Genomic DNA, 72089 nt, shown 5'->3' with positions numbered 1-72089 from the left:
CTTAATAACTCAAAACTGAAACTGGTCGGACTTGGTGGGCAGGAAAGCGACCTCTGGAAGGTGCAGCAAATATAGACCCCTGTGCTGGAAGGTCTACTAGAAGTGAAGGATTGTCCGTCCCTGTCATTGCAATGGCAGTAACTGCAGCTGCTTTCTTTGGACATCTCGACCTGGAAGCGGTGTGCCCATGCACTTTGCACAAGTCGTAGGAAATCACGCTGAAGTCGCACTTGGGTCCATCTTCTGCAGTACTTTTGTCATGTGAATCATAACTACTACGAAGAGTAGTGGGGACAGTGAGTCACCCTGGAAGATTCCTCTCCTGATGTTAACCTCTCCTAGTCTTATCCCAGAGCTTATAAATATTGTATTCCAGTTGCCCATTGTATTTTTGAGGACGCTGATTCATTTATTTATTTATTTTTATTTATTTATTAATTAATTTATCGTTATTTAATTATTTATATATATTTATTTATTTTAGTTGTTTATTTTTATTTATTAATTTATTTGTTATCTTTAGTTTATTTATTTATTTTCATTTATTTATTCGTGTATTATTTTCATCTATTTATTTATTTATTATTTACATATTTATTTATTTATTATTTTTTAAATTTTTAATTTTTATTTTTTATTTTTTATTTTTATTTTTGTTTTTTATTTTTTTTTAATTTTTATATCTATTTGCTATATATATATATTATATATTATATAATATTATATATATATTATTATATATATATATATAATTTATATTATATATAAATTATTTTTATTTATACTATTTTTCTTATTTATTTTTATTTATTTATTCATTTTTGAATTTCAATTTTATTTTTATTTATTTATATATTTTATACTTATTTTTTATTTATTTATTTTTTATTTATGTTATCTTTTTATTTATTTTTTTTTATTTATTTATTCGTTTTTATCTGTTTATTTATTTATTTATATTTTTTCATTTATTTATAACTCGAGCCTCCGTACTGGTTGGACGTGTCCCAATGCTGCTCCCTTTGTTCCAGTACTTTTTTGCCTGGTATGGATGGGCGCCATGTTGATGTTACTCTGGAGAGTATCCGAGAGGAACAGCTTAGTATTGACCGCCTTGTTGAGACTCTTTTAGAGTCTTCTCTTGTGGCACCTGGTGGAGGTTCATCATTACCTACCAGAAGTGATTCAATTACGTCTTCGGCACGATCTCCAACCCCGGCGATCAGGGGTAGAGGTTGACCACCCAAGATTCGTGTCTCCTGCTTCCCCAGCACACACCCCCCTCCCCACCCGGTGTCTCCCCTTAATAATCAGTCCTTAGAAAATATTATAAACTGCCTCAGGAAGTTGAACGAGCAAAAAATAAAAAGCTGCTTAGTTTTGTGGAGTCTATTGCAAAGAAGGATAGTGTTAATGAGGAGGTAAATCATGGTGGTGTTGTTCCTGGTAGTGGAGATCATCACGTGACCCCATCGCAAAACGTCCAACTCAATATTGTCTCAGAACGCCTAGAAAAAATTGAACAGAATCTCAATTCGAATATCTTGATCTGCTGAAACATTAACAAATTTCCAGAGTCTGAAAGGTGAAGTCTGTAAGACAATCGGTAGCGATAATGTGACCAATGTTGATATTGCAAGTGTACATGTTGGTCTCTTCGGACGAGAAAAGAAATCCTTAAGGATCGAGTGTTCAAACGTATCGCCGAGGCTGTATTTGCTGAGGCAGGCTAAGCATCGGCGGCATGCTGGCTTTTTCGTGTCGGAGTACTTGACGCCACCTAACCACTCGTTGTTCCATAAGCTTCGTCAGCTTAGGACACAACATCCAAATAAGATTAAGTCCGTTCTTACCAGAGGAGGGAATATCTTCTACAGACTCAGTGACTCCGATTGTTTGTGAAGGGCAAAGACTTACTGATTTGGAAAATATTATCTGTCAGGAATCAGCAGCGGCTGCTGGCCCTGATTCGTCCTAGTTATGTCGCTTGAAGCTGATTTAGCTAATGGTGAATACCCCACATTTTTACCTAACATTGACAATTATTTACCTGTAGATTGTAAATATTATGAATTGTGTACTGTGCCAATTTCTGTGTCAGAACCGTATTTTAATTTGCTTATGCTCAACATACGTAGTTGTAAGAAGAATTTTAGTGTTTTTATCATATTTCTGCAATTTACTCACATATTTCTATTGCATTGTCCTAGTTGATACCTGGCTTACTAAAGATAAAGATGTTTTTACAATTCCTGGTTTTTACAGTTATGACTCGTACCGTGATCACCTTGGTGGTGGTATCAAGATTTTTGTCAGGAATGATATCTAAACCAAAATTATTAATGAGTATTCCTTCTTAAACCACTTATTTGAAGTGCTGACAATTGAGTTTATTATTAATTGTAAAAAACTGATATGTTCTGCCACTTATCATCCACCCACAGCTTCTCTTGTCAAAAATAATGATTTTGTTCTTAAGGAATGTTCTCAGCCTTCATATACCGACTATTCTTTGTGGTGATTTTAATATGAACCTTTTTAATATGAATAAGTACGGTTATGTTGGCTATTTTGTGAGTAGCATGTTTGAACTGGGGCTCTGCCTTCTTGTAACTATTCCAACTAAAATTAATCCGCAAAACCAAATCACTAGGTTTAGCCTGTTGGATCAGATTTGGATCTCACAGGGCGACGGCGAGAGACATTCTTTTGTTATTCCCATTGATATAACTGACCATTTCCCTGTTGGGATATCTGTTGACTCACTTCCCAATCATATGCCCACTAGCGAAGTTCATGATAAGAGACCTATAAGTGAGAGAGAGAAGGTCACCTTTGCGATGTTGCTGTCTCATTTTGTTTTCACTTTTGCTAATGCTAATATGAATGAAACATTTGACTTTTATTTCTCAAAAATACTTGAGCTTTATATAAGAGCATTTCCTCTGATAAGATACACAGAAAAGACAAAAGAATCCTAAGCTCAAGCAGTGTATCGCAAAGAAAGCAAAACTGTACAAGCTATACCTAGCAGGAAAAATCATCAAGTTGCAGTATATATGGTACAGAAACAGACTAACCAACGTTTTACGTAGATCAAAACGTCTGTACTATATGAAGAAGTTTTATGAGGCAGGCAAAAATTCTCGTGTGATCTGGCCTTGTCTGAATTCTGTTTTGGATAAGAGGAAGATGGTTACATTGGGGCGTACAGAGGTGTCTGACTGGGTATTAACTGGACGTGAATTATGCAAATGAGTATTTTGTTACTGCTGCTGCTTCCCTGGTTGGTAGTTTGTCACAACCTCTGCCTTATACATTTTTATCAGCACCGATAATGGCCACCTGTTTTCTTTATCCTACCGATTCTTCTGAAGTTTTAGTTGTAATAAAGAGGCTGAAAAATAAGGGTAATAAGGTTATGGATATATCACCTCTAATTTTAAAGGAAAATATGCTTTTATTTTCACAACATTTTGCTGAGTTATATAACCTAACAATTACTGTGCCACAATACCCAAATTGTTTTAAAAAAAAGGCTAGGGTTACTCCGGTTCACAAGTCTGGATCCAGCACAAATTTGGACAATTATCGACCTATATCTGTCCTACCTACAGTGTCTAAGATATTTGAAAAACTTACCCTCATAAGAATGGAAAGTTTCATCGATGTAAATTCATTGCTTAGCCCATGTCAGTTTGGCTTCCGCTGTTTTCTATTCTACTCACGGCTTACCATCAGAAAATGTTTAATGTGTGTTTCTTTTTAGATTTAAGAAAATCTTTTGACTCTGTATCTCATAGTATCCTACTACAGAAACTGGCTCATTACGGATTTAGAGGCCAGTGTCATGAATATTTGAAATCTTATTATCAGAACAGGGAGCAGTATGTATTTTTAAATGGCCTATGCTCTGATTCTAAACCTGTTACTTGCGGAGTTCTGCTGGGTTCTGTTCTTGACCCATTGTGTTTTAATTTATTTATCAATGATTTACCATTGGCAGTTGGAGTTGAAACTGTGTTATTTGCTGATGACGCAGCATTTGTTGTCACATCATGCTCTTTAGACGGATTATTTAATAACATCAAAAAGCTCTTCTCAGACTTGGAGAAATATCTAAAAGCTAATATACTCTTGCCAAACTCCAAAAAAGAGTAAGTTAATGTTTTTTTACTCGCGCCTGGCAAAGAATTTACCTGACATATTCTTCGCAGGAGAAGCCATAGAGTGGGTGAATGAATTTAAATACTCAGGACTAACAATAACAAGAACTTTGTCCTTTGCTAAACATATTAACAATGTAACCCTAAACATCAGCCGAGTAACAGGAACTCTAGTTGGCATACGTGATGTTGTCCCTACTCGTATGCTTGTAAATCTGTACTAGGCTCTTGCCCTTCCATACTTGAATAACCATTTGATAGTTTGGGGTTCAGCGCCTGCCTGTCACCTCACCAGACTCAATTCCTGTCACTGTGTCAATATTTTGCTGAGAACTATCTCAGGAGTTAAATGGGTTGATAATGTCCCCCTGTTGGGGACTGTGGAAATGTACGATAATTTGAAGCTGTTGAGGCTGAGGAGTCTTTATAAATACAATCTCTAAGTTTTTAAGACTTTTACTGAGTGGGAAGTATACTGAGATGTACGATATTTTACTTCGTCCATATCTCCAAATACACTCATATGAAACAAGAGGAAGTTTGTTTCGCCATCCACATTTGGTTTGTGAGGTGAGAGACGATTTTTACCACATCAAATTATATTGTTGTACGACAGTCTACCACCTACCTTATTTGAGGGCTCTCTGCGGTGTTCCTTACGTTCATACAAATCATCACTGATGAGCGAACAATAGTTCTCTTTTATAGAATGGTAGAATAGTAACTTTTTAACTTGTTTTAGTGTCTCTAGTCTGGTGTTTTAGTTAGGCTCTGCAATAGTTGATTAAATTCCCATTTCATTGTTTTATATGCTGTGATCTTTGTCGAATCTGTTCTGTTACATAGATTCCATTGTTTTTAGATATTGTCTAACTTTATGTGTTGGTGTTTGTGTATTTTTGTCTTGATTCCGTTGTTCTAAATATTGTCTGAGTTTGTATGTAATAATGGCTGTGCTTTGTGTTGCTTTAAAAACTAAACTAAATTAAAAGTAATTGCTGCCTCAGCTGCAGTAATATTATGTAGGTCTGTTTTCACAATTACGATTTTCCCGTTGTTGCTTCAACTGCTGAACAACGCACCGAGGTTTGGCTGTCTAAAATAGGTAATTATGAATGTAATTTATAATTATATTCAAAGATGCCAGGGACTGTCGTTAAACATGCGTTTTATAACCCGTAGAGATTTTCAGGTTTACATTTTTATTCGAGGACTGGATTCTGGCTATTCCTTGGCACTACTTAAACAGGCTAGTAGAGTGCCTATGGAGGTCATTTTCACATGCATGATCAAGATCACTGTACATATTTATATATCAGTCTTTATAGATATACTATGATATATCAAAGTCATTCTCTCTCTCTCTCTCTTCTGATACTTTTTAATCTTTTCCCTTCTTCTCTGGTGTCACATGGTATATCTATTTAATATATAGTATTTTTCATGACTGGTAAAAATCATTTTTACGCCGTGGGACGTCCTTTCTCCGGAGATAGGAATTTATTTATTATATTTATTTAATATATAATTTTTCTTTATTGCTGGTAAAAATAATTTTTAGACCTTGGGACGTCCTTCCTCGAGAAATAGGAATTTATTTATCTTATTATATTTATTTAATGTATCATATTTTTTTTATTACTGGTAAAAATAATTTTTAGACCTTGGGACGTCCTTCCTCGAGAGATAAGAATTTATTTATCTTATATTTATTTAATGCATAATATTTTTTTATTACTGGTAAAAATAATATTTTGACCTTGGGACGTCCTTCCTCGAGAGATAAGAATTTATTTAGACATCCTGACAAACTGTAGTGTGTCGTCAGAATTTTCCCCGTTATTTTTATATTTGGTATCTATTTCCCACTCACCTTTTATACAAACGTTGTCTCCATTATAAGTACTCGCCCTACCCGGGATTATTCATATCCTTAAAGGAAATCTTACCAATAATACCCGGCCCCAACTCTTCTCTTGTTCCTGGCGTTGATCTCTTCACTGGAGCAGTTGCCAAATATTAAAGAATAGTAAATTATATACTCAAAACGCACAGAAAACACACGCGCACACACACATACACACACACACACACATATATATATATATATATGTATATATGCCAACTCGTTTTTTCATATATATATATATATATATATATATATATATATATATATATATATATATATATAATATATATATATATATATATATATATATATATATATAATATATTTCAGAATATGAACATTTGGTAGGTGACAATCGTATATGCATGCGCATGCGCAGCAGGTTGTGACAGACGACGTAGGTGGTATTATTTGAGATGCCGGAATCCCTTTGACGAAAATGACTGGTTGTTGTTTTCTGGTCCCGGAACGCTGGAATACGACCTTGGGGATATGGCCTGAGATTACCCCGTATCCCTCTGACAGATTCCAATTCACTGCTTGATCGGTAGTAGGTGGTCAAAAGTCAAAGGGGAAAGTGGATAATCGTCTTAGCAGCCAGTGATAAAGGATGATTCCAAAATCAGCCATTGTCAGTGAAAGAAGGAACTGGAGACCGTCAGGACTTGGGATAATCCCGTGGCCCTATTTTCCAAGCTAATATTCCAACGTCCACACCCACCAGATTCGGTGAAGGCGGAAGGTATACAGCGAGCCAAGGTCCTTTAAATATACTGGGAGAGGTCGGCTCATCAGCGAGCGAAAATACGTTCCCTCTGCGCATGACGTCACGCTACGAACAGTCTCCCCTGACAGCACTGACTCTGACAGGGATACGTAGTAACACGATGCAAGGATACCTTTCCAAAAAAAATACTTCTTAATGTATAAATATTTTTATTTTGTTTTACTTAACGTACAGACGTTCCTTATGGCAGACCATACTTCAAAGTTTCATAATAATCTGATGCTTCTAAACAAAAAGTCATAGGGAATAGAGGTACCTTTCAAGGGAACACAAATACTGTAATGTATTGACCGTCACTTATCCCTAACCAAGGAGGTATGGATTAACGTAGAGAAAGTTGTCCTTGGTACTAAATCCTATACAACGAGTTAAGGATTAACATAGAGAAAGTTGTTTTGGTACAATGAACTCTCATTTTAATTCTAACAGATTAACAGAACAAAGATGACAGTTTAATGGTGAATGAATTGAGATATGCATGAGTTTGTTTCTCACCGAGCCAGGTGTGGACCCTTAGGGGAAAAAATAAGTTGTTGTTTTCATGGTTTTTCTTACTGTACTCCTGCAAGTCCTCTGTTTCTTTTTACTCATGTCGATAATGTTGTTAAGGTGCCGCATTTTAAAACACACTGATATTTTGGCAAAAAATTCCACAACCTCGTCAGCAACACCAGCGACAGCAGATTTCATTTCAGCAGCCATTGTTTTTAAGCATTCCGTTCCAGGTCTAAGACCATAGCCATGAATTGCTGTAAAAATTTCTCTACAAATTTTCAGTTTAGAAAAAAAGTCGTCTGATGGTGCTAGAGTTTTCCTTCACTTATATAATGGACCCATGTCTCTGACGTCTTGCTGTTAACAATGTACCCTATATTTGGATATTTAAAGGAAAACTTTTTCACTACATATCCACCGATATATCTTAAGGACTCTTCCTCGATAACAGATCCCGTGGTGTCTCCAGATTTCTGACATTTAGCAAATTCTGTTTCCTCAGAGAACATTTCGTCATTCTTAAGATCCACATAAAATTCCAGGTCTCTAAAAATGATGTTTATCATACAAATTTCTAAGACCAGTTCCCTGCCATGGAAAGATTTATCATGTCCGTTTCCATCACGTCCAGATGATACCATTTCATGGGATAACGGGTCAAGCTTCAATATCCCTACCTAGCAAAAAGTTTTTCAATCTATATTTAAAATTAACTGTATTGGGATGATCATGAGAACCCCTCATCTGCCTAATGCATCCAAAAAACTTTCAGGACAATCTTGAATTAATTTCCGTGTCATAATAAAAGAAATGTCATGACTGTTTTAGCATGTTATGTAGCCCAATCATTGAGTGACAAGATAATAGTTTTTTACCCTTATTCCCAGCATAGCATCGACCATGTTTTGTAAAGCACTTTTCTGGCTATCCAAATTTATCCCAAATGCATTGCGGGCTTTTATGTCACCGAACATCATAGAGGAATTCATGACATCGAACCATTCATTCACTGTAGCTATAAAATCGGCAGTTTCCTTCCAATTGTTGCTCTCTAGTAAGGCCCTTTCTCCTAAAAAATACAATGCCTTAGTACATGACTTTGTAAGTAGCTGTACAGCATATTTTACACGCTGTCTTTGTAAGCCACTTACATTGATATGCGTTTCATTAATTTTATATGCTAAGGCATACTCTGATACGGTTTTCATTAGCATTTCACGGACACAGGCATCAGATACACTGTTTCCATTTTCCATAAGAAAACCGTGGTCCAGAAAATGCTTGCCAATTAACTTTACCAAATAGGAGCATCAGCAAATAAGAAGACATTCCTGTCAGCACATGGGTTTTTAAAAATGACTTTCTCAGGGTGAAGGGGATCAATCCCGAATTCTTTCCAAACCCGCAAATTATTAGGTCCAAGATCATGGACAATTGCCTCAACGGCAAAGCGAACTTTTTCAGCATTTATAATAATATCAGTATCATATTTGTAGTATAGAGTTGCTTCCAGCTTCCCATCAAACCTCTTAACCACTTGAACTTTATCATGAGGTTCATACAAAACGTCCATCCCTTTGTCATAACTCCACTTACTACCAATATTCATTTCATCAACTGAAATAACGGCAAGTTTTTGTATTTCCGTCATTGTTTTTGATTTTGCCTTCATCAGTGACAGAACCAAATGCAAAATAACCGGCTCACATTTCAGATTTTGCGCTCGTTTGTTGAGTGTACTTTTTGATGGCAGAGGAAATCCTCTTTTAGTTCGCAAATATGAATAACTTTTGGTGTTCATGCTTCTGAGAGTGAAAGCTGACGATATGTCTTCATCGCGCCATTGACTGACAAGCTTATTAGTTATGAGAGCATTATTTGTGTTGTACTTAGCACAGGTTGAAATAACTTGTTTATTTATGTTAATGTGAACTTAGGTTCTCGTTTTTTCTTCTTTTGGGAAATTAAAATATCGAATACCCTAATTAATGGTCTTTTTGCTATTACTATGACATCCAAATACAGCAAAAATGGAAGGCATGGCTGCTGGAAGTTAATAAACGTGACAGAGACCAAATAAGACTACCTCTAGTCAGGTCAAACCTCGGCCACCGTCTCCGAAACTTAACGTCACGAAAGCTCCGCCTACATGCGCGTAGCTCACTGATGAGCCGACCTCTCCGAGTATATTTAAAGGACCTTGCAGCGAGCTAGAGACCAGGCAGGTCATTTCTGTCGAAGGACGAGGGCGTCTCAGACACCACCTGCGTCGTTTATCACACCTGCATGTCACATATAAACACGATTGTGACCTACCCACATTCACCAGGATCAATATATTATAAACCACTGTTGATCAAAATTTATATAATTGTGTGGTGTATTCAGCGTTTTCGTGGCCGCCTGAGATATAAGTACATACGTTCACACATACAAATATGCATACATACATACAAGCGTACACAAACTTATAAATAAATGAATATATATATATATATATTTATATATATAATATATATTATATATATATATATATAGTATATTTATATATATATATATATATATATGATATTATATATATATATATATAGATGTATGTACTTATATATGAAGAGTATATACATTCATACATACAAACATTTATACATGTATACATACAAACAAACATATATCTAATATATATATATATATATATATATATATATATATATATATATATGTGTGTATATATATATCTACTATTATATATATACATATATTATATATTATATATGGTATATATAATATAAATATTAATAATGGTGTGTGTGTGTGTGTGTGTGTGTGTATGCATATGATTGTATGTATGCATGTATGAACATATCTACTTATATCTCAGTAGGCCACGAAAACACTGATTACACCACACAATTGTATAAATTTTTATCAACAGTCACTGTGGTTTATAATATATTGATCCTGGTGAATGTGGGTAGGTCACAATCGTGTTTATACGTGACATGCAGGTGTGACAAACGACGCAGGTGGTGTCTGAGAGGCATGCACGCGTCCTTTGACAGACATGACCTGCCTTTGTCTTCAGCTCGCTGTGTACCTTCCTCCTTCATGGAATTTGGCGGCCGTGGACGCTGGAATATTAGCTTGCAAATAGGGCCACGGAATTATCCCAAGTCCTGGCGGTCTCCAGTGATGTTTTCCGAGATACGAAAACATCAACGCTTCTACCGCAGAACCCGATACACCTGGATTTTCATCTACCAATATGTCTGCAGATGATGAAATCGAGAATCCAATCCGTTTTTGGCATCGCAAAGTTAAAAAAAAATTACGCTTCAAACCGACTTCTTTTATCTGGAATGTATTGCACTGGTTTATTTAGCAATTTTATTTTATTTTTGATCTGGGCCTGTCTCCTGTGAATCAGCAACGAAATGTTTTTTTTTCTCCTGTGAATGATCAACGAAATGTAGAACTCATGGAATTCGATGTAATCTGTCCCTTCTCACTCCCTTTGTCTCGAATGCATCTCCAAGTGTAATCGACAAGGAATCTTTGATATAACGGCTTGTCTCTTCAACAGTCAGCCATGTAAATTTAATCTATCTCAGAATACGTCGAAATTCTGCTGCTTATTTTGATGTCTGTCATAGGTACTATACCTTACCTACCGCCGTCCCCCCCACCCGTCCTCCCCCCCACACGCCTAGATACCTATAAGCCTTTATCATCTTTCTCTTCTTACCATACCGGACGTGATCAAGTCTCTCTCTCTCTCAGAATATTCAACTTTATACTGACATTCAGAAGACAACAGACAGACAGACATAACTAACATCCCTCCCATGTACTAACTCATCACAGGCCAGTGGGCACACAACCACCTACAATCACACATACACATTTGTGACAACCCTTAGAAAAAATACATAAAATGCGACTAAAAATTTAATAAAAGACGCCCTGCAGATAAACCAATTCATCCCATTTATCAAATCATTTTTACCGCCTCTCACCTCTGCTGGAATTTCAGGTCAATGCCCCACCACCCCCCCTTTGTGGGGGGGCCTTCTGAATTGTTCCAAATTGCGCGCGAACTAAGCAAGGATAAAACGTAGAATAGAACACAAGGAAAGCAATTATAGTAAAAAACAAAAAAAGATGATATGATGAGGGCAAAAGATGGTATAAAGAAAGGAAAGCAGCTAGCTAGCTAGGCCGACGTGAATCCAATAGTTCCAAATTCTATTATATATATGTTTTACGTAGATACCGAAACCTCCTCCTCCTCCTCCATCAATGGTATCCACTGGTCTCCGAATAATAATAATAATAATATAATAATAATAATAATAATAATAATAATAATAATAATAATAATAATAATAATAATAATAATAATAATAATAATAATAATAATAACTAATAATAATAATTATAATTAATAATTAATTAATTAATTAATTATAATTATAATTATAATTGTAATTGTTATAATTATAATTATAATTATGAATTAATATTAAATAATTATAATTAAAATAAAGAAAAGAAAAACCAGCTGAATGGAATCTCCCCTCCATCAAAGATAGGCCTATAATCATGACAACTGACTTCGACTTAATGAAAGTAGCCTCTATACTTATTGTTGGACTCAGCGTAGGTATAGTAAGTAACGGGGGTATGAATGCAGTAGTAACTTGCACTTTAATTTAAGTATGCATGACGAAAAGCTTGCACAATAAACATGATGAAGTTCCCGTACCATCACGTACAGGACTGCCTCAAAGGGGCAGAACACAGAGACGACGAATCGCTGAATATTATCCTGCTACAGAGCACCCACAGAAGCGACCAGTAGAAAAGCAGAGTCCAGTTGTAATGTTTTATAAAAATATAATAATAAACCTGGCGCAAGGCAGTCCAAAGGGCAGGCAACGGCAAGGCTCGAACACACGGCAGACCTCTCGCTCAAACAGACTGGGCGGAACTCCTTGTAGAGGCGAAAATTCCATCTAGAAAACCTTCGCTTAATCACCCAACGACTCAGAATATGAAAATAAAAGAGAAAATTATCTCCCATGGGTATGTTGCCAGTAACAAGCGAAATATCCAGCAGTGGGAAAAAGAAAGAACAGCCCAAACCTTCATTTAGCGGCAAAAAGTAAACAACTTGAGTATAAGAGTTACGTTACTGGGCTTAAAGATTTACGTTAACTTTTCATGATAATATATATACGAAGCTCTTTCTTCTAAAGTATACTTATTGTAACGTCCATCGCTGAAAATCGACGAGATATTAATTGTCATAAGTATTTAAGTAACAGCAAAGCAACGCAGTCAACTGCATAAAAGTATGTCCGGTTTGTGCGTTAATCAGTCGATTTCCTATATCATGATATACTTAATGATCATAACCCTCATTCAATGCACTTTCTTCTAAAGTGTACTTTTAATAAAGTATAGACTATAGAGCCAGAAATCGAAGAGATATTCATTATTATAAGTGCAAAAGTAACCGCATGAGGCAGTTGACAATATCCTTTAACCGCAAGATTCTCAACCACGTAATACAGACGAATAGGTCTCACCGGCTTCATGCTATTCTCTCCTCATTGCCTCAGACAATAATGTCATTTTCTGCCTTTTAGAGTCTCTTGGGATACGCCTTTATGAAACCTCTCATCTCGCTCCTCTGTGCGCTCATAATTATTGTCCATTTGAATGATTTCATGAGCGGTTTCTTACCCAACTCTCTGGAAAACGCAAAGGGCTAATTAAGGAGAGAGAGAGAAGCCATACAGGTTTAGAAAGAGAAAGTTGGGGGCGGGGGCGTGGGGATGGCTGCCCCCAAAAGGAAATTAAGAGCTTCATGAACTATAGGCCGATGTTCATAGCACATCGTAGTACTTCATAGTCGGAATTTATATTTGATTTCGAAGGTATATATTTTTTTTTAATTAATCCTGTGCAACAATACGAACGCCGATGACACATGGTCCATATGGTTGGTGTTTTAAAGCACTGAAATTAGAGAGAGAGAGAGAGAGAGAGAGAGAGAACGTGTGCGGTTGTGTATGGGATTTGAGACTGCGTATGAGAGAGAGAATTGTCATTGTGGCAAGTCTACAGAGAGAGAGAGAGAGAGAGAGAGAGAGAGAGAGAGAAAGAGAGAGAGAGAGCATCTATGCATGTGCTTGAGACAGAGGGTATAATTGAGTACGCGAGAGGGAGAGAAGCAAATCTTTTTCACCTCTTTCTCGAGTGGTATGTTACCGAAGTCATTCATCTTTGTTATATAGTAAGTATTTGCATCACTAGTGCGTTCTCGTTATTTGTTATTTTGATCAATTTTTTTATTTTAATATGAATATTTTTACTTAGAATCAATATTAGTATAAGATTATATAGTTTATTATTATTATTATTATTATTATTATTATTATTATTATTATTATTATTATTATTATTATTACTATTATTATTATTATATAAGATGTAATTCATACCAGCAATCTACGTAGGTAAAAGGATAAAAGTGTATTTAGTTTAATGAAGTATGAAACCCTTAGGTTGGTGGGTGGGGGTTGGGGTCCCTAGCTGCAATCCCTTCCATTTGCTTTTTACTGTCCCTCCATTCATATTCGGGATCGCCCATCTTGCTATGATTCACCCTTTCTTCTTAGCAATCATTTCATCTTGCAACGGCTTTTTTTCAGGCGTTCGTTTCAACGCTGAATGATCTCTATAGGTCACAACGCTTGGCCTTTGATATGTATATATATATATATATATATATGTGTGTGTGTGTGTGTGTGTGTGTGTGTGTGTGTGTGTGTGTATCAGTTACTGGGGTATTTCTTAACATAGAGATTCAAATATTTATTTAGCAATTTTTTTTTCTATTTTCCTTCATTTATTATTATCATTATTGATATTATTGACTTTTGAAATGGTGTTCACGCAGTTTCCCGAGAGATATTGATCGATGTAGCTGTCTTTTTTATAACTTCCGACCAATTTCCATCTTTATTTTTTTTAAATAGAAAAATTAGTAAATGAAAATATAGGCCTAGAATTTGACTGGTCTGAGCACACGCATCAGGTACTATGCTCCAGTCGAGGAGCATCGGGAGTAGGACCCGTAGGGTGACCAGAGGATTGTGAGGCCTTTAAGCTGATCTCTCTCTCTAGTGTGTTTGTAATATCGTTATTCCCGTTAAAATCCAAGTCATAGGACAATAGCTTTGTCGAATCCGGTTTGGCTTAAACCGGTGAGGTATAATTGATGGTTTATCTCGCCAAGATGCCGGTTGTTCATTCTCAAATAAACCATCAAGGGGCTGGTTTGAGAGAGAGAGAGAGAGAGAGAGAGAGACGAGGAAGAAGACCTAGAGCTATATGCTGTAGAGAGAGAGAGCTGGTTGTTCCCCTGGCGTTGTTCATTGGAGGAGTTTTTTTTTTATCAAATCAATAATAGACAGACATCATATCGATATCTATTACTTACAGTCCTTACAGTGCCAAGTCAGTGTCCAAACAATCAAGTCCTGCTCATATTCAGAAAGCCGTTCAACTTTACACTATCACTGATCGAGAGAGAGAGAGAGAGAGAGAGAGAGAGAGAAAGAGAGAGCGAGAGAGAGAGAGAGAGAGAGAGAGAGAGAGAGAGAGCTTGCCTAGACCCATTCCAGAAAGCAGACTTATTTTAGCATAGTTTGTAATGTACTGATGGCGACATTATTACTTTTCACCTCCGTCGCGAATCTCTATAAAGTCAGTATTTGCAATGGTGGCTGGGGAAAAGTCTCTCTCTCTCTCTCTCTCTGTCGTGTTACCACTTATAGAATTACATTAAAGACCTCCAGATTAGCTCTTTCAGAAACGCCAGCCTCAAAATGTCGTTACAGTTAAACGAACACTAGGCCTATATGCAGTTGTTTCATCTGTGTTGATTGCTGTTGGATGAAGAAGCCTCGTGTGCTTTTATTCCTTTCGATTAATACCTGGAAATTAGGCTTATGCTTTGAAAACAAGGATTGAATAATTAGTCAAAATTCATTGAAATGATGAGGCATCTGGCTTCATCCCACAGCCGCTGTAGACCTATAGGTGTAAGTTGAACGGTTTTTAACATTGCAATTTCTCTCTCTCTCTCTCTCTCTTACTTTTGGTTTGTTGTTTTCATTATAGTAAAAGCAGAATCTCGGGGAGGTATTTTATTCACATCGGCCTCGTCGCTCCATTCTCCCCGGATCACACAGTCCCCCCGTCCCCCAACACGCCCGCAGCATATCCCTGACTACCTGAACATTCCGTGCACCAGAGTCAAAGTAATAGGGTGTGCTCAACTCGGCAGTGGGGGCGGAACTAATACTGTGACGTCAGAAGAGTAAACCTGCCGTGCGTCTCCATTGAATTACTTAAAGAACCTTTAGTTTTTATACATTCAATCCATATCGTATGGTTTTTTTTTATATATAAAATTTTGACAGAATCTGTAAAGAGGTCACATGTTTGATGTTTTTTAATACCCATTTAAAGTATATAGGGTCTGCTCAACTCGGCAGTGGGGGCGGAGCTAATACTGTGACGTCACAAGAGTAACACTTCGGTGCTTCTCCATTGAATTACTTAAAGAACCTTTAGTTTTTATACATTAATCCATTTCGCATGGTGTTTTTGATAAAATCTGTAAAGAGATCACATGCTTGATGTTTTTTAATACCCCTTCTCTCATTTAGTCACCAAGCCTTGTTTTATTCACATATATTATACCGGTTTCACACACATAGCTACTCCAGCTTTCTTCATATGTTTATTCTTACTTATTTATTTGCTTACCTATATACTGGTTTGCTGTATTCTCTTCAAGTCCATTTTTTATAACTTGACAACTTGGTTTCTCTCTCTCTCTCAGGTAGTAACATTATTAATTATTATAATAATTAAGAAAATGTATTTAGTTGTGCCCTCACTGTGTTCATATGTCATTTTGAGAAACAGCTTTTTTTTTTTATTTATGCTAAAGGAGTAGAATGATAGAATAATTATATTTTCCAAATCTTATTATGAATATAATTGTTATGCAACAAACACAGAAAAAGTGGATACAGGCAGTGTAAAAATAACAGTTGCATTTGCACGACTTGACCACAAAAAGAAAACAATATTAAAAGTATAAGAATTACATTCATATAGTGATTATAAGGTATCAAAGGAATAAATGATGAAGCCGATGACCACAAAAAAGAAAACACATTTTCCAGCAAGTTTTTCATTAGCACTTCATATCACATAAATATACATCCGAACACATAAGTTCGCATATAACACAAATGTATATATACATAAAGGTGATAATTATGCATGTCTCAAACGATTATAATATAATATACATCGTTCATTAACAGTGTGCATGGAGGCTTGGAGGTGTAGCTCATGACAAGGACAATTTGGCGGCAGTCTGGCCGGATGTAACTGAGGAGCTTCACAAGGGGCGGGGCTAGATTTCAACTCTGCCACGAACGCTTATAATTTTTGTAATTTTTTGCGTGCGTAGATAATTTTTCATGTGCCGCTTATGGGTTGATTTTTAAATTTTATGTAACTACATTTACCACATTTTTCTTACAGTTTCATCTTACATTTTTCCATATACCACGTAAAAGTACAAAGAATGCCCTTTCAATTGGTATATGACACAGTACAATTACAATTAATTTCAACCCATAAGCGCGCACAGAAAAAATTATCTACGCACGCAAAAATTACAAAAATTATAAGCGTTCGTGGCAGAGTTGAAATCTAGCCCCGCCCCTTGTGAAGCTCCTCAGTTACATCCGGCCAGACTGCCGCCAAATTGTCCTTGTCATGAGCTACACCTCCCAGCCTCCATGCACACTGTTAATGAACGATGTATATTATATTATAATCGTTTGAGACATGCATAATTATCACCTTTATGTATATATACATTTGTGTTATATGCGAACTTATGTGTTCGGATGTATATTTATGTGATATGAAGTGCTAATGAAAAACTTGCTGGAAATGTGTTCTGTGATCTAGAATTCCTTGAAAATTTCTGAGAAAACCTATCAATTTTATTTATGTATTTTATAGTAAATTTTATCAGCTTTCTAATTCATTTTTCAGTTTCTTTCTATCATCATCTCTTAGTCAGATACGCTACGAAACGTGAATGTTAAGTAGGTTGACGGATGAAGTAATTGCACATTTTTGTGTGAGTAGATAATTTTTTCTGCGCGCGCTTGTGGGTTTGAAAGTAATCGTAATTGTAATGTGTCATATATCATTTGAAAGGGCATTCCTTGTACTTTAACGTAGTATACGGTAACTTGTAATAAGAAGAAAATTTATATAAAAAACGCATCGTAAAAATAGTTATATAAAAGTGTTATCGTAAATATAGTTTCATAAAGATATGGTCCTTTTATAACTGATGACGTTTCGCAAGGGGCGGGGATAGGTTTTAGTACCTCCTCGTGAGCAAACCCTATTACTTTGACTTTGGTTCTGCCGTCGCCTCCGTCGCCCACGCACCGCCCGCCGAAGGCGCAGAAGGAGGAGGAAACAACAGCAGCTGAACTGACACTTCTTCGTAGGCCGACCAGACGCCGACTGCCATTTTGAATTTTTGATTTGAATTAAATTTCGATAAAAAGAAAACTTCGATTTTGAATCAGACGCGTTTGTGAAAATGAAAGAATTGTTGCAACTGATTTAATATAATTATATATAGCCTAATATATGCGATAAAAGAGTATTTGTGACTAACAGTGCTCAAAACCTGTTCGGTTTCATTGATTGTACTAAATACAGATTGAATTATTGTATGTTCTATAACGATCAAACACACGACTTATGTAAATCAATATGGTTTTTCACTTTTTTCTTTGCCAAAAAGTAAATGAAAAAGAAGAGATGAGAAATGACAAAACCTTAAGAAATGGACATTGTAAAGTATATTACTTTTCTGCTTATATCTAATATTCCTTAATCACAAGGCCACATTTAAAGGCCTATATACAGACAGATCGATGTAACAAATGGATTAAACTGAAAAATTTATAATTCTACATTTGACATTTGTATACATACGTAAGATGCCAACGTAAAAATTTAGAATTCAGAATTAGCTAGAGCTATCAGTATTATTCTATTTGCTCCATTTGTATCAAATTACACAGAAGATATATGAATATGACCCAGACCTCGTGACTATGACTGACATGTTGAAGAAACTGCCGTACTGTAAGTTACCATGATAGAATAGTATAGCTACCACCGTCGTGTGGTTTCTGAACTGTTACATTCGAGTGGTTGTTTGGAGTTCATCTGGGAGGAGCTTGGAAACCATAAACCTTAAGTACAGATTTTAAATTTTTAGTCTTGTATTCAACTACCGTTCGTCAGCATGGAGCTTTTAGGGTTAAATTGTCAAGTGTTTTTATTGACAGAACCTCCCACAGAAGAGCTAAGGGAGGGATGGCTATATCGACAGTCAAAATTCAGTTGAAAAAGCTTGTGCAATATAAATATAAGAAAGAAAACTAAAACTTTAGAAAATGGTAAGAAAATGGCCAAGCATGTAATTATAATCATTGTCATGACTGACGATCGAGAGTTTTTTTATATAAATATAAATATCACTAATTCTGTTGTGCCCGATAGGTATATGGTGCTACATATTTCCGGTAAGCGACTTTGGTATCTAACTGAATGACGAAATATATGCTACCAATATTAAAAACTCCTTTAATTGTATATAATCATATCGTTACAGTAACGGGATTTCAAACAATCTATAGTTTATCATCAATGATCATAAGGTACCACAGGCCTAATTGAGCTCACATAAATCATATGTGTGTGTGTGTGTGAGAGAGAGAGAGAGAGAGATACTCTCTCTCTCTCGTGTGTTGTCCTGCATATAGCAATAAGTGTTTGTTTCAACAGACTCAGTGTGCCTATACAAACACGCTTTTGCACACGCGCACAACACAATAACTATTGATAACCTATAGCGTCATAGACATAATCTCAATTATAGATACTATGGATGTGAAGCAAATAGACCGATACCTATCATATCGTTTAAGTGACTCGACAACGAAACAATAAATTGAACTACAAAAATCATTCAGATTGGGAAAATAATTCGAAGAGATATATATAATACTCTGCAAATCAAAGAAATGTTTGTCAGCTTGTTGGATTCATTAAGCGGATGGTCGATTGTGGTCCGTCTTGAGAACGGACTATATATATATGCTCTCTAGAATACGAGGATTTTGACGGCTGCTTAGTGAATCTTCAGTGAAGGCGTCAGTTGAACTTTGATTCTCAGGTGAATGAAGGACTGGGACTGACCCGAACTTCTCATTCTGTTCTGGGTGTGTCTGGCGAGAGGAGCTCTGAGTTGTCATTAGACCTAGACCTATACAATGCGTCACAATGGACAGCTGCAACCTAGTTAATGAAGGTGAAATGGTGAGAATTTATTAAGGACTAATGCTTTTCTGTTAACAATTGTCAATGGATAATGTGCAGGTAAGTTTAGAAGTTAATTAATACAGTTTTGTCAGGATGTTCGCCTAGTTATAACTCAGACACTTAACAGAGAGAATCTGCAGTAAATGGTATTTTTTTCAAAATGTGTTCATATGTGATTTATTGCCAGTTTCATGAATTACCATATAATGTGGTCATGGAATGATTAATGTGAAGCTCATAGGAATAAGGCTGAGTGATGTAGCAGTTATTTTCCTAACAATTGCATAATGTATAACTTTAAGAATGTTTCACATGTGACGTCATAAGGAATAACTTATTTTTCAGTGGCATTGTCAGTCATTGCCAGTCATGTTTAGTGAAATTTGTTGGATTAGTATTAGCATCCTTTGTAAAAGTTTGTTTAACCAATATTTGTTTAATTAACATGATCGTAATCTTACAGCCTCATATATTTTATAAGAATTATGAAAGACTCCTTTGTCCTCAAGAATTTTATTTAAGATACATCTTAGGTTCGTTTATATAAACTTAATATTATAGACATATTGTAGAGGAATTGGTGACACTTGCTGTAATTAAATTATATATATATATATATATATATATATATATATATATATATATATATAAACTATATATATATATATATATATATATCATATATTTATTATCTCATAGATTGAGAGGAGAGAGAGAGAGAGAGAGAGAGAGCGAGAGAGAATTCCCTTTAGTTTTATATACTATATATATTAATTTAGATCATATTATTATATTATATATATATATGTTAAAGTTTCCTATCATAGATAGGTAGGAATTATAATATATAAAGAATTTAAAGGTTACCTATATGTATATGTAATCCTTAGGTAAAAAAATGAGTATATATTATGATCTCATAGAATTGAGAGAGATAGAGAAGATGATAGAGAGAGAGAGAATTCCATTTAGTTTTATAACGCTAGCACCTGCATATATCTGTACTTCGCCTCTCTCTCTTTCTCGTGTGTGTCTCGCATATGCCAACAAGCTCCCTTATTACTCCGACCTGTTGCCCTGAAGGAGACAAAGTCTGGAGGGAGGAACTGCAACGAGTCAGGAGGCGTCTTTTTCAATAAAATGTTGAATTTCTGTCAAGGTTTTATTGTCCCGATGCTCTGAACAATTTAATTGTCGATGCTGCTGACCGTTGGAGGAAAGATTTAAAACAAATAGAACAGAACGAAAAGGCTACAACATACAGGTTTTATTTGGCGGAAAAGTAAATAAGATTAAATAAGAGAGAAAAATTTACTGTTCCTGTAACGTCCAGTAGGTATAGTACCTCCCACGGAGCAATTCAAATTTGTAAGGAGCAGCAGTTGCCAGACTCCCAAGTTTTGAGGATAGTATACGGGTCCTGTTATCTCTAACCCCCTTTCTACGGGATTTACGACGTGCATGAAGAATAGGATTCCTGAAGGGAGAGTGATCTGGAGGGTGACTAAAAGCGTCAAAAATAAAAAAAATAAAAGATATATACCTTTTATAACAGATATAATGTTTTATGAAACCTATTGAATGATCTTTTACATACTTGTGTATTGCATACTGACAGTCACTGCCGATTGGTAGTTTAGAGTATGTTAGAAAAAATAGTCACTAATTAGTTTGCATTCACATATATCCGGCAACATACTATTATTTATTTTAGATAAAGGAAGTCTCTATATCTTTACTGTGCTTTGAAACAGACATTGTCAGATTTTACTAATATATTTCTATAAAAAAATATTACATCTGATATACATAATAAGTGGGATATTACCAAAATATTACAAAGTTATATACCTAGAATATTTACAAATATTGGATTAGAAAAAAATAAAATCAAAATTAATTTACTTTTTACTGAAAATTAGTATTTAAGGATTTCAATATCACACGCAATTAATGTTACATTGAATGTTATGTCTCATGTTACAATCACATTGTTCAAATTCAATAAGTGAATTGATATATATCAAATGGAGTGTAGCGTTGTAACAAGTGAATAAGGAAGTAAGTTTAAAGTTGGTAACAAGCATCAGTCTGTGGTCAATATTAATGCTCGGTAAGTGTATAACAGGAATCGGGGCTCTTGAGGCGACTTCGACGTTAGACTGACTGAGTGGTCGAGGTCATTGCCTTGTGGGTGTCCAAGGAAATCTATCCTCCTGGGGAGGTCACATGCAGAGTGAGCGTGGGAACACTTGAATTAACTGTGGTCCTGTAGTGTTCCTTTGTGGTATTTGCTTTATATATAGCACACGTTTTGACATGAGAGGACCCGGTACTAATTTCGACTATGATCGTTTAGTGTATGTTCCAGTAAGTGTTTTTTTATTTATTTGTACTGTCGTTTTAGAATGGTATTTTTTAAAATTATTATTATTAAAAGTAATTGCTGTATTCGGTGTAATTACTGAAATACGAATTTTTTTCACGGTACAAATATTGTGTTTAGGACAACCGTAATGCTTTTAGGTTTTGTAAATGTATCTCTGTCACTCCGAGGCTTTTCCAATTTAAACCTTTAATGTTAACTTATCATGATTTTGCAGTATATTTACATAGTAAATTATACATCTTACTTTTTCACAAAGACATCAATTAATGTTATAATGGTTGAGGTTCATCGCGATGAATATAATTCTGAAGATTCTCTTCTTTGTTGTTTGGGTAGTTTCTCTCTTCTGCTTCCGATTCTTCTGTCAATTCACTTTTGCACTGAACTAGTTTACTCCATATATTGATTGCCAGTATGGATAATCTGATTAATTTTTTCTACTAAGTATTTTTTGTGCATGTGTTTTATATATTTAGATAATAGTCTAATTAATTGTTTGTCACTGCTGACCTTAGCGTCTTATTTTGCCATTTATGTAATGCACTTATATTGGAGGTCGATGCTAAGCACGTGGGTATTGGTGGATATTCCATTATTGGTCTGCTTAGACTTTTGTAGAACTGGACTTTTATATTTGCGTTCATATTCCTAAAGCTTTTAGCAAAGTATTTTTGTGTTCTTGCTATTCTTATGTGTTCTCTCACATATCTTGATATTCCTCTTCGTCCGAATTGCATTGCTAGTATTCTTTTTAGTAAAATTAATTTTTATGCAGATACTGATACCATTTGGAATTTGGATTTATTTGTCTCTTGTCTTCCACTTCTTTTCAATTTGTTTATTCTTTGAATTTGGTCTATTGGTTTTTGTGCTACTTGTCTTATCAAAGTTGGGTCCCTTCTTAGTGTACGTTTTTCTTGGTATATAACTATTTGAGTTATATCATCTGCAAAGCAAACATCAGTACAGTGCTCCGGTGGTGGAGTCACATCTGATGCACATATAATAATATGGATAATGTTGGACTGGGTACAGATCCTTGTGGGACTCTTCTAGTAGCGAGAATGGATTCCCTATGTAGTTTTGTGACTTTATTGGTGCTGTTCGATCTTTGATGAAGTCGCTTAGCATTTTCTCAAAAATGCCTGGAAGGTCGAGATGTAACATTTTGTACTGAAGTCCTTGTATTCTTACTTTGTCAAATGCCTTGGTTATATCTCTACATACTAGGTTGCATAGGTACTTCTATGTGATAGTGCAATTCTCTCATGTATTGTTGCTGTTGCAATCTGGGTTCCTCTTCCTTTTCTACATCCATATTGATTTTTGTGCATTTATCAAAATCTAGGAACAACCCTAACCTGTTGTTAATTAATTTCAAATAATATTTTACTAACTATTTCTAGTAATATTGGTCTATAATTCTAGACCAGAAGAGTATCTTTTCCTGGTTTGGGTATCAAAATCATTATTGCATTCTTGAATATAATTGGAAAATATCCCATTGAGCGAGGCCAATTGTGTATCTCATAATTTTTCAAATGCAATGTCTGGTAATTTTTGAATTATGACCTTATTAATTAAACTTCTTCTTGGTGTCTTGTGGTTTGAAATTTTTATAATTTTGAATTTCCATAACTCTATATCTCCTTGTTTGTGGGCAGTTTTCATAGTCTGTTAATATAGCTGCATGGCGCGAATTTGTTGCGTCGATGTTGTTCAACGAATTCCTTAAATATTTTCTATGTTGGTTGTCGAAATTTTGGTTATCCTCCTGCGTTATCTGAAATATTTTCTGCCAGTAGGCCTTGTGCAATACTTCTTTTTTTGGGTCATCATACATTTTCTCATTCCTATGTTTTATGTATGGCGATGTATTAGTTTTGTTTCCCATCAGTCTTGAAACGGAGCTGTACTGTATTTATTTGTTATTACGTCTTCCCAATTTTGATGATATAATCTTGAGTTTTCTTGTACTCACTGTTCTTGTAGTGATACATAGCCTTTCATTAATGTGTTGTTCCAACTGTTATAAGTACTGTATTTTGGATGTTGTTGTAGTGCCGTTGTATTGATTTTAACTTATCGCTACTAATAGGGTGTGGACGTGTAGTGTATTCAGTTTGGGTATGATTTTTTTTAAAGCTCCATCTTTATTTTTATATGTTGTTCTGTACCATTCTTAAAGTTCTTCGTCTGCTATTTATTTTGTTTCTATTTCATTTGAATTTACTGTTCGTCTACTCATTTTTCCTTCCATTTCATTTTTTTAGCTTTCCCAACTTGCTCTTTTTATATTTGGTATCTCTAAGGATGGAATCATTATTGGATTAGTTGACATTGTAATTACCATTGGTATATGATCAAAGCAGGTTGCTGGTCCTTTCGTAATGGTAATATTGAGGTGAATTTTATTTCCTCACATTATGTTTGGTTTCACTTTTCTTTTATTTCCTATTTTTCTCATTTATTTTTAAAAAAATAGCTAATTTACATGGGAGTGATTCTACAATATACAAACATTCTAAAATGCTAAGATTTAAAAAAAATGAATTCGGTTTTCAATCATTAACATTTTCTGATAAACACCAAGAACGCATATAAATAAGTCGGCATCGGCTCCCTTTGAAAATCGCCAGCATTATTCATCAAGGTGGTCTTGGAAGTGATGAATTGGGAATCTACGCTTTTTCTTTATAATGCAGAATTTGCTTTCCAGCCAAGATCTCTCAATTCTTTGAGTATGAGCACCAGTAGCTGGGCCAACGTAATGGCGCTGATGGTTAACAGTCTCGTGTTCAAATCCTAAATGCTGAAGTTGGCGATAAGCAGGCCACTCGTCGGAGTGGATCACTGAACCACCTTCCACCTCCCTTAGGATTATCGGTATTAGTTTTAGCATTTCGCTTCTCCACATAAAAGTACCTCACATCTCATCCTTGAATCAACCCGAACACTCATGGCTCATCGATTCTCAGTCCATGACTGAGATTGTTTTCAACAATTTCTTCTTCCTCTTCTGGTGCATGATCTGTCAAAACATGCGACCCCTATTGTACTTTCTGCGACCAGCGAAGCGTGCCTCATCTATTTGCACTGATGAAGATTCTGTGCCCTTCATTTGATCCCTTTTTCTAACCGAAATTTTCCTGAGCCAACTTCACGGCAATAATTAAACCATTCCACTATTATCGTTGGAGACCTTCCTGCAATAGTTTGCACTGTATGCACTCCCATGTCAAGGGTCCACAGATACAATAATTCCTTACTTCTGCGCAACGAGAGGAAACTATTCAATTTGCTACTCGGATCTGTATATATGAAAAACTGTTTCCCAGTTCGAGTAGATTTGGTTGCCTGGCATCCTTTTCGTTTGCATCTCCAAACCATTCTATCTTGTCCACGAGATTTTTTGTTTGCTAGTCTCATGGGACCATCACATTTCTCACATGACTCCTGAACTTGTAGGATACCCTTCGCTCGTGAATATAACGTTGCACTTTTATCACTAGCAGCAACTGTTAAATAAAATTCTCTGAGCAACATCTTTGTAGGGTTTAATTTAATAAACTAAGTTGTTTTCTTCGTAAAGAAATAAAAGTTGCTTCCTTTTTCCTAAAAAGGTAGGAGAACCATAAACAAGCACTTACTAAACCAGCAATTCCTTAACTACCTGTTACTTTAACCACCTGTTACTAAACATGCTAAAACGGCATCCTTTAATTGTTACCAGCAGTTCTATAAGTATCTACCACCAGGCAGATATTATACTTCCTTACAATATGCTTTTTGAGGTAAACCACATACTATAACAAATATAATTTTGTGGGCCATATTCAAAAGGTAGGCCACATACTATAAAGGTACCAAATAATGTCGTCTTGGCGGCTTGTAAGATGTAGCGATCACTATTGGTCCTTTGTTAGTTTGAAGTCGGACTGCTAAAAAGTAGTCTTGGAAATCGCCAATTATTTTGTCTATTATTATTCTTGGTTGCTATTGCTATCCCTGCAAAGGATTAATCAGAGAAGTTTTGCGTATATGTATTACCCCCAAACATTTTCATAGTTTAGTTTCCAGGATTTCACGTTGTTGAATTATTGTAATTCTGGAAGAGTCGAGTCCATTTGAGTCACATTGGTCTAATTGTTAGTTTTCATTGATTTTTCTGTTTTCTGGTATTCCTGGCTACTGGCTTAGTATGTTTGACGCTTTAGTTGATCCCTGTGAATTTTGCAAAATGGGAGAACTGGAGAAGTCTAAGAAGCATAGTAGTGCTGTCGTACACGACACTTCGAGCTTCTGGGTAACAGAGTTGTCCGAGTTAATTGTGAGGGCGCGAGAACACACTACTCTCACAGCATAAAGACAGTGGATCACAATTTTGGGGGATGTGAATGACTGTGTGAACAGCATCATGACCTGCATATCCTCAATGGAGCTATAATGTGCCTAATCATATACTCTTAAATTGTTAAAGATTTTACTTCTGTATTACTAACAAAGGTAATTTTTTTGTTTTTGTTTAGTAGGTTAGAAGAACTGCATAATGCAATGCAATTCCGACAGTCTTTCATTGAACTTAAAATACTGATTCTCGGTGAATCTATGCATTTCATAAGTTAATATAAAAAAGAAACAGGTTGGGACAAATTTAACAAAATTATTACTGTAGACTTTGTCAATCAAAACTGTGGATATATGAAACAATAAAATCCTAGGCTCAATTAGCTGTTAACTAAAAAAACTTAAAGATATACAGAATCACAGATTAAAATCCTAGACAATCTAAAAAAATAATCTTATGCTCATAATCACAGTTTAAAATCGTAGTCTCTCGTCCATTAAAATCCAAAACAATCTTATTCCTTTAGGTATCTACTTTCTGAATTATAAATGCTTCATTCATAGTAATTATGTAACGCCTGTAAAATATAAAGAAAATACACTAACAGTTTGAATCCTTATATAATGGAAATCTGAGGTTACTTTAATATTAAGGAAATATTAAGGAAATTTAAACAATAATTAAATAAAATTAGGAAATAACTGTATTATCTACATACCTATCAAATATGGCCAAAAGAGTCCAGATGCTATAGATTATCGATTACATAATGGCTAAAGTATTTTGCTGTGCACGTGTACAAAGTGTGCTTAGGTGAAGGAATATTATACATTATACTTTGAAAAAACAAAAAAAACAAAAAAACTAATATCCTTTCAAATTCATAACAGTAACTCGTCTCAATATTGGCCAGCGCCTTTGTCCATACAACTATGGATTGGGTTGAAGCTAATGGTAAATTTTTTTTTATTTGAGTGTCATTAAAGGATTAGAACCCTTTTAACAGTCTCCTACATTGCCGTTTACTGGACAGCACTGAGAGAGAGAGAGAGAGAGAGGACGTGGCAAGGGGTGGGGTAGGTGCCTGGGAGAGAGGGAAGGGCTGCTTTGTACGTATGTCTACGAACACTTTAATATATAACCCTAATTTCTCTCTCTCTCTCTCTCTCTCTCTCTCTCTCTCTCTCTCTCTCTCTCTCTCTCTCTATCTCTCTCTTATTTAGGTCTATAGTATCTTATGAATATCATTCATAAACTAAAGTTTAAAATTCCTTTACTGTCACAATAAGTTTATATACGATTCTATGAGATGTCATCAAAGTCGTTTGTCGGGCACCACAGATTGTGTGATTAAATGTCTAAGTAATGCTGAAGTTAATTGTAGACTTTGTAGACCTCAAGGATGCCTTTGACAAGGTAAATAAGGAAGTCATTTTAGAAAGTCTTGAGTCAAGGCATAAAAGGCAAGATTTTAGTGCAGATTTCAGATTACCTATCAAACAGAAAGGCCAGTGTCTGGTTTCAAGGTCACGAGTCTTTAGAGAGAATCTGAATTGGGTACCCCACAATGGGGTGTTCTCAGCCCTATGCTATTCAATATTGTTATGGACAGGATAGCTTCTTATAAATTTTATGGAGAACCACAAGTTACAATATATGCAGATGACATAACGATTCAGTGTAGAAATGAGGATCGTGTTGGAAGTGATTGGTCAACTACAGTCTCTGTCGTTCATTAGGTCTGCCCGTTAATGAATAAAAAAAGCTATCAGTCACGAAGCATAGATGGAATAAAACTTTAAAACGTTACTAGTTATCAGTACTTGGGAATGCATGTCTGTTTCAATACCGAAATTAGCAGGTTGAAACCTTCAAAACGTTGTCAAATTATGGAAAATGTGTTGGTGTGCCAGTTATGAGATCTGTATATCCAAGCACAGTGAGAAGCATAATAAACCATTCAGCTCCTATCCTTGCCTCATACTCGGGCCTTTGGAGCTCATTCCAAATGAAGCGATGAGAGTTGCAGCACTTCGTTGCCCCACGACAAGAATCAAGATCATGAGAAAGGAGCTCAACCTCCCAAGCATCATTAACAGAGTAATGGACCTAACACCCATTTCTACTTTGAGGATTAGTCCGAGTGGTGATATTCACCTAAAGAATGCTGTTGATAATAACACTGGTGGGATTAGTGACAACTTCAAGAGATATGCATATGCAAAACAGCTTTGTCAAAGATTGTGTGAATATGAAGTTGAGGGATTTTGTGTTCCTTTGCCAAAAGTACTGTGTTTGAGGCCCTGGATTATGGGAAATATAGCTGTAAGGATAGACTTGAGCAAGGAAAAGAAAGTAAATTGTAATCCGTCATGAATCACAGCAAATGTTTATCCAGAAAATATCAGAGCATCCAGTGGAAAAGGTCATCCATACGTATTGTGATTGTTCCGTTGCTGAAAATCGAACAGTGTGTGGCATCGTTAGAAGGGAATTTTTTGAATATGGGACTATTGCGGAAGTAGAAATAAATAAGCAAGCAGACAGCAGACGTTCTAGCACTGCTGCTGAATTGTATACCATATATGTGGGCCTCCAGCATGCTTCTATGAAGAAAAAACTTTGGATTTGTAGATAGCCAAAGTGCTTTGCTTACACTGAACTCTGGGTCACCTGCTGATGATGATTTGATTAAGAAATGTAAGAATTTTATACATGACATAAGATCAAATGAGTGTGATATGAGCTTTATGTGGATATAATCTCACTGAGGTAGTCCTTACCTATATGATTGAAATAGCTCATGATTTAGATAAGAAAGGATGTGAAATGGATGTTGCAGAATATAACTATTCCGAGTATCAAAAGAATAAAATTCTGAAATGGAAAAAATTCGACATCAATGGGAAGTGGATGTTGCACTGGAAATTTTGAATAATGGTGGCAGTAATAGCCTCCAACATTATGATCAGGTCATGAATGGTACAAATTTTGTTCAAGGTAAAGTTTCAGCCAAGCATGACAGATTTGTAATGAAACTTTATTTAGGATACAGCTATTATTGGCAGTGTATTGAAGAAAGATGTTATTTTTTGTAAACTGCGCGGTATTCCAAAGTCCCATACTCTTCTTCATAACATAATGTAGTGTAGTGTAGTAGTTTGGATGAATATTGAAATAACAATATAACTAATGTTGCAGATATGGTATGTTATCTAATAACGACAATTAGGAAATAAAAAAAATCAATAAATATGACATTAGGATGTAATGAATCAGCTGTACCATTTACTGTTAAAAATGCTTTTGTTGGAGAAGGTTTAGAGTGGGCCTGTTAGCATACTAACAAAGCGCTAATTTTGATGCATCATATACTATATCAATACTCTATTTGAGTTTGCATTCGTCGGAAATTTTTACTGGTATCATATTAATCAGGCAAATCAGGATCAACAAAATTTATAATACCTACTTATTATAATTCATTTTATTTATATAACCATTACCCTCGATATCTTATACCTAAGTTTTAATGCTATACATTTTCATACATACCGTGCACGAGCGTAGGCAGTTTTTTTTTTTTTTCTGTAATTTCGTGTGTATACCTTTAAGTCGCGGTAAAGGATTATCCTTCACTCCATAGCACTTAACAACCACACCTCCTAAGGGGTCGATTAGGCCTAAGCACAAAATTTGATTTATGGCCACACACAAACTTGCTGGATTTAGGCATTACCGTTGCGCATTTTTCCACGCTACAGAATTCGAACTTTCTAATCCCAATATGTCACCAGTTTGTTCTGGAAACTACCGGAATAACGAAACCGGAATTCTTAAATGAAATAGAAGTGTACCGGGTGATGGCTCCGGAGGATATACGTAGATGTAAGGTTACAAACCTGAGTTTTTTTTACATGCATGTTGATAAAGTTCAGTTAGTACTAGCCTTACAATAAGCTGAAAATGGTACTCCATTAAAATCTATGGCATTTCCTCTGATATAAACTCGAAATGACCTTTAGTTAAAAGCTCACGTTTTAAACACTACACTGCAGCGACGTATCCGGTTCCTTACCGCCACGGTAAACTGTAAGCGTTAGACTGAAGAATTAAAGTCTGTACTCAGTTCATGACTTCTTCTCCCATATGGACTTCAAACAACCGTTTAAACTATATACTACTGTGACAATAGGTGGCAGTTATAAAACCGTTTGTTCTTTATTTGTTCCACGGAATATTCATAATGTTATTCTCAAAATCTGGAAAATTTGGGATTGTCTATTTATATATCCATTTGAATATTGTAATTATTTATTTATCACGTTGACAAAGTTGGTATTCATCCATCTATCAGTTCAATTTTTTTTGCATTTTTCAACTTAATTTTTTGCATAGATCTGACGACATGCAGGCATATAGATATGGCTTGTGATGAAGGAATATCAGATCTATAATAAGCAGAAAAGTCATAGGCTCTACACAATGTCCAACTCTCATTTGTATATCAATGTCTCATCTCTTATTTTCATTTATTTTCTGGTTAGGCAACTTAAGTAAAAATCCATATTCATTTGTGTAACATATATATTATATCTTTCTACAACATACATAATTAAATTGGTATATACTTAGCGAGATATTTTTACATATAATATCAAATAAACAGAAATCAAATAATTACGAAAATGCCTTCCCATTCACAAACGCGCCTGGTCTACAATTAATCACAATTAAATCAAAACGCCAGCCGGCGTCTGGTCGGCCTGCGAAGTGACGGTTTTTCTGCAGGTGCCGTTTCTTCCTCCTCCTCCTTCGGGGGGGAGAAGGTTGGCGACGGAGGCGGCGGCAGAGCAGCCACGAAGTCCACAAGGCTGAAGGCTCCTCGTCCCTTGTCAGCCCCAAGATGTTCGAGTCTCCCTCTTTTCTTCCGAAGTCTCTCGGCTTCCTCTTCGGCCAAAGTCTGCCTCGGCCTCTTCGCCCTTCGTCTCACGTCCTCCCTTCAGTCGGAGTCGCCGCCGACGGTTTGCGCGGGAGCTTTCGGTGGGCAGGTCAGGACAACGTCCTCCACCACCATCACTCCTCCACCAACTGCTGCTGCTGGAAAATAACAAGACCAACTATTAGGTGATGAAGGGAAAACTGATAAAAAAAATAGGCAAATGAAACATAGCTCGTGACTATGCTAGGCCTATGAAATTGCTACTCTGTCCAAGATTGTTTGCCATAATAATATGGAGCACTTTGTTTCAGTGAAGGTATCAGTAACCCCTAAGAAACAAGAGGTCTATATAGTAGAATTAAATAATTCACTTAATGAATAAATTGCAATGAAGTGCTAAGACCCCCATGCACTGTAATATTTCTTACTATAGTACTAAAGTCTTAAAAGAATCCGAAATTTATCTTGTTGTTCGCACTCCATATTTCCAAGTCGAACCGGAGAGTAATCCTGTAGAAGGAGACGGGAGACCGTATATTGGGACACCAAGTGAGCAGAGGTCAGACTGCATAAGAATTTCATCGGCCATCGAGGTTTTATACCAACAGTCAGACCCTGAGGCCATTTTCTCTTCCTTTGGATGTCCCTTTCTTAATGGAAGCTCAATCCCAAAGGTCATTACTCTCAGTGAATTCTGAATTCCCTAAAAAGGCGGTAGACCCAAGGTAGACCCAACTGGTATATTGACCACGTGATAATCCTTTCGAAAAACTTAGGACGCTGACCGTGGCTTCTCCCCCTAAGCCTTAATTGCTCTGTGGACGGAATTATTCTTGCGAGATTATTGTCTCCCTAGAGAACTTTTTTTTTTATCTTTTAGTAGAGAAAATATACAATATTTTACAATTTTAACGCACTTAGTCAAAATGAAACACATGGAATGTGGATACACTTTTCCTTGACCTTTTAGAATCTAATTTGATATTTCCTGGTTTTGTTTCTCTTGTCAGCAACGGAGTTTAGAGCTAATTTATCTTTTAGAAACGTTATCGTCATCAATGAAGATATTTGAGTATAAACTAAATAAAATTTAAATGCTAACTATCACTCTTCAACCTTTAAGTGTAAATTCATAATTTTGGATGTGGTTTTCACATGAATCACAACGCTTACGATAATTATTAGGCTCGTTTGTCTTTATTTAATAAGTAGAGTTTTTCGTTCTCGTTTTTTCTTGGATCTTACGCTTGGAACTATAAACATGGAATGGACATGTGTGTTAAATGTATTAACGCCGATTGTCACTGCGCGGCGCCACAGGAAAGGGTGGAGATGACGCTGAATGAAGCTATTTCAGCATAGTCTTGCAGACGACTTTTTCAACTCTGTCGTCCTCAATTTTCTACCGATTTTAATAAATATAGGCTCATTAGGAAGCTCTTGAAAATCCCTTTTAAATGAATATAATTAAGCATGTAGAAAATACGGCACTGCGGTATTTTAAGTAAAGATATCCAGATATGCATTTGATCTGGGTTCGCTTTTTTACTCTACTGTTCTAAATTTTTAAATATAAATTTTGATAAATTTATCATCAGTTAAAAGCTCTTGAAAAGAACTTTCCAATGAACCCAATGAAGCACGTATATGTCTCACACAATAGAAATAATCATGCAATGTAGCCATGTGCTGAGACAGTGATTTCATGTCTTGCCATGGGGTTGTGTAATAAATTTTACCACTAAAGCCTGTTGAACCCCTTATATATAATATCCTTCTAAGTATCAAAGTCTTTATACTCTACTTTGCATTTTATGCACTACGTAGGTCTTATCACCTTGGGATTAACCCTATCACCTGACACAATGGATTTAAATCGTAATTATGTTGACTTATGTCGGTCATTATTACAAAAAGAAACACACTTGTTAACATAATTTATATTTACAGATCATTTATTAATGTCAGTCTTATTTGATAATAATAATTTTAAGTCTATTAAGTCTATGATACAGGCTGACTTACTACTAAATTACCGAATTTGTAGACAATTTTATGCTAAATGTACAAAAGCTAAACTCGAAACACTGGGTATTACTGCCCCTTGAAGAGAACAAGTTTATTGTATTTCTGGCGAATGCTTCTACCCTGAAATGCCTGACTGTGGAGTCTGGCTACGCGGTGGTAGCGTCAATCAAAGTAAATGCCCACAACCAGGCGAATCACATCAAAGTAGTAATTTATCTACACCAAAGGATGTCTGCTTCACTGGCGCCATAACAAAGCTCTCTCCACCCTTTGCAATGGCGGTATGTTGCACACATCGGATTTCGCGCATTTCCATTCCATGTTTATAGTTCCATGATCTTACATACTGTCGAGGTTGTTTCACGATTGCACATTTGTCATTTGAATTCAATCTCTGTGCATGGGAAAGTTTCTCTCTCTCTCTCTCTCTCTCTCTCTCTCTCTCTCTCTCTCTCTCTCTCTCTCAGATTTCTTTCGTTTTCAAAGTTCCATCTTGAGTTATTTTCTTGGAGAAATGTTTATAGTTATAGACATTTTAGTATATAACTTGCTTTGTTTAAGAGCTGATGCTTCCGTTCTTGGGCGATATCCATAGTTCCTTGTGATGATGAGACCCAAAACCGTAAGTTCTATAATTGTTAAAGTTATTTATTTATTTATTTAATTATTAGAATCGATAGTCTATATTCTTATTTGCGCAATGAATTAAGCAAACTTAACTGGTATCCTATCCGCACGATAATTCATTCCTAATGAACCTAGGAGGGACCATAGCTCCTCCTCTGAGGCCTTTCATTCCCATTCCAAACCGGTATTAAGTTCTAGCATGTCATTCCAAAATGAAATGAGTTCTCCGCGTGCGTTGATCTCCGCATATCTGCCAAATCTATAACATCAACAGAGAAGGAAAACAATTTTATCATTACAGACTTCAAATACCATCTTTTTCGTTACGCAGAATTCTAAATCAATTTCATTGGTTCACGACTGAAAAAGTTTTAGTTTTAAGTGTATTTATTTATTTATTTATTTATCTATTTATTTTCAATAAAAACGGAATCAGATCTTCTATCAACATGGCATTTCATTCACTCAGCTCCTCGTGCTTTTAAAGTCATCGGTAAGCATCTAAAAACTGTGTCCAAGGGGCACTTCCGGTGGTCACGGTATATTTGGAGGCATTTCCCCTTTCTACAGATATCTTGGTTTCTTAATATCATAAGTATAGAATAGATTGGTAAGCAAGGAAATACGAAATAAAGCATAACATAGAGTAAGTTGGACGAGTGAGAAAATAAATAATCGTACACAAGCAGATATTCTCTCTCTCTCTCTCTCTCTCTCTCTCTCTCTCTCTCTCTCTCTCTCTCTCTCTCTCTCTCTCTCTCTCTCTCTCTCTCTTAAGAAGGACGATACTCCTAGTTATAGATAATAGGTCATATATATGCGACAAAGACTTTTTTTTTAAAAATTCGTAATTCGAATAATGAGCAAGTAATATACCTCCTAATTCTGTAGCATTCATCAAGTACCTTCAAGTATCTAATTTATTTTAGTAATAATGATAAACGTGCATTTACAAGTACTGACAAAATAGTTAAAATGTTAAAATAAGAAAATAGCAGTAAGATGTAGAAAGAGAAGGAGAGAGAGAGAATGAGCACACTGATAAAGACTACCGCAGAGAGAGAGAGGAGAGCCAATGACCGGGGGTATGAGATAGAGAGAGAGAGAGAGAGAGAGAGAGAGAGAGAGAGAGAGAGAGAGAGAGAGAGAAAGCGGAATAAGGGGTCAAAATGAAAATGAAAAACGACCCCTATAATCTTATAAACATGACCTCAGGATTCGTCTCAAAGACATTCAATCAACGGTCTGTCACACGTATAAAGTTGTCATTTTGTAAAATTGGCGTCAGGGCAGATATGTGACAGACCAAGACTTGCAAATATCTCTTTATTTGCTTTGAAAAGTCATGAACATTCTGACAAATCATAATGAATTCATGAATTTGTGTTTGTTAGCGTAAGACATAGTCTATTTCATACTTCATTTTAACAAAATAAGGATTTTTTTTCGTCATAAATTACGTCGATTTATTTACAGCATTTATACCTTTTACAGTACACTCTCTCTCTCTCTCTCTCTCTCTCTCTCTCTCTCTCTCAGTGGGTTCAAATTAGGATTGATAAACCAGCAGACAGAGAAGGGTTTATATGCATAATTCCGTTAAGAATGTTTCTTCAAATCCTAATCGAGATACGGAATAGGTCTGACAATAAAATTAAATGACCGAGAAATCCACATGTGCACTGTCCTGAGAGAGAGCGAAGAGAGAGATAGAGAGAGAGGGGGGGAGGGGGGGGAGAAGGGGGGAGGGGGAGAGAGGGGGGGAGGGGAGGGGGAGGGGGGGGGAGGGGGGAAGGAGGGGGGGGATACTGGGTGGGGCCCCCGGCACATGGGTGGGCCCCCGGGGGGCACATCAAATATTCACGCTACTGTATCATTGGCAAAAGGGTTTTTACAAGCCATACAAGGGAATTTATGAAGAAACTTTGTAAGCCCCGCTAGACAGTTATTGTGGAGCTTAATGGGCTGGAATAAAATTTATTGCTTTAATTTCCGTCCAGAAGTTATTTATCGTTGAATAAATTTTGCTTCCCAATGGCCTCATTGTTCTTCTATTGTTTATTGTTGCTCTATTTACCATCCTAAACTGTTACACGAAATCTACGGGCTTACTATTCAACAGAAGCTAAGACCTAGACCCATGTTTCACCTTCCCTTTGAAATACTCGAGCGATCGCTGAAAAATAAGTGGAAGTATTAATGCAGCGAATAAATTATATGAAAGCTGAAAATAAACATGCCTGACATCAACAAGAGGTTGGCAAAGAAAGCCTGCTGTCTACTGTCACTGGAAAGTTTTGTATTCGTGATGAACTGACTTTGTAAACAACAAAAAGGACATTAAAGTTTCTTGCTTGGTTAAAGAATGAGCATACACAGCACTCCAATTGCCAGATATATTATTTATAGTTCCGTTTCCTCTGCATGCAGATGAGTCCTTTGCTCAAGAAGGTTGTCAGTTCTTCAACAGCAGTCAAAAGAACAGGATCGTTCTTTGCAGACAGGTCCCAAGAGGCAGGTAGTCAAAGGGAAGTTCCTTTAGGCTGAAGTAGCGCAATATCAAGACGGTAGGCTCTTAGATCTACAAGAAAAAAAATTCATACTACCATTTGGAAGGAAGTGACTAACCCAGGGACATCTAAGTCGGTATAACATTCATTTATAGAACATTTCTTTCCGTTTTGCATAGTTCCTGAAATTTTCTTTTTTGAATTACTATCGGAGTTTAAAAAAAAACCGTTGAAAAGAACATCTAATCCTTAAACAATTTGCTCATATAAACAGGAAACAGTTTAAAAGTTTGTCTACGTTGCAAGGTGGTAAACATGATGTGTACGATATATTTTCTGTACAACTCTGCATGGTGCTGCTGATAGAACCATTGGCCCCTATATAAGTTTGGAGAAGGATCCTTTATAAACATGCTATAAGAAAAAAAAATAGTAAATGTCACGATTACGATTGCATTCATTTTCCCATTTTTCTTCTCGTCTTCTTAGGCTTAGGCGGGATAGGGAAGCCGAATTGTCTCCTGCAGTTACTAGCCTTTTATCAAAAACCATTAATGATAATGATATATTTTTTTAAGGATTGCCATCAGCATCTGCCTAACACTCAAGACGACTGAAGTTCAGTAGTCCTAATTCAGCATAGCCAACAGCACCCAGGCCCCAATAATAAAACATGGCAGTTGCTCCCAATGCCATGGTAGCATTGTTCGTCGCCATGTCATTTGTGACAACAAACCTAGGATTTGAAGGCTACATTAACGACGCCGTCTGCCTGCCGAGTTTCATATCTACGCCCTTGACCACGGTCAAGTGGCCTAACATCTCTGCATATGCTTCTGTCCAGGTCAACGTTTCGTCCAAGATCCTCTGTGGGTCTGTGGCTAACATGGAACAGTCTCTCTCCTTCTCTTTCCAAGTTAAGTTTTTATTTAGTGGAGTGTTTCCTTTTAGTTAATCTTGACAGTTTTGATAGTTTTATCTGTATTATGTTCTTAGGAAATTGTACGGCAAGCTTTAATGGAATATATTGTTCTTGTGTAAAATGGTAAATAGATACACACACACACACACACACACACACACACACACACACACACACACACATATATATATATATATATATATATATATATATAATATATATATATAGAGAGAGAGAAGAGAGAGAGATATAGAGAGAGAGGGGAGAGAGAGAAGAAGAGAGAGAGAGAGAGAGAGAGAGAATGCAACTGAATTGGACTAACATTTGATAAACAAATGAACCACAGTATGCAGGAATATCTTCAGTTTCACTGCCAAACTCAGTAGGTATACTATTCTTGTACTCCAGAAGATAGTCATGCCAGGCATGGGTACAGATTATATCTGTATAATATCTAAGCAAAGATCTAGGTAGACCTTGGATAGCAACAGGCAAAAGACTGTTTGTTTTACCGACAAGGTTAAACTGAAGATCCTTCCTGTATGTTAACTTGAAAAAAATCTATTGATGCTTCAGTTCGTAAATTAATGCTCAACCCCTTTGTAGTCCTTTCTGACTGTACACATTTCTCTTAAATGTTATCTCCTGGTTGGCCACTTGGTGCAGACTTTTTCTGCAGTAGGCTATCAGGCACCAATAATCAAGAATGGAGTCGTTGCAAAGAATTTTTCATTCTTTCAGATGGCACGTGTACCCTGTATGGTCTAAGGAATGGAACTGCAACACAGAATACTTACTACCACAGCCGTATAAATCTTCCACCGGATAACTCCCTTGAGGAAGTCGCGCGGAGTAAGCCAACATTTTCAACTCCGCAATATGGAAGGTTCAATTGTTCCTTTGTTTGGTTTTATGTACAGCCCTGCTTCTTATATTTTATAATTCGCTTTTAGTGTTTTCTCATCAGTATCGTAGCTCCTGCAGAATAGGAGTCTAGTTCTTTTAAAATTTGCTTTCTTCTTGTATTATCTTCACTTCAGGCGGTATTTTGTTGTATAGTCTTGGTGCGCAATATACAAAAAGTTCTCTCGGCTGACTTACAACTTGTTCTAGGTTCAAATAGCATATATGCTTCATTTGCTTGTCTGATCACAATATTCATTTCTGGTCTAAAGAAACTTAAAAAGTTTCTGAGATATGTTAGTTCCCCATATTTTAGTGCTTTAAAGGCTGTAATAAGTATTTTGTATTTTGTTCTTGCTTTTACTGGGAGCCAGCGTAGCTCGTTAACGCTGGGGTTAATCTGTCAAGGTAACGTAATCCTTTCATTGATCTGGCGGCTCTATTTTGAACTCCTTGCAATTTTCTTAGTAGGTAGTTAGGGAGACCGTAGTACATAACGACGCAGTAGTCAAGCCTTGAAACTGGTCACAAAATTGCTGTTTTCAGAGTATCTCCGTTTAAGTATTTTCTGATAAATGAAATGTTTCTAATATGATAGTTACTACAGGTTTTAACAACATGCAATATATGATTTTGCATCGATATCTTATTCAATACATACTCCTAAGTTCCTCACTGCCGCTATAATGTTCATGGATGACGAGCCAATAGTGTTATTCTTTTGAAGTGTTCATATTTTCTTCGTGCACCATCATATCCAAATAACATACACTCAGTTTTGTCTTCATTGAGTTTTAGTTTCTTCTTTCATTATAGCATCAGTTTTACTAATGGGATCTTCTGCCGTTTCAAGAGAAAAATAGAACTGATTACCATCAGCACACAGTTTATAACTAACCATGTGCATGTTTAGGATTCTAGATAATTCAATTGTGTAAATGCCAATGGCAGTGGACCCAGGACGCTGCCTTGGGGCACTCCTCTTGTTAGGCTTTTCTTTTCTGATTTCACATTTTATATAATCACTGTAACGTTCCTGGTTTTTTCCTAGGTAGCTTTTGTACCGTTTGAGTACATCATCTTCAATGGCTACTGCTCTCAGGGCTTCAAGCAGCAGATTACGGTCAACTGTGTCAAATGCTGCACTTAGGTCGAGCGTAACCAGGATACCACATTTTCCACTTGCCATAATTTTTATCATATCATTTGTAATTGCGCACAATGTAGTTTTTGTTGACTGTTTTTTTCTGTAAGCTGACTGATCATCGGGAATAACGTTCGTGAACTACCGTTTCTAAGTTTTGATGAGTACGATAGATTCGATATTGACCTACAGAAGCTAAAATTCTCTTCATCACATCTTTCTTTGTAAGCCAGCTTTATACAAGCAAGCTTTTCACTATTTGGGAAGGATACTTGTGCTGAACACATTTGGACAATATCCAAAGATAGCTCCACAACTGATTAGTTTTTTTTTTCTTTACCTCTTTTAAGTCACTTATGGGAAACGTTATTTTCATAGATGTCTTTTTTTTCTTTTCTTTTTTTCTTTTCTCATCGTTTTCTCGATGTCATTCATGTTCAGTTCTTCAAACTTACTGAATTTCCTATGACTCAATATGATAACCGGGAGATCAGAATGGACCTTTTCTAAACTATGACAGATTCTTTAAATTTTTTTCTTCGAAGTTGTTCACAAAGTTATCAGCCAGGTTCTTGTGGTTACTGGTTGCATCAGGTAGAACTTTTTCTTTCTTGAGTCCTAATATTCCAGCTAAATTATCATGGATTTTTTTTTCTTTTTTAGGATTTTCCTCTTCACTAAATATTTTATTGTAGTGCATTTTCTTGGTTTTGATAATCAAGTCGCTGTGCTGATTTCTGACTACTTTATACAGGTGATCAATTTCAATTTTTTCTTGACGTTTTCGATTTTTTTTACATAGATCTTCCATTTTTCTTTTCTTCTTCTTAGCGTCACATACTTCACCGTTAAACCATTTAGTATTTTCTTTAACTATTATTTGCCTTGTCACTTCTGGACATTTGTCGTTGTAGTTTGATGTTAATATACTTTGGCTGTAGACTGTTAAACCACTGACGCATCCTGGTCTCCTGGCGTGGTATTTCTCAAATTACACTTGCATTTCTGGCTAGTTTCTCTTATCTTCTTTATGATCTCAAATAATTTCATCAGCTTTAAAGTTGGTTTTGTTTCTGTAAGTAATAGCTTTTTTCACTGCATACCCTCTCCGTATATTTATACTAATGTGACTAGTTTAGGTATTGGAAATATCACGCATACAGCAGCTCAACTAGTATGTCACTCGCAATCTCATTGTTTTTGTTTTGTATCACTAAGTCGATGGTATGGTTCAATAACGATATCGGTTTCTTCACAACATTTACAAGATCGAGGTTTTCAAGTCACTCTCTGAATTCTTTGACATAATTGTCATCATTATTTTCTAGATGCAGGATGAAGTCCCACAAATCAGTGTATTTTTGTTATCAGCTAACAAGTTTAAGAAGTCACTGAATTCGTCTAGGAACGATTTCTTTCTTACGTGCACTTGGTGGTTTGTCAACTGTTATCATTTGTATGCGTTTTTTTTTATGTGTGTAATTTTAGTGTTTATATATTCAAATGCATTGAACACATTTTGATTCCACCAACTTGTTTTTTCTCGGTACACAGTAAAAGTTGCGAGTACCTGGTGTCATTTCGTTTATTTTAAAATAACCACTTACATTATTGCTCATCCAAGCCTCCATTAGCATACATACATCTAGATTGTGATCATTTATAAGATTTCTAATAGTGTTAGTTTTATTTCCTACTGACTGTATGCTTATCAAATTGCACAGAAGATTATTAGTCAAAGCCATGATCCGTTTTTTCTTCTTTATATACTATGCACTTATTCCCATCGCGTGCTTTAGATTCAGTCTCACTGTGGCCTTTCTTTTCACAATTTTTACACTTTAAGGTGGTTCTAGCACTTTCATTTGATGTGTGATTTTCACTGCATTATGGGCAAACGTGGTTATTTCTATTTCTACAGTTTGTTGCATTACGACCAAATTCCTAACATTTATAGCATTGCTAGGGCATGTAACAGTCGTACACAGTGCAGCGGATATACAGCGTACACAACTTGTCACCTCTATCACAGGTAGCCTTTCGTACTTGTGGTGTGCATTTGATGACACAGTGCTTATATTTGTCATCTTTGGCTTTCATTTCTTTTACAATTTTCAGGTCGTCGTCGTCTTCAGAAACGAGAGCACTTATCCATAGAATTTTCTTGATAATGTTGTTGACAATGTCATCTTCGTCCTTCGGAACATATACTTCTGCCTTTTCTAAGTTTTTCTTTTCTGGAAATCTTACAAATGAGTGTCCATCTCTTGTTGATTTTACTTTTTCAACTGGCGCCGCTATTTCACTCATAATTTGCTTCTTTTCATCTGTTGCTGAGCTCTCTTCGTCTTTACATTTGATTAAAAGCACTTTTTTTTCTCTTGAATGACATAAGTTTTCTCCATATTTGTCATAATCTTTACATCTTTATCAACATTGTCAATTTTGCATTGAATTTCATCTATGTTGGTCATGACGTCAGTAGTTTTTCGAGCCGAATCCTGAATCAGCTCTGCGAATACATTAGTGTTTGCTTTTATTTCTTCACGTTCATCTTCAATGAGTTTAATTTGTGTTCTTTGTTCAGGCCCATTGCAATTATTACAGATGTACAATACGTTGTCACTCGAAAGTATGCCTGTGTATTTACTCTCAGTTCCCTAACATCTGTAGTGGAACCATAGAGTACCACACCTGTCACAGCAAGTTGCTTCTTCAACAACTTCGTCGGAGCAATGACCACAGGTTGTTGCTGACTCGCTCTCAATTTGGGTTCACTCATCTTCATCCAGCGCTTTCTGCCTCGTTCCATCTTTATATGCTCTTCTCATAATTTCTTGATAAAATTTATATGTTATTCTAAGCTTTCCCGTTCTTGTTTTAAATTCTAAAATATTTGATTTCTCTTTTTCCTTTCACCTCTTCGTATTCGCTTTGAGCATCGCACTGAGTTTGCACTTGACGATACAGAGCACTGCTCAAACACGTCCCTCTGGCACGAACGCTACGGAGTAGCAGTTTCTTAGATATGTTGGTTCCCCCATAGTCTAGTGCTTTAAAGACTGTAGGAAGTATTTTGTATTCTGTTCTTGTTTTTACTGGAAGTAAAATTCCTCATTGGACGAGAGGGTTACGTGCTCACCTACCGATTCGGCAGTTGTGAGTTCGATTCCCCGCCCTGCCAACGTGGAATCAGAGGAATTTATTTCTGGTGATTAGAAATTCATTTCTCGATATAATGTGGTTCGGATCCCACAATAAGCTGTAGGTCCCGTTGCTAGGAAACCAACTGATTCCTAGCCACGTAAAAATATCTAAATATCTAATTCTTCCGGCCACCCCTAGGAGAGCTGTTAATCAGCTCAGTGGTCTGGTAAAACTAAGATATACTTAACTTACCTGGGAGCCAATGTAGCTCGATTAGTGCTGAGGTTATTCTGTCACGGCAACGTAATCCTTTTATTAATCTAGCGACTTTATTTTGAACCTCTTGCAATTTTCTTAGTAGGTAGTTAAGAAGACCTTAGTATATAACGTTGCAGTAGTCAAGCCTTGAAACTGGTAACAAATTGCTCTTTTCAGAGTATCTTCGTTTATATTTTCTCATAAATGCAATGTTTCTCATATGATAGTTAAGGGTTTTTATAATAAGCACTATATGATTTTTCCTCGATATTTTGTCATCAATAGGTACTCCTAAGTTGCTCACTGCCGCTATAATGTTTATGGATGAAGAGCCAATAGTTACTCTTTTGAAGTGTTCATATTTCCGTCGTGCGCTACCAGATCTAAGTTTTTGGTAGGCAGAGTTAAGTCAATTTTTGGTGTATAAGGCTGGATTAAATGCAGCCATATTTAGTTCAGCCTGTGGGGGATAAGGCCTCTCTTATGAACAGTAAGCAAACTGTCATTAAACTCCTGAGTTTCTGTTCTGCAGCCAATTCGCTCGCTTAGCGGTTGACGGAGACTTAACCGATACTACAATGTACCACTCCGGTCTTTTTGTCAAGCCCTGGTGGCAAGTTGACCTCACAGAAGAGAGAGTCATTTTCCAAGTCCAGATCTTCCCAAGGCAACATACACTTTTTTTTAAAAGGTTCACGTCTATGGAGGTAAGATTATTATTATTATTATTATTATTATTATTATTATTATTATCAATATTATTATTATTATTTATTTATTTTTTTATTTTTTTTTTTTTTTGCTCTATCACAGTCCTCCAATTCGACTGGGTGGTATATATAGTGTGGGGTTCCGGGTTGCATCCTGCCTCCTTAGGAGTCCATCACTTTTCTTACTATGTGTGCCGTTTCTAGGATCACACTCTTCTGCATGAGTCCTGGAGCTACTTCAGCCTCTAGTTTTTCTAGGTTCCTTTTCAGGGATCTTGGATCGTGGCCTAGTGCTCCTATGATTATGGGTACGATTTCCACTGGCATATCCCATATCCTTCTTATTTCTATTTGCAGATCTTGATACTTATCCATTTTTTCCCTCTCTTTCTCTTCAACTCTGGTGTCCCATGGTATTGCGACATCAATGAGTGATACTTTCTTCTGACTTTGTCAATCAACGTCACGTCTGGTCTGTTTGCACGTATCACCCTATCCGTTCTGATACCATAGTCCCAGAGGATCTTTGCCTGATCGTTTTTCTATCACTCCTTCAGGTTGGTGCTCGTACCACTTATTACTGCAAGGTAGCTGATGTTTCTTGCACGGCTCCAGTGGAGGGCTTTTGCCACTGAATCATGCCTCTTTTTGTACTGGTTCTGTGCAAGTGCCGGGCATTCACTTGCTATGTGGTTTATGGTTTCATTTTTCGTATTGCACTTCTACATATGGGAGAGATGTTATTTCCGTCTATCGTACTTTGAACATATCTGGTTCTTAGGGCCTGATCTTGTGCCGCTGTTATCATTCCTTCAGTTTCCTTCTTTAGCTCTCCCCTCTGTAGCCATTGCCAATTGTCATCGTTTGCTAGTTCTTTAGTCTGTCTCATGTATTGTCCGTGCATTGGTTTGTTGTGCCAGTCCTCTGTTCTTTCTGCCTTTTTTCCTGTCTCGTATATTGTCTGGGTCTTCGTCTAACTTTTATTAGTCCTTCTTCCCATGCACTCTTTAGCCACTCGTCTTCACTGGTTTTCAGATATTGCCCCAGTGCTCTGTTTTCGATGTTGACACAGTCCTCTATACTTAGTAGCCTCCTCTCCCTCCTTCCTTTCGTGTTATGTATAGTCTGTCCGTATTTGCTCTTGGGTGTAGTGCTTTGTGTATTGTCATTTGTTTCCTGGTTTTCTGATCTATGCTGCGGAGTTCTGCCTTCGTCCATTCCACTATTCCTGCGCTGTATCTGATTACTGGCACTGCCCATGTGTTTATGGCTTTTATCATATTTCCGGCGTTGAGTTTTGACTTGAGTATCGCCTTGAGTCTCTGCATATATTCTTTCCTGATCGTGTCCTTCATCTCTTGGTGTTTTATATCTCCTGCCTCCATTATTCCCAGGTATTTGTATCCTGCCTCATCTATGTGTTTGATGTTGCTCCCATCTGGTAGCTTTTTTATCCCTTCAGTTCTCGTTACTTTGCCTTTTTGTATGTTGACTAAGGCACATTTTTCTATTCCAAACTCCATCCTGATGTCCCCAGATACAATCCTTACAGTCTGGATTAGGGTATCTATTTCCTTGATGCTCTTACCATACAGCTTGATGTCGTCCATGAACATCAGATGGTTGATTTTGTTGCCTCTTTTCTTGAGTTGGTACCCGGCATCCATCTTCTGTAGTACTTTTGTCATGGGAATCATGGCTACTACGAAGAGTAGTGGGGACAGTGAGTCGCCCTGGAAGATCCCTCTCCTGATATTAACCTCTGCTAGTCTTATTCCAGAGCTTGTAAGTATTGTATTCCAGTTGCGCATTGTATTTTTGAGGAAGCTGATGGTATTTTCCTCTGCCCCATATATTTTCAGGCATTCTATTAGCCATGTGTGTTGTATCATGTCGAAGGCTTTCTTATAGTCTATCCATGCCATGCTTAGGTTGGTTTTCCTTCTCCTACTGTTCTTCATTACCATTTTGTCTATCAGGAGCTGGTCTTTTGTGCCCCTACACTTCCTTCTGCAGCCTTTCTGTTGGTGGGGGATAGTGTTTGTCTCCTCTAGGTAGTTGTATAGCCTTTCACTGATGATACCTGTTAGTAACTTCCACATTATTGGTAGGCAGGTGATAGGCCTGTAGTTACTGGCTATATTTCCCTTATTATTATTATTATTATTATTATTATTATTATTATTATTATTATTATTATTATTATTATTATTATTAATTATTATTATTATTATTATTATTATTCAATAAGACCTTTAAAGAACCTGAAACTTGCTTGCAAGCTGGCCATAGAAGTTTTGAAATACATTTCTGCTTGAATAGGTCTAGGTAACTCAGTGATAAAGAGAAAGGCCAGATGCGTCTTTAATAAACTATCTTTTCCGACTGCTTGGCTCTCTTTTCAAAACGATTACGAATATCTTTGAGAGACATTACTATAACACTCCTTCTAAAGTGAGAAGTTCATAGTAATCCTTGTCCATTTATCTTCATTCCAGGTTCGAGTGGGAAGAGTGTACAAGGATGATGGCAATTTAACATCTTACTTTCTCCTCTGCTCATACCTGAAGGTATACGAAAAAGCGGAAGGCCACATTCTGTGCTCAAGCCATACTGGCATTGTTGGCAGATACGTCAGTATACAAAAAGTTACCGCTGAAGCCACTTACATGCAATTCAATGATGTGAATGTATTCGTTCTGAAGAAATAATTGATTTAAGTTAGACCTATCCTGCCCTACCATTCTTTTACCAGCTCAAAGGCTGGATACAAAGAGAGGGGTTAAGTCTTAATTTTACTTCCTTGTTAGACTTCAAAGCATTAATGCAATGTGCAACAAACATTCGGTGTCTTTTGTGAGTGGCAGGGGTCCAAATTTATTGTTTCTGATAAAGGTGACAGTTCCAATGATATTTTCTGAAAATCAGACAATCCTTTATTTCGAGTGTCCTCTTGTTTTATCTTTAACATTACACCTACAAGAATGATGCTAATGATTTGTTTTTTCTTTAAAAAAATTGTAGGTTTTAATCTTCATGTAATATTTCACTGATGTTACATAACGCTGGACCATTATAGTTACTATTTGTGTGAGCAAAATATCAATGTCAGTTTTAACCACTGTCATTTAATCATAGTCAGTCTCTTTCTGTATCACTTGTCAGTCGTGTTTTGCTATCAGACATTTGCACAAAGGTAAATTATTATTGTTACTGAAGGAATGAAGAGACAATAACAATAAGGTTTCGGTAAAAAAAAAAAAATAGATTTTAGTATTCAAGGCAAACCGGTAACCATAACCAATGTCAGACCTCAGGCAGGTGTGTTTGCCGTAACCCAAATACCAAGGGCTAAAGGGATTTGCTAAAGCTTAATTCATTTCTATAACTCAAGTGTAATTGACCAATTCGCGTGGCCAATCTTAGTATAGACAAACCTTAGTACCACGACGTTGTAATAAAATTCACTGATTACACAGTTACTATAATTACACACACACCCGCTTTAGTCCCAGGTAGGCCTGTCTCTAAAAATGTCGGCGTTAGTTCCAAGGCCACGCCTGGATACAGATGTTTCTTCTCCATTTTTATGTAATACGATAGATTTTTGGGGTTCCACAAGGCTGAATTATCCAGAATTTGTTGTTTTCTGTTTCGCTTGTCCTCTAAACTGTTACTGTTTTCTTCTGTATATACACGCACAGGTGTACCAGTCTCACAGTTCAGGCCTTGTATACCATATATGTGGGCCTCCAGCATGCTTCTATGAAGAAAAAACTTTGGATTTGTAGATAGCCAAAGTGCTTTGCTTACACTGAACTCTGGGTCACCTGCTGATGATGATTTGATTAAGAAATGTAAGAATTTTATACATGACATAAGATCAAATGAGTGTGATATGAGCTTTATGTGGATATAATCTCACTGAGGTAGTCCTTACCTATATGATTGAAGTAGCTCATGATTTAGATAAGAAAGGATGTGAAATGGATGTTGCAGAATATAACTATTCCGAGTATCAAAAGATTAAATTCCGAAATGGAAAAAATTCGACATCAATGGGAAGTGGATGTTGCACTGGAAATTTTGAATAATGGTGGCAGTAATAGCCTCCAACATTATGATCAGGTCATGAATGATACAAATTTTGTTCAAGCTAAAGCTTCAGCCAAGCATGACAAATTTGTAATGAAACTTTATTTAGGATACAGCTATTATTGGCAGTGTATTGAAGAAAGATGTTATTTTTTGTAAACTGCGCGGTATTCCAAAGTCCCATACTCTTCTTCATAATATAATGTAGTGTAGCGTAGTAGTTTGGATGAATATCGAAATAACAATATAACTAATGTTGCAGATATGGTATGTTATCTAATAACGACAATTAGGAAATAAAAAAAAATTAAAAAATCAATAAAAATGACATTAGGATGTAATGAATCAGCTGTACCATTTACTGTTAAAAATGCTTTTGTTAGAGAAGTTTTAGAGTGGGCCTGTTAGCATACTAACAAAGCGCTAATTTTGATGCATCATATTCTATATCAATACTCTATTTGAATTTGCATTCGTCGGAAATTTGTACTGGTATCTTATTAATCAGGCAAATCAGGATCAACAAAATTTATAATACCTACTTATTATAATTAATTTTATTTATATAACCTTTACCCTCGATATATTATACCTAAGTTTTAATGCTATACATTTTCATACATACCGTGCACAAGCGTAGGCAGTTTTTTTTTCTGTAATTTCGTGTGTATACCTTTAAGTCGTGGTAAATGATTATCCTTCACTCCAGAGCACTTAACAACCACACCTCCTAAGTTGTCGATTAGGCCTAAGCACAAAATTTGATTTATGGCCACACACAAACTTGCTGGATTTAGGCATTACCGTAGCGCATTTTCCAACGCTACAGAATTCGAACTTTCTAATCCCAACATGTCACCAGTTTGTTCTGGAAACTACCGGAATAACGAAACCGGAATTCTTAAATGAAATAGGATGTGTACCGGGTGATGGCTCCGGAGGATATACGTAGATGTTAGGTTACAAACCTGAGTTTTTTTTACATGCATGTTGATAAATTTCAGTTAGCACTAGTCTTACAATAAGCTGAAAATGGTACTCCATTAAAATCTATGGCATTTCCTCTGATATAAACTCGAAATGACCTTTAGTTAAAAGCCCACGTTTTAAACACTACACTGCAGCGACGTATCCGGTTCCTTACCGCCACGGTAAACTGTAAGCGTTAGACTGAAGAATTAAAGTCTGTACTCAGTTCATGACTTCTTCTCCCATATGGACTTAAAACAACCGTTTAAACTCTATATACTACTGTGACAATAGGTGGCAGTTATAACAACCATTTGTTCTTTATTTGTTCCACGGAATATTCATAATGTTATTCTCAAAATCTGGAAAATTTGGGATTGTCTATTTATATATCCATTTGAATATTGTAATTATTTATTTATCACGTTGACAAAGTTGGTATTCATCCATCTATCAGTTCAATTTTTTTTGCATTTTTCAACTTGATGTTCGAGTCTCCCTCTTTTCTGCCGAAGTCTCTCGGCTTCCTCTTCGGCCAAAGTCTGCCTCGGCCTCTTTGCCCTTCGTCTCACGTCCTCCCTCCAGTCGGAGACGCCGCCGACGGTTTGCTCGGGAGCTTTCGGTAGGCAGGTCAGGACAACGTCCTTCACCACCATCACTCCTCCACCAACTGCTGCTGCTGGAAAATAACAAGACCAACTATTAGGTGATGAAGGGAAAACTGATAAAAAAAATAGGCAAATGAAACATATCTCGTGACTATGCTAGGCCTATGAAATTGTTACTCCGTCCAAGATTGTTTGCAATAATAATATGGAGCACTTTGTTTCAATAAAAGTATCAGTAACCATTAAGAAACAAGAGGTCTATATAGTAGAATTAAATCATTCACTTAATGAATAAATTTCAATAAATTGCTAAGACCTCTATACACTGTAATATTTCTTACTATAGTACTAAAGTCTTAAAAGAATCCGAAATTTACCTTGTTGTTCGCACTTCATATTTCCAAGTCGAACCGGAGAGTAATCCTGTAGAAGGAGACGGGAGACCGTATATATATGGAGACACCAAGTGAGCAGAGGTCATACTGCATAAGAATTTCATGTTGTTCAAGATTAAGCTGGCCTTGTGCCAGCACGGGCTCTTGCTCACAGAGCAGCCCGTATGTAGAATTTCATCGGCCATCGTGGTTTTATACGAACAGTCAGACCCTGAGGCCACTTTCTCTTCCTTTGGATGCCCTTTTCTTAATGGAAGCTCAATCCCAAAGGTCATTACTCTCAGTGAATTCTGAATCCCCTAATAAGGCGATAGACCCAACTGGTATATTGACCGTGATAATCCTTTCGCAAAATCTAGGACGCTGACCGTGGCTTCTCCCTCTGAGCCTTAATTGCTCTGCGAACGGAATTATTATTGGAGGATTATTGTCTCCCTAGCGCACTTGTTTTTTTTATCTTTTATTAGAGAAAATATACAATATTTTACAATTTTAACGCACTTGGTCAAAATGAAACACATGCATTGTGGATACACTATTCCTTGACCTTTTAGAATCCAATTTGGTATTTCCTGGCTTTGTTTCTCTTCTCAGCAACGGAGTTTAGAGCAAATTTATCTTTTAGAAACGTTATAGTCATCAATGAAGATATTTGAGCATAAATTAAATTAAATTTGAGTGTTAATTATCACTCTTCAACCTTTAAGTGTAAATTCATAATTTTGGACTGGTTTTCACATGATTCACATGGCTTTCAATAATTATTAGGCTCGTTTGTCTTTTTTTTAATATTTAAAGTTTTTTCGTTTTTGGTTTTGTCTTGCGTCTTACGAATGGAACTATAAACATGGAATGGACGTGTGCGTATAAATGTATTAGAGCTGATTGTCATTACGCGGCGCCACAGGAAAGGGTGGAGATGACGCTGAATGAAGCTATTTCAGCATCGTCTTGCAGACGACTTTTTCAACTCTGTCGTCCTCAATTTTCTACCGATTTTAATAAATATAGGCTCATTAGGAAGCTCTTGAAAATCCCTTTTAAATGCATATAATCAAGCATGTAGAAAATACGGCGCTACAGTGTTTTAAGTAAAGATATCCAGATATGCATTTGATCTGGGTTCGCTTTTTTACTCTACTGTTCTAAATTTTTAAATATAAATTTTGATAAATTTATCATCAGTTAAAAGCTCTTGAAAACAACTTTCCAATGAACCCAATGAAGCATGTATATGTCTCATACAATAGAAATAATCATGCAATGTAGCCATGTGCTGAGACAGTGATTTCATGTCTTGCCATGGGGTTGTGTAGTAAATTTTACCACTAAAGCCTGTTGAACCCCTTATATATAATATCCTTCTAAGTATCAAAGTCTTTATACTCTACTTTGCATTTTATGCACTACGTAGGTCTTATCACCTTGGGATTAACCCTATCATCATGACACAGTGGACTTAAATTGTAATTACGTTGTCTTATATCAGTCATTATTACAAAAAGAAACACACTCGTTAATGTAATTTATTCTTACAGATCACTTGTTAATGTCAGTGTTATTTAATAATAATAATTTTAAGTCTGTTTTAAATGTATTTTCATGTAGAGAGAAATGACTAGATTGAATAATGTAAATTTACTTTAATATAATGCTAATGTCATAGATGATAAGATAGTGTCATAGAAAGTTAACAGATTATGCTCCAGCTGGGCGAGGTGGGCATTAATTGTGATAAAGGCCGACTTATCACTAAATTACAGAATTTGTAGACAATTTTATGCTAAATGTACAAAAGCTGAACTCGAAACCCTGGGTATTACTGCCCCTTGAAGAGAACAAGTGTATTGCATTCCTGGGAAATGCTTCTACCCTGCAATGCCTAACTGTGGTAATAGCGTAAATCAAAGTTAATGCCCACAACCAGGCGAATCAAAAGTAGTGATTTATCTACTCCAAGGATGTCTGCTTCATTGGCGTCATAACAAAGCTCTCTCCACCCTTTGCAATGGCCGCATGTTTACGTTCCATGATCTTACGTAATGTCGAGGTTGGTTCACGATTGCACATTTGTCATTTGAAGTTTAAAATGTGTGCATTGGAAATGCTCTCTCTCTCTCTCTCTCTCTCTCTCTCTCTCTCTCTCTCTCTCTCTCTCTCTCTCTCTCTTCTCTCTTTTTAAAGCTCCATTAGGGTTATATCCTTGAAGAAATGTTTATAGTTATAGACATTATAGTATATATCTTCCTTTGTTTAAGAGTGATGCTTCTGTTCTGGGGCGATATCCATAGTTCCTTGTGTTGAGACCCAAATTGTTTCTTCCTCATCATCGCCTTTCTAAATTTATATTTTCATTCCATATTCTATTCCTGATAATATTATCGTGAAACTGCCATTAATAATAATGAGATGTGTTTCTTAAAATTTTTTTTTTTAAAGTTATTTATTTATTCATTTATTTTTAAGAAAACCGAGAGCGTTATTTCGATATACGTTATTACGCAATGAGTTAAGCAAACTTAACTGGTATCCTATTCGCACGATAATGAACCTAGGAGGCAGACCGTAACTCCTCCTCTGAGGCCTTTAATTTCCATTCAAAACCTGTATCAATTTCTACCAAGTCATTCCAAAATGAAATTAGCTCGACCCGTTAGTTGATCTCTGCATATCTGCCAAATCTATACTATAACAATAATAAAGATAAAACCATTTCTTCCATTGCAGATTAAAAATTTCTTTTTCGTTACTCAAAATTCTAAGTTAATTACAAAGTTCACGATTAATAAAGTTTTAGTTTTGAGTTTATTTATTTATTTATTTAATTATTTATTTATTTATTTAATTTATTTATTTTCAATAACAAAACAAAAACTGAATCAGATCTTCTATTACCATGGCATTTCATTTTAGTGCTGTTGCCAACATTTCAATCAACTCCTCGTGCGTTTAAAGCCATTGGTAAGCATCTAAAAACTGTCTCCGAGGGGCACTTCCGGTAGTCACGGTATATTTGTAGGCATAACTCCTTTCTACAAATATTCTGATTTCTTAATATCATAAGCAAAGAATAAATTGGTAAGCAAGGAAATATGAAATAAAGCATAACATAAAGTAAGTTGTATACAATTGTATACAAGCAGATCTCTCTCTCTCTCTCTGACAAGATAATTGATTGGAATCTTAAGAAGAACGAAACTCCTCGTTGTAGATATAGATAATACTATATAGGCGACAAAGAACAGTGTTTTTTTAAATTCGTAATTCGAAAAATGAACAAGAAATATATATATCCTAATTCTGTAGCATTCATCAACTACCTTCAAGTATCTAATTTATTTTAGTAATAATGATAAATGTACATTTACAAGTACTGACAAAATAATCAAAATGTTAAAATAAGAAAATAGCTCTAAAATTTAGAAGAGAGAGAGAGAGAGAGAGAGAGAGAGAGAGAGAGAGAGAGAGAGAGAGAGAGAGAGAGAGCAGGACGGAATAAGGAGGGGATTAAAATTCCTGGAAATGAAAAACGACCCCTATAATCTTATAAATATGACCTCAGGGTTTGTCTCAAAGACATTCAATCAACGGTCTGTCACACGTATAAAGTTGTCCTTTTTGTAAAATTGGCGTTAGGGCAGATATTTAAACCCCACGCCTTCGTGGTGGTGGTAAAACTAAAAAGCTCTCCGGAATATGAGGATTTTAGGGGCTGTTTAACGAATTTTTTGTACAAAAGTTTGGCATGACTATGGGTAATCCCTTATCTCCTGTCCTTAGCAATATTTACATGGAATTTTTTGAGACAAAACTCTTACCAAGAATTTGGCCCCAAAAAGTTATTTGGTTTAGATATGTGGATGATATCTTCTGTATTTGGCCAGTTCACGAAAACCTCCAGGAATTCCTTAATAATCTCAATAATTTAGTCCCTTCTATAAAATTTACTGTAGAGGAAGAAAGAAATTGTAATTTGAATTTTCTTGATGTAACTGTCCATAGAAATGATAGAAATTTCACCTTTTCAGTCTTTCGAAAATCAACTAATAATGGCTCTTTTGTTCATCACTACTCCAATCACCATCAAAATGTTAAATTCTCTGTTTTTTTCTGGGATGTTCCTAAGGGCTTTACGTTGTCTGTAGCCCGCAGTTTATTGACGCTGAAATTTAAAACTATTTTATGATAATTGCATTGAAACTAAAAGAATACCCAAGGGTCTTTTGTAGATGTGGCATGGAAAAGAGCTAGAAAAACATTTTATTCAACTAATGACAAACTTGAATTTAGTAAGCATAACATTCTAAAATTACCTTATGATGAAAGGTTTTTAGATATTCCTAGAATTTTAAAGCTTTTTAACATAAATGTTGTTTTCAGTAATATTAATGTCAAGAGTTTAGTAATCAAAAATTCTCCTAAAGATCTTCCAGGCTGCATATATGAAATTCCTTGCAAAAAGTGTGATAAAGTCTATTACGGACAGACCGGCCAAATCTCTTTCACAGCGTCTCAAGCAACTCAATATTCTGTGAGAACTGGGAAAATATCGAATGCATTATTCGTACATATGAGAGATTTAGACCATCCTATTAACTGGAGTCAAGCAAGAGCCTTAGTCCCATGTAATGACACAGTTAATTGAATCTTGTTTTATCAAGTCAAATAATAGAAATGTTCTAAATTTAAGTCTTGGTTTATCTAAACTTGATGCTTTCATAATGAAAAAAGTTGTAGATAAATATAAGCAACAAAATTAATATATTCAGTTTTTACATGTTTTGGACTGTAAAGATACTTTGTAATTTCGGTTAGGGTCAGAATCGGTTTAAGTTTGTGACCGTGTGATATCCGATAATCCTGGATTATCCCTTTTAATTTTTTACCCTTTTGATAATTAACCATCTGGTATTCCTGATCTTGTTTGTATCTGAGGCCTTCCTCTCCAATTGTACTTTAGTAGCTCCTTGACGATGTCTGAGTAAAGACGAAAGCGCTTGGATTTCTGACTATCATTTTCCCGTGGTATTCGCTTACTTATAGACTAATTTGTGACAATATATTTTTTTTCTAAGATACTCCAAGTTACCAATCGGCAATGACTGGCAGCATACAATACACACGTATGGAAAAGACAATTCAATATGTGTTCCTTAAAACAATTGTGTGTTATATGAGGTATATTTCAATTTTTTTTTTATTTTGATGCTTTAGGAGTCCTATTCTTAATGCACATTATTCGGCGTCAGTGACCCTAGTAGTTGTGACGCCAGGTAACCCGCAATCAATCAATTAATGCACAACATAAATTCCGAGGAAAGGGGGCAGAGCTACATTTATAACAGGTATCCTAACCGTATGATAATTTCTTCCTTAAAACCTGGGAGTTTGGCAACTGCTCCTCAGTACAAATTTGAATTGCTCCGTGGGAGGAACTAGACCTATTGGAGGTTACAGGCACAGTAAATTTTTCTCTCTCCTATTTAATTTAATCTTGTTTACTTTCCCCCTAATTATAAACTGTATGTTGTAGCATTTTTGTTCTGTTCTATTCGTTTTAAACCTTTCCTCCAACGTTCAGCAGCATCCACAACAAAATTGTTCAGAGCTTCGAAACAATACAACCTTGACCAGAAAACTTCCAATCCATTTTTAGTTGAAAAAAAGAACGGCCTCCTACCAGGTTGCAGTTCCTCCCTGCAGACTTTGTCTCCTTCAGGGCAGCAGGTTGGAGTAAAAAGGGAGTGAACGAGAGCCAGGAGTCTGTTGTAGGGATAGCCTGGAGTATTTGGGGAGTAAGAAAGATACCTAGTACTATAATTTTTTTTTAAGAGCTGGGATGCTGGGTTCCCGACGCGTTGGAGGTTTCTTCGTCTTGCCTTCTTCTTTCTGGTGTAATGTAGGCCTAACTCAGCATAATATAAATATATTTAATTACAATCATGTTGAATAAAACTGACAAAGCAAGTTTCTATAACAACTGTAATGGAAATCTATAAGATTATGGTAATATGACAATATCTAAATAAAACTAAGGACGAAGGAATTCTTCATAATTCCCCTAAAATGTGTCTATAAGGTTACGGGGATGTAAATATATAATTATAATTTGCAATATTTCTTTAACTTGTAGTGTAAATTGTATATTCTTCGAATTGTTTTTCCAATTTGATTTATTAGTGTAGCTCAATATCTTGTTTCGTTGTCGAGTCACTTAAATGATTGATATAGGTCTATTTGATTCTTATCCATCGTATATATGACTGAAGGAATCTTCAGATGATATAGGTTATCAATTACATAACACGCAAGTTATTTTGTGGTGCACGTGTACAAAAACGTGTTGGTATAGGCCCACTGAGTCGGTTGCAACAAACAGTTTTTGGCATATACAGGGCAGCACACTGGAGAGAGAGAGAGAGAGAGAGAGAGAGAGAAGCGAGAGAGAGAAGAGAAGGAGAGAGGGGGGGGGGGGGAAGAGAGAGAGAGGAGGGGGGGGGGGGGAAGTACTACAGATATATGCAAGCGCCAGCCTATATAAAACTAATCAAGGAATTCTCTTTCTCTCTCTCATAATTTATGTGAGATCAATATAAGAAATAATTGACAGCAAGTTTCACTAATTCCTCTGAAATATACTAAGTATATAATATTACGTTTATATAAACGAACTTGAAATGTATTATTAAATAAAATTATCGAGGACGAAAGAGTCTTTCATAATTCCTATAAAATATATGAGGCTGTAAAATTACGATTATGTTGAGGGCTTACAAATGAAAAGTTAAAAACCTAATCCATGAGTGAGGAATAATTTAATTCAGGTAATCTTTATAAACATTCATCTAAAGGTATGTTTTTAAGTAAATATTGGTCAAATAACCTTTTTTTCAAGCATGTTAATCCTAATACAACAAATTTCATTAAACATGACTGATACCACTGAAAAATAATAGTCATTCCTTGTGACGTCACATGTGAAACATATTTTAAAAGTGTGTTATACATTATGCAATTGTAAGGAAAAGAACAGTTACATCACTCAGCCTTATTCCTATGAGCGTCACATTCATCATTCCATGACCACATTATGACGTGATTCATGAAACTGATAATAAATCACATATAAACACATTTTGAAAAAAATACCATTTACTGCAGATTCTCTCTGTAAGTGTCTGAGTAATGCCTCGGGAACATCCTGACAAAACTGTATTGATTAACTTCTAAACCTAACTCACATTATCCATTAATAATAGTTAAAACAAAAAAGCATTAGTCCTTCTTAATAAATTCTCACTAATTCACCTTCATTAACTAGGCTGCAGCTGTCCATTGTGACGCACTGTATAGGTCTAGGTCTACGTTTTATAACAGGACTACTCAAGAGCTCTTCTCACCAGACACACCCAGAACAGAATGAGAAGTTCGGGTCAGTCACAGTCGTCTTGCGTAATAATTTTCAGTTATTATAGAAGACTCTCTTGCGGTTTACTTTGTCGTCAGTCTACTGAGGCTGTCATGGATATTTCTCGACGATAGCAGAGGAGCGACCGACGTCTCCTGGTCCCCAGCAGGTGGACCCGCCCTCCCATGACGAACAGGGCTTCCAGAAAGTCCATAAGAAGCGGAAAAATAGCTCTTATGAGCGTTATAAACTTTTCAAAGCCCTCGACATCTGCAGCACCTCTTATGACCAGAATCATCGACTTTCCAGCACTTCCAAAATTCAGAGCAGTGACTTTGCAAGACCAAACGTCCCACGCTGCTGTGTTAGCACTCGAAAAGAAATACCCAGAAGCGAAACTGCAAGCCAGACTGAACCTGAGAGGGGAATTTATAATTTCCCCGAAAGATCAACAGTCTGCAGAGCTCTTGAAGAAGGATCCCTCGTGCTTCCTGTTGAACCCAGCTGCAAAGATGTCGAAGGGGACGATTTGCAAAGTGCAGAAGTACATCACTATGGAACGGATTTTGCAAATGCCAGGCATAATGACTGCTACACGTTGTACAGTAAAGAATGAATAGGACAAGACAGAAGAGGAAACCTTGAAGTGGAAGCCACCTTCAAGGGCGACATACCAGCCTTTATAGACCTTGGGATCCTCGGAAGATACCAAACTGAAGCCTTTGTTCCCGAACCTCTCAGGTGTTTAAGTGCCAGAGGTTTGGGCATCACAAGAGGGCGTGTACCGCCAAACATGTCTGCGGGATTTGCAGCCAGCGTCACGAGACCGACGTTTGCCTTGAAAAGTTTAAAGCAAAGGGCCACACTGTTGCCCATGCCCAAACTGTCACCAGTCCCACCATGCATGGTTTAAGGGATGCCCCGTCAGACTGGAGAAGATTTGGAGGATGGAGGGTATCCCCCCACCACCTCCAAGACCTCGAGAACGCCAGCCATCGCCACCAAGAAGACCTCCAATAAGCCGAGAATACACCCGATGACGAATCTGCCTCCTCCACCGCAAATTCCTCAACCTTCCCCTGCACAACCTCCCAAACCCCGGCATTACATCCCCAACCCCTCATCCTTTCTTTACCTCCAACCTCTTGGTCCCCATATGGAGGAGTTATGGAGTTCCATTTGACAACGTCTGAGAGAGAGAGAGAGAGAGAGAGAGAGAGAGAGAGAGAGAGAGAGAGAGGGTGTAATTGCTGTATGGATAGTTAATGACTGAATGGGTTGTTGGTGGGTTCTGGGCTGTCTGCTGGTGCTGTTGATTGTTAGAGTTCTGTGTTTTAAGTATTTTGTCAGTCAGTCTTTGGTGAGAGCTGGTGATAGGTAGTAGTGTTGGAGGAGTCTATTGAAGGCATTGATAGTCAGCTGAGTTGTGTTTTTTGTTGTTATTTGGTGTTGTTAAGTTAGTGTTGTTTGCTTAGAGTTGTTGTGCCTGTGCTGTTGTCTTTGTTGTTGTTTGATTTCTTGGTGTTGTTAGTGGGTGTGTGTGTTGCCTTTTATTTTGTGCTGTTGTGGCTTTTTGTGTTGTTTGTGTAGTGGTCTTTTGTTGTGTTTTGTTGTAGAGTTGTGGTTGTGTTCCTTGATTGTTGTTGCCCTTGGTTGTTGTGTTGTTGTTGAGTTGTTGGGTTGTAGTCCTTGGTGTTGTTGTGTTGGGTTGTGGTGTCGTGGTTCTTGGTTGTTGTTGTTGTTGTTGTTGGTGTCCCAGTGACCTTAACCAGCGGACAGCACAGGATAGCCCTGGAATAACTGGATTGATTGGTAAGTACATGTGTTTTGAGAGGTTTTTGTTTTTTGTGTTTAGTGTTTTTTTGTTTTGTATAGGTGTAAGTCAATTGTCCTGCTGTATTTTGTTGTGTAAAGAAGAAAGTGTGACTGAGGGTGGGTTTGGCAGCTGGATCGATTAGGTTAATGTGGGGAGGGTTTTGCCACTTGTTTTTTTTTCTAGCTTGTGATCCCGCCACACCCAACCTCCCTTAAAATCACCCCTCCGACCCCTAAGATCTTCCCCTGCCCTTATGCATATTTCCCCGACCCCTAAGTTCATTCCCCCCAACCCCACATAGCTAGTAGTTCCTATTTTGCTAGTGGAAATGGGAACCCAGACCAAAAAATCGCTAGTTGAAGAAGAAGACATGAAAACCGAAACTCCGTCAGCAGTTCCCGTTTTGCAAGTCGAAGCAGGAACTCAAACAGGAGAGGTCACAGTCCCACGGAGGGACATTTTCGGCCGCCTCATCTCTAACGACCGAATTCTTCAACTGTCACGTAACTACCGCTTAAGCTGTTGCTAACTTTTGTTTTACTGTTTTTAAAACTGATCATTTTTCGTTTTTCTGTCATCGATCTCTATCACTAATGATCGGTACTTTTCTTCTATCGTCGAGTAATGGAATGTGGTACTTGAACTCCATAGTGTTTTGCGCCTTGTTTCCGTTTTTTTACGACGATAACTTTTTCGATTTCCTTACTGGCTATCCCTGCTCGCCAGGACTCGCTACTATCGATCTTTTTCTCCTACTGCTGGGTACAACCTTAGGGTTCAAAGGGGTTTGTAACCTCGTATGTTCACCTTTCCTTTCACTTTTGCAAATCATACTTCGCCTGCATATTCCACTGATATCATAATAAAGGTTCACCACATATCCTTAAAATCACATGCAAAATATTCATATGACCTACGGGCTGCTCTGTGAGCAAGTACCCGTGCTGGCATAAGGCCAGCTTAATCTCAAACAACAACAACAGTCACAGTCCCTTGTTCACCAGAGAATCGAAGGTCAGCTGACGTGTTCATTGAAGGTTCATTGTGGTTCCTAGTTGTCGTTGTTTATGATTAACCTGGCGCTATGCCAGCGCGGGTTCATTTTCATTAAGCAGCCCTCAAGATCCTCGTATTCCGGAGAGCATTTTAGTTTTACCACCACCACGAAGGCGTGGCGTTTAAATATCTGCCCTGATGCCAATTTTACAAAAAGGACAACTTTATACGTGTGACAGACCGTTGATTGAATGTCTTTAAGACAAACCCTGAGGTCACTCTTGGAGCAGCCACCGAGTGAAGTTTAAAACAGTAGAAGAGAAATAAACATTTGACTTGAGGGGCTGAAGAAGAACCTCCTGAATGAGAAACTGTACGAAACTGTACAGGAAACTCCTCCCTTCACATTTCACCTATAATAGGTCAATGGGTAGTTAGACCGCTGGTTGGGTCATTTCTTGGGTCGTTCAGTCTTTCATAAAAGACTGAAAGGAAAGTTGATAAAGGAATGAGGATGAATTGTTCCTCTCAATTTCCATCCACTTTGCTTCCAAGTGGAAGACCAAAGGAAGGAGATGATCGTGGAGTAACAGATGGTGAGCTTCGCTCGGAGTAACCCTGTGATTGAAAAAGGGAAAATGAAAAATGAATAAGATAATGCAAAAGTTCCATGGAAATAACTAGATATTTGAAAGCCACGCGAAACTAAATTAATACTGATATAAATATTAAACAAATGCAAAGTAAATATGGGAACAGAAAACATAAATAAAGACTTTAGGAATAGCAGAAGTCTGCGTTTTTCCTCAGCTTGTCAGCAAAGGATTCCAATACTAAGGGTTCAGACAGTTCCTGTCTTGGGTCAGTTGGCCGAGAGGGCAGGGTCATCATCTGTGAGAGGTCATTTGTTCTGAGCTGATCGTCCACTATGTACGGAACTCCCCCGGGGCTTCTTGCTGGTGGGGGTAGGGGGGATTTCCTGAGGAAGGCGATGCCCTATTAGGCTCTACCTACTAGGATGCCTTCTTTGGTCGAGTAGAGTTACTGAAGGTTCTCATAATAATAATAATCAATAATAACAATAATGGAAGACAGACCTCCTGCCAACGATTTTACCAGTACCAGTGCCTGAGATTTGGTCTTCTATCCCACCGTCATCCCTACGTTAAGGGGTCGGTTGCCTGATGCGGCTTCTCCTCCTCCTCCACTTCCTTCTATCAAAGGCATCATCATCTTCCACCAAACCTCTTTTCTCCGTATCTTCCTTCATTTTATCTCGCCAACTAATACTCTGTCTCACTCTCGATCTTCTTCCCATAACACGTTCCTCCTAAGCCCTCTTCACTCCCTCCTCATCATCCATCCTCAACACCTGCCCTTACCACCTCAATCGTGACTCTCTTTGATCCTCTGAAATCATTACTAAGCCTTCCTGCTCTCCTTCTTATTTCGTCATTTTCCAATCTCTCAAGCAGCGATATTCCCATAATCCACCTTAGCATTCTCATCTCTTTTCTCTCAAGCTTTACTTTTTTCTCTTTTGGTAATCTCCAGCAATTCTCTCTCTCTCTCTCTCTCTCTCTCTCTCTCTCTCTCTCTCTCTCTCTCTCTCTCTGAGAGAGAGAGAGAGATACTTAAGGACATCATTTCTGCCGAAATGTCGGTCCTCCCGTTACATACATTTTTTATGTACGTATATATCAAAATGTAGAGCAGTTTACGGCCTTTCCGCCAGTATATATATAATCAAAATATGTATCCTGTACGCATAATTCTATGTATATTTGTATGTGCTCGTGACGGACACTACGTTTCCATCTGCACAGCCTCCTTATATATATAATATATTATATATATATATATATATATATATATATATATATAATATTATATATATATATATATTTATATATTATTTATGTATATATATATATATAATATATATATGTATATATATATATATAATATATATATATATATATATATATATATGGTATATATTATACACACACACACACACACACACACACACACATATATATATATATATAATATATATATATATATATATATATATATATATATATATATATATTGGGAGGCTGTGCAGATGGAAACGTAGTGTCCGTCACGAGCACATGCAAATATACATAGAATTATGCGTACAGGATACATATTTTGATTATATATATATACTGGCGGAAAGGCCGTAAACTGCTCTACATTTTGGTATATATATAAAAAATGTATATAACGGAAGGACCGACATTTCGGCAGAAATGCCGTCCTTAAGCATATCTCTTCTCTCTCTCAGAGGAGAGAGAGAGAGAGAGAGAGAGAGAGAGAGAGAGAAGAAGTTGCTGGAGATTACCAAACGAGAAAAAAGGGTAAAGCTTGAGAGAAAAGAGATGAGAATGCTAAGGTGGATTATGGGAATCTCGCTGCTTGAGAGATTGGAAAATGACGAAATAAGAATGAGAGCAGGAAGGCTTAGTAATGATTTCAGAGGATCAAAGAGAGTCACGATTGAGGTGGTAAGGGCAGGTGTTGAGGATGGATGATGAGGAGGGAGTGAAGAGGGCTTAGGAGGAACGTGTTATGGGAAGAAGATCGAGAGCGAGAAAAGCTTCCATTGAAAAGACCTCAAGGCATAAATCGAAGCCGACTGATCTGGTGCATCTGTGAGGATCGAACAGAGACATCGAAAGAACTGTACTGGTTTATTGATAAAAAACAAATAGACACACACACACACACATATATATATATATATATATATATATATATATATATATATATATATATATATATATATCATATATACCCACACACACACACACACACACACACACACACACACACACACATATATATATATATATTATATATATATATATATATATATATATATATATATATAATATATATCTAATAAAAGGAGCCCATAAAAACAACCAAACCAAATGTAGAGAGAAAAAGTACTATATTTCAGAGACTGCTGTCTCTCTCTTCAGGTATATGAATGAGAAAAGTTTACAGAAAAGGTGGTATTATACCAAGAGATTCGTCCACAAGTAGCCAATTTAGTCACCCCCCGCTGATAATCTTCCTTTAATCTTCTTAAGCGTTGGTTGATGAACACTGCGTCGACGATGTCCGATGTCCAATTCCCTTTTGAGATGTTCATTAACCTGCTTCTCTTTGATTAAGGCCGATTCCATCATTTGACTCTTGTACCGGCAGTTGCTGCTATAAATTACACGTGACATATTCCAGTTATTCTATTGGGGTTATGTTCATTTATATGATTGAAAATAGCCGAGTTCTGTTGTCCATACCTAACTGACGTTTTGTGTTGTATTAATCTCTGGGGAAGTGATTTACCTGTAAATCCGATAGTAAGATTGGTCACAGTCCTGGCATGGGATCTCATATACCCCAGAGTCTTTGGGCGATGTCTTTGTTGGACGTTAATCAGGGATTTGGCTAAGGTATTTGGGTAGGTAAATGCAAAAGGGTTGGATTTCCCAAGGGTGTGAGTTACTCTCTTAATCGTCTCCAGGTGGGGAATTTTTATTTTATTGTTGGGTGTGTCTCTGGTCTTGTCTTTGGGGGTCGGTAGAAAATTACGTTTGCTTTTGAACTGCTTTCTCAATTATATGGTCAGGATACTTAAAGATGAAAGTTGCTTGCGAATTAGTTCAAATTCTTTTTCCAGGAAATCTGGGGAACAAATTCGTAAGGCTCTTAAGAATAGGTTGCTAGCTACACCTATCTTGATAGTATTGTCATGATAGCTAAAGTAGTGAATATATGAAAGTGAGAACGTTGGTTTTCTGTATATGGTAAATTTGTATTCTGTCGTGCTCTGATTATTAAAACATCAAGAAAAGGAATTTTGTTGTCTGTTTTCCATCAACTTTAAATTTGATGCTGGGCACTAATGCGTTTAATTTTGAGAGGAATTCATTAAAATTACCCCACTTATTATCCCAAAATGTTAGTATGTCATCCACGTATCTCATCCACAGCATGTTTTTTGGGTTTTATTGCATTTATTACTGTAGTTTCAAAGTATTCATGCAATAAAACCCAAAACATGCTGTGGATGAGATACGTGGATGACATACTAACATTTTGGGATAATAAGTGGGGTAATTTTAATGAATTCCTCTCAAAAATTAAACGCATTAGTGCCCAGCATCAAATTTAAAGTTGAATGGAAACGACAACAAAATTCCTTTTCTTGATGTTTTTAATAATCAGAGACACGACAGAATACAAATTTACCATATCAGAAAACCAACGTTCTCACTTTCATATATTCACTACTTTAGCTATCATGATACTATCAAGATAGGTGTAGCTAGCAACCTATTCTTAAGAGCCTTACGAATTTGTTCCCCAGATTTCCTGGAAAAAGAATTTGAACTAATTCGCATGCAACTTTCATCTTTAAAGTATCCTGACCATATAATTGAGAAAGCAATTCAAAAAGCAAACGTAATTTTCTACCGACCCCCTAAAGACAAGACCAGTGACACCCAACAATAAAATAAAAATTCCCCACCTGGAGACGATTAAGAGAGTAACTCACACCCTTGGAAATCCAACCCTTTGCATTTACCTACCAAATACCTTAGCCAAATCCCTGATTAACGTCCACAAAAGACATCGCCCAAAGACTCTGGGGTATATGGAGATCCCATGCCAGGACTGTGACCAATCTTACATCGATTTACAGGTAAATCACTTCCCAGAGATTAATACAACACAAACGTCAGTTAGGTATGGACAACAGAACTCGGCTATTTTCAACCATATAAACAATGAACATAACCATAGAATAAACTGGAATAGTCACTGTAATTTATAGCAGCAACTGCCGGTACAAGAGTCAAATGATGGAATCGGCCTTAATAAAAGAGAAGCAGGTAATGAACATCTCAAAAGGGAATTGGACATCGGACATCGTCGACGCAGTGTTCATTCAACCAACGCTTAGAGATTAGAAGATTATCAGCGGGGGTGACCTAAATTGGCTTACTTGTGGACTAATCTCTTGGTATAAATACACCTTTCTGTAAACTTTTCTCATTCATATACCTGAAGAGAGAGACAGCAGTCTCTGAAATATAGTACTTTTCTCTCTACATTTTGGTGTTTTTATGGGCTCCTTTTATTAGATGGAATTCTGTTGTTACAGAACATTTTTACCAGTCATATATATATATATATATATATATATATATATATATATATATATATATATATATATATATATATAAAGTATATATATATAATACACACACACGTATATGTAAGTGTTTACATAATAAAAATATGGAATGTTAGTCCATATATATAAAAGACTAAAACTAAAGAGGTCAACCAGATTGCTTGCAGGAATGTGATCAGACTAGAGACGCTAAAGATGACGTATACAATAAAAGTAGGCTAAGATAACATGCCGTCACCTGTAGTCATTCAATTGTTTATAAACATTAGTCCAAGCTCCCTGCTTGAGACAACTACCGCGACCTATAATTCAAACGGCCTACGTGATCTGTAGCGTGTCTCATTTGATTGTGTGTTCGTATGTAACTATGTCATCTGATTATGTTCATATGTTCGAGTTACTATCTGCTTCCTTTATAACTTGTAACCGAGATGGCAGATAGGGCAGAACAGAGTTAGCTATCGTCATTAGAAGACCTGTATCTCTTTACCTAAGCTTTATCATGTAGAGAGAATAGAATTAGCCATCTTTATTGGCAGAAGCGATCAAGCTATCGTTATTAGAAGACTTGTACAATCATACCTGATCTTCACCATGTAAACTAAGAAGAATATATATATTTTTATACTTCGTGTTTTCTACAAGAACCTCCTCACCGAATCATCATGAGTTTAACACATCGTCGTCATAAACAAGAAGATAATCCCGACTTCGTAAGTGATCTACAAACCCCAAGACACTCCATTGAAGATGGAAGTGCAATACCAACCGACTTAGCGTAAGATTATCGCAAGTCTAACATTACCTCATAGGGCGCCTTATCATACAAGGCAACAGCCCTAAAAGTGGTGGCAGTGGACCAGAAGAACTCTACAACTTCTCCGAAGAAAAACCAGAATAAGGAACATGTATCGCATCAGAAGTCAACGACGACGAAAACAAGAGATTCTTCAAGCAACTTATTATCATCGTTTAGTGAGCGACTTCAGAAAACAATAAGAACTCTTCACCGACGACGAAAAGCAAGAGATTCTTCAAGCAACTTAGTATCATCGTTTAGTGAATAACTTCAAGAAACAAAAACCGACGTGTCCTTTTCCTACGGCAACGCAAGCTTCGTCTCTCATTAGAATCATTCAAGAAAACATCGTTAGTGAGCGTTTCCGGCACTTCAAGAAACAAACCGAACGCGTCTGCAGCATCGGATCTTTCAAGGGCTAGAATCATCGAAACAACGCGCACGGGGGAAACTGAAGCCAAACCAGGTCATCCGCTAAATAGAGAAGGAGGACCAAGGCCGTGTGTCGTTATCGGAACACCGTGACTTCCCACAAAAAGCAAGCTAAGTACAATTTTTTATTCATTTGGAGTAACTTTGAGTGTTTCCTTTGCAGGTCGAATTTCGTTATTCCTGTGGCTGAAGTTACGAGACATTCTTAATCTTACTTTTTTACAGAAATTATCTACATCATTGAGATATCGCTACTGCGAGTTTTTATCCTTGAGTGTCTGTTTCCAGAAGTTCTACTGAAATATCATAATCATATACTATGTTAATTTTATCATTTTGGGTGATTATTAATCCCTTACGTAACAAATCATATTAAACAGTGAATATGCGTTTACGCAGTGGACGTCTGTATTTATACAGATGCATGGATAGTGTCGTTAAGCACCGTAGTGATTAGAAAACACACAAAAACAAGTGGAACACCCGTACAAATCTAGATAAATTAGAGGTAACACTATTTCGGGTCATGACAATAAATGCTCTTTTGCAAAGTCCCGATCGCAGTTTTAGCCTTGAGTTTTTTGAGTTATATGCATAAAATATCGAACCTCAATGACTCAACTTAACTTTAAAAATATGGCTGGATTGCAAGGAATAACATGTCTATAAAAAACTTTCATTAGGCTAAATGCGCTGACCAGGATCCCTCACTATTTCAAATTTTAGCAAAGAATGAAGTAAACAACAACAAGTACAAACAGTTAATATTACGTAACAAACAACAGAATGCTAAAAACGTACAATACGTTGTCGATGGTAATAAAGAGAAGGATCCTAATTATTACAAAAAGAAATAGGTAAACAGTAGCCCTTTCAGAAACAAACAAATCGTGCTTAAGCACTTGGGTACTATGTCATCCATTCAAGCGGTCAAGGTCAGTTAAATCTGCCGAGTTTTCAAAGCAAAGCACATTCCATTTAAGCGACTTCAGCGGAAAGGGAGAGCGATGTTGAAAAAATTAAAAAGGAATTTCCCTATGAATCACACGACTGTATCAAGTAATCAGAGCAGGTTCTCGTTTTTTTTTAATACATAAGTTATTATAAGTAGTGGTGGATTAAGCCCAACTGTACGCGCCGTAAAAATTAGAATATCTAGTTTTATTTCTTTAGTACACGTAATATCCTGTATTTACGGACTCACCGTCAGTTGTTCGAACTTCCCTAATGAGAAGTCCGGATAAGCGAGCGCTTACAGATACCTCTATAGTTATAAAAAACATTGATCTGTATGTAGTGTAATTGTAAGATCCATCTAGGGGTATACAAAATATTATCTTACATCCTGCAAAATAAGGCGTGTTTATCAAAGGAAAATCCTATAAACCTTCAAACATATTAAAATCAGTTTGAACAAAAAAAGAGACAATTAATCAAATAATAACTTATATAAAGGAACTATACATTTGTCTCATAAAATCGTAACATTGTTCAAATGACCCAACAGAATTCTCCCACAACCGCAGTCGTAGTTTGCACGCAAAACCTCGAGAAGCATGCACCCTCGAATGTCTTAGTGCGTGTAAAAAGACTTTGCTGGGAAATGAAATTTTAATCCTTCCCGACACTCTGAAATATAACGATTTCCGCGAACAAAGCCCTAGACACGGTTGACTAGCAGCAACAAGTTAAATCTAGTGATCCACAAACGTATACATATCGTGGATACGGAAGTTTATAAATACGCATTTTTTATTGTTGCTAATTTTTAATCACGCCCAACTCAGCCGTAGTATGATCTCCTTATACTCTATCTAAAGTAATATCCGTAAAGTCATTCAAGCAGAGGTGATTCAGCAGAAACTTTTTTTATCTTTTATCTGAATACCACGAAGTTTTCTCACTAGCGAGTGATCTCTGAAAAAAAAAAAAAAAAAACAAAAAAAAAAAAACGGATGTATTTAACACAAAATACGGTCTAAGGACAAACATAAAGCTATATACGTACCTTCGTATAGACTCTCAATGCAATTTCAAAATAGAGATAAATGACGAAGTTGAAATATGTTAGTAATAGGAGCCATTAGAAAATCAAATAGCCCATATAGTTTTCCCTCAAAACGTCATGCCATAAAAGATCGGACTTGGCGTATCTGCGTAGATTTCTGTCGCTTAAACAAGGAAACGCTTCCCGATAGTTTCCAGTGCCGTGTACCGACGACATCTTATCTCTGTTAGGTTAGAATAAATTTTTCACCAGCTTGGACTTACTTAAAAGCTTTTACCAGATACCATTACCTAAGTGATTGTACCTCATACACCGTTTTCAGCACACTCAGGGGACATTATCGATTTTTACGTATGCCTCCGGCTTACGTTGCGCCCCAATTACAATATAGTGTTTGGAGACTTTTTAGGGGATACCCTACATGCTTATATGGTTGGTCTTATAATCTTTTCTAAATACCTTAGAAGTACATTCACATAAACTAGAGCTAGTGCTACAGAGACAAAGACAAATAATCTCAGAGTAAAATATCTAAATGTGAGTTTTAAAACCGAACATGTTTATCTAGGTTTTATGTGCTAGTCAAGGTCTTAAAGTAGTCCATGGTAAAGTGTCGGCTATTCATAACTTCCAGTACCTATTAACGAAAAGGGGATAAAGCACTTTTGCGCTGTAGTGGGTATTACAATCGTATGTAAATATGTAACTCTTCAATCATGACAGCTCCTTTAACAGATCTTACGAAGAAGAGCGTAGATTTATTATGGTCTAAAAAAAAGCATCAACAGGCGTTCAATATCTAAAAGCGGACTAATGCAGCTCACCTAACTTAAAAAATCCCCGATTTAAATAAGGATTTTTTTTTTTTTTTTTTTGCAACAGACGCCTCAGACCAAGGGGTAAAGAGGGGTACTACTTCAGTTAATATGATAAACAGTTTCTTTCCTATAGCTTTTTATTCACGTAAACTAAAGCCCTCTGAAAGTAAATATGCAGTAATAGGCAAGGAAGGGCTAGGTATCTTTAACTAACTAGTACATTTTAAGTTCATAATCTATGGCTATCCTGATAAAGTCCTTACTGAACATGAGTCCTTTACCGAGTTTTTCAAAGGCTTTAATCACAGTCCAAAAGGAACTCGGTGACAAATGACATTCAGGGTCTTTGGAGCCAAGATAAGATATCTACCTGGGAAAGCAAAATACATAGCTGACGCATTATCCCGCAATCCCGCACCATACAGCAAAGAACCATTAATTGGACTAAAAGATATATAAACACTCCGTGCCTATTGTTAAAACCGTATCTAAACAAGAAAATTCCTTAACCCAAGAGATCGCGAGCATTGAATATCTGGGTTGGGGCGCAGAACTGTTACAAACTGAACAAAGCAAGAGTCAACAGACATAACCAAACAATAAACACTTCGAACAGAAACAGGGTCAGCGGCTAAGCAAAAACAATAAACACTTCGAGCAGAAACCCTAAAGCAAAGTATATTTAAAGTATGTGTATCAGAATTATGTAATCAAATGTAGTATTATATGTAGGCCGTGATGAGGAAAACCCGAAGAACACAGCAGGTGACTAACGACCAGGTAGTAGTAATAATTTCTTTCATACCAATCGTCCTAAACTGGTTGCATTCCGTCATCCAGGGTTCCCTACTACGTCACGAAAGCCAAATCTACTATTTTACTGGCCTACAATGCTTACAGATATAAAAAGCACATAACTAATTGTAACTCGTGTCATGAAAACAAGGATAGTTAGTTAGTTAATTTATTGACACTACAATACGTTATGTACTTACATAAATTTATACAAGAGTATTATTTTAGTTACAAAAATCATTGAGAACAAAACATAGTTTTTACACACAAACTATGTACTCACACCATATATATATTTTGTCCAAAACAAAACATTAAACCTATAAATGGTAGGTGAACACTTCACTGATATAATCCCAGTACATCATGAATATACCTACATAAATCAACAACTAAATCAGGCTCCACATCCATCAAATTAGCCACACTTGCAAAGTTCAACCTACTAAATCTTGTACGGCAACGCCAGATAAGGACAAGAAATAAGTACATGACTTTCTGATTGTACACTACTATTATAACAGTGGCAAGTTCTTGCATAGGTCGGGATTCTGCTCCATCTACCTGTCTCCACCTCAGATTATGAGACATCAGACGCAAGCGTGTGAATACACTCGGCAGAAATCTGGGACATACTGGGTAGTAGAATAAACCATATGTACACTCAGGAAGGGTTTTAACTCAGACACATATGTATTGAATTTCGTGGCATTTTCAGCTCTCTCGCGTACTTCCTGTGCAAACTTTTCCATTTCCAACGAATTTTGCTCCTCATTTTGTTCTAACATGTTTGCTAAAAAAACTATAACCCGGAGTTCCGTTGTCTCTGCACAATCAAAGACGTAATTGAATGGCAATTCTTCATCTATATTTTCTCTCTTGGACACCAAAACGGATTTCTGTTTTCTTCTTATGATATCCTTTACGGGCAGAATGCCTCCCTCCATCATACATATTTAAGTACTCGTGTTCTTTCGAACACCAAGCAAAACTTTGACTAACTTATTATACTGTTTTTCTATCCCTTTAATATTATTAGTTGTCCAGGATTCACAGCTATATAACAGTGTTGACATTACCGCTGCATCGAAAACTCGTTTTTTATATACATATGGCATTTGGCTGTTAGCCACACAAAAAATTGTAAACTTATTTACTACTGCCTCGCTACGGCTCTCGTGCAGACTAATGACATCACCCAACTTGCCACTATCCACGAACCACGCTCCAAGGTAAAGATATCTCTGAGTGTATCTCACAATAATACTTTCTACATGTAAGTCTGTTTGATCCTCATCATCATTATTTATCACAAAAAATTTAGTTTTTGACTCATTAATAACCATTCCATATTCAGCACAAAATTTACATAATACTTTTAACTTTTTCTTGCACATTTCTCTACTTGTAGCTAAGATAACCGCGTCATCCATTAGTAGTAGAACATTTAGTGCTCCTAAAAATCCATCGGAAGCAACGGCTTCCTGCAACATACGCACCAGCCTGTCAATGTTATCAATAAATATATACAACTTGTTGGAGCACCTTGTCGAACACCAATGGTGGCATTAATTACTGCTGACTTCAAAATGTGTTTTTGTACATGAATACATTGCCTTAATTGCCAATAACATTCTCTTACCACATCCGTTTTCTTTAAAACATCTATCATTTTGTTCCTAGGTACTCTTATCGTACGCTTTAGAAAAATCAACAAATAAGACGTACAATTTTAATTTCTTAAAACTTGCAAAATCACACAACAAGCGTAATGCTAATATTTGTTCAATACTAAGACACCTGTCAGTTTAGGGGCCTATCCTGTGCCAAATCAATCCTTGAAAGAATATGCGTAGAATTATTAACAGAATTACGAGTCTGACAGAGGGAATAAACACTTCTTAGTGTTA

The 72089-nt window shown here is 36.5% G+C and overlaps 1 long non-coding RNA gene across 1 annotated transcript; it reads left to right on the top strand.

Annotated features, from left to right (window-relative positions):
• The first annotated feature begins 38384 nt into the window (after positions 1-38384).
• On the top strand, positions 38385-47519 carry LOC135203650 (uncharacterized). The gene is made up of 3 exons (XR_010311982.1): positions 38385-38525; positions 43624-43798; positions 46300-47519. It is a non-coding gene; the product is annotated as an uncharacterized LOC135203650 (long non-coding RNA).
• The last annotated feature ends 24570 nt before the right edge of the window (positions 47520-72089 follow it).

The sequence above is a fragment of the Macrobrachium nipponense genome, chromosome 24 (genome assembly GCF_015104395.2).
Source record: "Macrobrachium nipponense isolate FS-2020 chromosome 24, ASM1510439v2, whole genome shotgun sequence".
Classification (NCBI taxonomy): domain Eukaryota; kingdom Metazoa; phylum Arthropoda; class Malacostraca; order Decapoda; family Palaemonidae; genus Macrobrachium; species Macrobrachium nipponense.
The sequence above is the reverse complement of the archived record's forward strand: the minus strand, read 5'-3'. Positions and strand labels throughout refer to the sequence as shown.